Genomic DNA, 72,089 nt, shown 5'->3' with positions numbered 1-72,089 from the left:
GATAAATCCAAATTAAACTAGGGGCTAATGTCGGGGATATACCCCGCGGTATGACCCGGCTGGACTTGGTGACTCACCAGAGACCCCGCTGATACTTGGCGACTCACTGGAGACCCGCCCGAACCTCGGTGATCCATTAGTGACCCGGCGGGCGGGTCAGACGATCGACAAGCAACGACCCAGAAGGCGACTCATGGGAAGGCCGGTTTATGTTCTGGTGGGCCGGCTTAAGAGGGAAGGCATAAGGAATATTTCCCTTACAAAGGAAGCAAGACCCAGAAGGCGACTCATGGGACATGCCTTTCGTTGTTTTGGAATCTATTTATGAGTGCACAAAATTGTTTGAAGGCTTAATTAACCGGCGTGCTGAATAGAGTTATTTTCCTTCCGTGGTGAGTTGATCATAATTTTCAGCCATTGAATTGAAATGTAACTAGCAAATGGTTTGTTAGTAAAACGTGAGAAGGGAGACTTTGATGCAACATTGTACAAGAATATAAATTGAACCGGAAATATTATGAGACTCGAAAATAATGTTTTACCAAAGAAAACACGTGAACTTAGTTTTAGGTTGTTGGGTAGCTGGGCCTAGCCCTACTACCAATTATAAAACATCATCTATGGTATTCAAGCTGGTAGTTAGGACCGTTGGTATAAATAGTGATGTCTAGGCAACTGTGTGGGTAATTACATTCTTTTGCAGATAGACATTCCGTGTGCTACGTAGTGACTACCGTTTTATATACACAATCCACACACCACATCTTAACAGGTAACGTATGTGTGCAGATAGACATTTCGTGTGAATATATGTGAGGGTACTCTATGGCATGACAGATAGCATAGTGCGGAACAAATGCCTACTAAATAGATATTGGGATGGGAAATGTAGCTCCCTTCTATACTTATAGCCAATTATCGTTGTAGCTAGCAACCCCTGCTAATAGGGGGGAATGGATCAGAGACGGGAGACTCAAAAGTAAGAGGGGGAGATAATGATAGACAGAGGCGTGCATACATGATGGGAATGAGACACATTAGGAAGGAAAATTTCTGCATCTGCGGATCTTAGAGGGCACCATAGATATGGTTAGGCTGTAGACTGAAATAATATGGCTGGACACCCGCGTCTGCTTGTGGCATGTTTAAGATTTTTGGACTAAATCCTAGATGGTATCTAAAAATACAGCAGAGGGAGATTAGATGTTCTCATTCGTCCATGCGACATCGGACGGGCATGAAGCAAACACCTGCAAACGCACGTTAGTCCCTCCGATCCATATTACTTGTCGTTGATTTTGTATAACTTTCTTTTGAAGTTGTACGAAACCAGGTACAAGTAATATGAATAAGAGGGAGTATCATATTACAGTCATGAGACTAAAAAGTACCTAACCCTCTTGTTGGATACCTTATTGAGTGGCATAGACCTAATTACTTTACCCATAATCTCAAAGTGATGCCAAAGGTAGGTAGTATATTTCAACACTGAGATTTTTCATCACATTGAAAGAAACTGCACTTATCTGCTTCTGTTATCCGCCGGGTTGATGAAACCACGTGGATGTTCAGGCTTGAGATGTTAGTAAGAGATACGATATTGTTTCGGGGTTAAAGGTTATAACCAAATATAATCTTCCTGATAGCTTTCATTTGAACAAATTTGACCAACCGTAGCTCAACAAAGATCCATATTCTACAGTGCCGACATCATATAGCCTCTTGATTATATTTGGTCTTATTCTCAAACTTACACAAATTGCCAAATTTAGTTGAAACTTGGTAAGAGCGTTGCAACATTCTGAAATAACAATAATCTTTATTATTTGGAGCTGCTCAAATTACCACCAAAAAAATTCTGGAGTTAATTTTAGCATACGTGAGGAGGATAAACCCTAAACATCCGCAGTCGGTTGTTAACCCTTAGTTCTATTTTATTGGAATCCTCATGTTTGGTTTAATTTCGTTTTTGTTTTTTCTATAAATAATTCAGTATTTCAAAAAAGTTATGAAATTTAAAAAAATTCTGCATTTTGAAAAAAAATGTTCATGAAGTCATAAAATGTTTACGGATTCATAAAATGTTCGTGATTCTACAAAAAATGTTCGCATATGCAAAATGTTCATAGTTTACGGAAAATTTTGGTAACTAAAAAAAGTTCAAGATTTTGATAAAATGTTCGTGTAAACCAAAAAATGTTATAAAAATAAAAAATTCTCAAATTAATTTTTTATGAATTCACTAAAGGAAAATCCAGGAAATAGAAAAATGTTCAAGAATTATGAAAAAAGTTCATCGATTCAGAAAGAGCACACAGATTCAGAAAATGTTCACGTATTTGAAAAATGTTTATCAAAACAAATATTCATGAATTACAAAAATTGTTCCCCAACTTATGAAAAATGTTTGTTGATTCAAAAAATGTTCGCCGACTCAAAAAAATGTTTGCGAATTTGGAAAATTGTACATCAATTGAAAAAAATTCATAATTTTTTTTTGTTAATTTGCAAAAAATCTCTGTGGATTTGAAAACTGTTCACGATTTCAAGAAATGTTCACGAGTTCAAAAATTGTTCACTATTTGAGAAAAATGTTCAAACATTAGAAATTTTGGGGCAAAAAAGAAACAAGGAAAGGAGAAAGGAAGAAATAGAAAGGATGATAAAGAAAAATTGGAACGAAAAAGAAAATGAAAATAAAATAAGAAAATAAATAACATAAAAGAAAAACAGAAAAGTAAAATACCAGAATAAAAAAACAAAGGAAAAAGGAAAAATTCAGTTCAGGAAATGTTCTAGAACCTTCCCAAAGAGGATTGGACGCCACGCGCTGAGTCGCTAATGAGAGACCGAATGATACGAAACGCCGCACACTGCGACTGATGCGAGCGAACTGGTGGCGGATCTATTATTAACGTAGCCTAAGTTCTCATAATACTAGCAGAAACGTAGCCTAAGTTCTCATAATACTAGCAGTCGGTCAAGTATTCAGTTTCTGCTAGTATATCAAGGACTTATAAGAAAATCCAATTGTGCATGGTTTCTACCGGTTTTGGAACCTTCTACAAGGTTCCCTTTGTTTCTTTTACTGGTTTTCTCTAATTTTCTCTTAGGTTTTTTCTGTTTATTTCTCTATTCTTTTTCTTCTCTTTTTTCAGTTTTTTTTCTATTTTCCATAAATTCAAAACTTTAGATTTTCAGACTTTTGTTTATGTTTTTAAATTTTGTTCATTTGTTCAACAAATGTTCACATTTGCAAAAAATGCTCAGTATTTCAAATTTTATTATATTTTTAAATAAATTAAAAAAATCTTCAGATATCAAATTTTGGTCCCATTTGAAATTTGTTTCCATTTAAAAAATTGTTCATGTTTCCAAACTTGTTCGCATTTTTCCAAAAATTGTGCACAATTCAAAAAAAAATCATGTATTCAGAAAAAGTTTGCTTTTTCAAATTTTGTCCAGAGTTTCAAAAACTATTGTCTTTTTCAAATTTGATTCAAAATTTTACAACGGGTCCCTTTTTAAAAAATGTTCATGTTTTCAAATTTCAATATTTTTTTTACTTTTTATAGGAAAAGACGCGCTCGAATTGTATTTGGAAAAATGTTAATAATGTGTTTGAAGAATGTTAAATTTTCTTGCAAAAAAGGTTAAAGGTGTATAAAAAATGTACCTGATCTCTACTACTTAAAAGAACGGAAGGTTCCCGTTTCACCTTTCTTCCCACCACGCCTTCGTCCAACCTTCCCCGTATACGTATCAATCACTTAATTTACTTACCTTCTGAACCAATTTCATTTTAATTTACTTACCAAATTTCTGATCAAAATATAAGGTAAATCACGGGTAGAATTGGATGAACATTTATTTTCACAATCACATACTATGGACAGGTAAATCATTTCTGATAAAAAAAGGTATATCACTGACATAATTTGATGAAAATTTATTTACACAATCGCATATTATGGGCAAGTAAATTACAAGCTAACGTACTAGAATACTTATATCCCATTGCAACGCACGGGCATTGTTCTAGTATATTAAAAATGTATAATGTTTCAGAAAAAACTAGACATGTGTTGGAGAAAAGGAAAAATGAAATAAAAGAAAAGGATAAAAGTAAAAAAATGGACGAAACCGGTGAAAACCGAAGAAAGAAACAAAGAAAACCTAAGAAGAATAAGAAAAAAGGAAAAAAAACCCTAAAAATAGACCATAGAAAACCCGAAGAAAACCAGTATGGTTGTCCGGGGTCTCCTCTAATGAGTGGTTAAACTTTGCACATTTGAGGGTTGTTTTGTCTAAGCTGACTTGGAAGGACAAACCACCATATCGAGCGGTTAAATGTCGCCCGTCAATCATTCATACGCATGTATAAATGATGCTTTGGGACAAGGAGGAAAACCGGGCTCATGTGGACAACTTCCATAAGCAGTTGTTTACATATATGCCTAGGAGCGGGGTGACTCTCAGTCCGGACGCTTAGGCTTCTGGTGCAAGGGTTATTACCGAGGAGGAGAACCTTAGTCTGCTCTCGTCTTTCACCGCTGAGGAGGTGGAAGCGACTGTGAAATCTATGCGACCAGATTCAACCTCGGGGCCGGATGGCATGCCTGTTCGCTTCTTCGTGAAGTCTTGGAAGGTCATCAAGTGGGTGGTAATGGCTATCTTTCGTGATTTTCCGGGGGGATTTTAGATATTTCTCGCCTTAACTATGGTGTCATCATGTTGATCCCAAAAGTGGTTAGGGGCAATGGACATTCATCAGTTTCGGCATATCAAGCAACGTGATTTTTTGTATCTTGGCCAAGGCACACGCTATTAGGGTGGCTCCGGTAGTGTCTAGGATCATCCATCCTAACCAAACGATTTTCATCCAAGGTCGTAGAATCCATGATGGTGTCGTAGCGCTACAAGAAATGATTCACGAAGTAAAGACTAAACGCCATAAGGCAGTCTTCTTGAAAATTGATTTCCACAAGGCCTATGATACACTTAGCTATGAGTTCCTTAGGGAAGCCAGCAGCGCGAGGGTTTTGACGAAAACTGTATTACGAGGGTCATGCAATTAGTCTGTTGTGGCTGGATGAACATCAACATCAATGGGGAAACTGACTCCTTTTTAAGCCCTCACAATGGGTGAGGCAAGGCGACCCAATACCCCCATTTTTGTTTAACATGCTAGTGGATGCCCTTGTGGCAATCATGGATGCTGCCAAAGGCGCCGGTCACTTTCGTGGGGTTGTGCCGCACTTAATTGGTGGAGGTGAGTCTCACATCTTCAATATGCGGGCGACACCATCCTTATGGTGGAAGGAACATCATGGGTATAGTTAACCTGAAGTTCCTGCTACTCTACTTCTAGGAAATGTTTTGGCTATCAATTAATTTTGCTAAGAGCAAGGTCTTGGTGATGGGTTAGTCTGAGCAGGAGAAGGAGAACATTGCCAACCCGCTGAATTGCCACTGGGGTCCTTCCCTATTACCTACCTTGGGCTCCAGGTGAATGAGGGTCGGGTCGAAATGAAGGAGCTTCAATTGGTTGGGAGAGGGCCTAGCACTGGGTTGACCCCTAGCAGGGACGTCTGACATCCAGGGCGAGCAAATCGGTCCTTATCATTTCATCCTTGGCTAGGCTCCCTATGTTCGTTATGGCCTATGTCTTTTCCCTAAGGCCGCACACGCTGATTTCGACAAATTCTAGTCGCGGTTTTTTTGGCAAGGAGAGGCCAGCAAACAGAAATACCACATGGTTAAGTGGAGGGATATTTGTATGCCTAATGATCAGGGCAGGATCAACACTACTCGCTCCGTCACGGTTTAGAAGACGCGCTAGAAAATTCTCTGGGACCACGGTGGTTAGTGATTGGCTTACCACATACTGGAAAATAACATCAGTTGTTAACTACGATGCCAAATTAGTGGAGAAATTAATGTGCAGTGTGCCCCACAACCAATAAACCAGTAGGCCTAGCACATGCAGTGGTGGGAACCGACCGCATGCAGTCCACACACACTCAAAACAGCCGAATTAACTCTGCATTAATTGCCAACACGCCTTAATCCTCTCGTATTTTGAAAATGCATGAAAATTGAAGTGTGCCTTCTAAATAGTGACAGAGGGAGTACTTCCACCAAGCAGATGAATATTTGTCTCATGACTAAGTGGATCTGGCAAAATATTCAAGGAGAGGGGGGCTTATGGCTGGAGTTGATCAAAGCTAAATATCTCAGAGGCCAGTCCTTCTTCAAGTGCTCGTAGTCTAGAGGGTCCCAGTTCTGGTAGGTGATCCTATCGCTCAAGCCTTGTTTTCGCCTTGGGGCCTCGATGACCGTGGGGAGTGGTACCGACACCTTATTTTGGTTGGACCATTAGACGAGCCTGAGCCTGCTCTGTGCATGTTTTCCATCCTCATACGTCTCCAACGTATCTATAATTTTTGATTATTTCATGCTATTATATTGTCAATATTAGATATTTAGTAAGCCTTTTTGTGCTATTTGATATCATTTTTTGAAATAACCTATTAACCCGGTGCCTAGTGCGAGTTGTTGTTTTCTGCTTGTTTTTGGTTTTCCAGAAAATTAGTACCAAACGGAGTCCAAACGCTATGAAGCTTTTTGACAATTTTTTTCTGGACAAGAGAGACCCTAGAAGCTTCGGGAGGAGACCAGACGGCAAACGAGGAGACAACAAGGCAACAGGGTGCGCCCTGGGGGTGGGGGTGGTCCCCGTTGCCTTCACTAGTAGAAAACAGGGCTTTGTCCAGGCAGGGCAAGCCCATTAATCCCGGTTCACTCTAGTCCCGGTTCGTGAGGCCAGGGGTCCGGCCGGGCCTCGTGGGGCATTGGTCCCAGTTCGTGTGGCCCCTTTGGTCTCGGTTCCAGCCACGAATCGGGACCAATGGGCCTTGCTCCTGGCCCACAATCATTGGTCCCGGTTCATGGCTGGAACCAGGACCAAATGGGGTGAGATGCCTATATATACCCCCCTGCCCGCGAGCAGAGCGGTGGAGCGCTCTGTTTTTCTGGCTGGCCGTGGGAGAGCTTTGTGGTGCTCTAGCTCACCTCCTATGCACATAAGGTGTTCGATGAAATGCCCGAGCCACACTTAAGCTTTCTCCTCTCGAAGCTCCTTGTCCAAGCTCCATTTTCCTCGAGATTTTTCTAGGTTTGGCGGTCCGTCCTGTCCTGTCCCCGTCCTCACCGCCGTCGATCGCCCGCGCCAATCTCGTCACCGGCACCACCGTGGCGAGCCTCTTGATGTTATCTTCTTTCTAAAAGAAAAAAGTTCTTACTTGTATGATTTAGATAGATACTTGTGTAATTTTCTTACTTTTATTATTGTTTGTTATTATATAGTGCGATGGTTTTGGTATCCGCCTCCGTCGGCCCTCGTCCTGTCTATGATTCGGATGTGGTATATATTATCTTTTATAACTATTTGGTTCATTTAGTGTTTATGACAATTATGCCAACCAACGTGACATAGATTTTTTTAATCTAGGAGGTATGTGAACCGGAAATTCCAACCAACCCTATTGTCGAGAGGTTAAATTTAGTTGAAGAAGAAAACAATTACTTGAAGGAAAAATTGATAAAAATTGAGGAGGAGAAGATGATATTGGAGTTGCATGTTGCGGATGTCATCGATGATCACAAGATCACGATGGATGCAATGCGCTTGAAGATTAGAAAGATTAGAAATATGCCATTCATACTGAGGCTTGGTTTCATTATGCCGTTGGATCAATTGTTACCTTAGTTGCGATTATGATCGCATTTGTTGTGGCATTGAAATATTTTACATAGTTTCAATGTATGGTTTAATTAGATGCTCTGGAGAGCTATATGTTGTTCAATGAGAACTATGTATGTACTTTGGTTTTAATGTGATGATGTACTTCTATTAATTTGGTCACTTATCTATTTATGATGTTCCGTAATGGTTTTTGACACATTTAATTAAATATAATGCACGCAGATGAACCGACAATGGATGTACGGTAACATATGCACCTCCGAGTACATTGAGGGCGTGCATAATTTTCTCGCAGTGGCTGAGGCAAACAAGCAGAAGGGTTTTATGTGTTGTCCATGCCCTATATGTGGGAATATGAGGTCTTACTCTGACTCGAAAACCCTTCACACCCACCTGCTTTATAAGGGTTTCATGCCACACTATAATGTTTGGACCAAGCACGGAGAAAGAGGGGTTATGGTGGAAGACAACAAAGAAGAAGAGGATGATGACAACTATGTGCCCCCTGAATACGGTGATGCTGCAACGGGGGAAGCTGAAGATCAAGAGGAACCAAACGATGTGCACGATCATGATCTTCGCTGGGTGATTATTGATGCAAAGAGGCAGTGCGAAAGTGAAAAGGATAAGCTGAAGTTCGATCGCATGTTAGAGGATCACAAAAAAGGGTTGTACCCCAATTGCGAAGATGGCAACACAAAGCTCGGTAGCACACTGGAATTGCTGCAGTGGAAGGCAGAGAATGGTGTACCTGACAAAGGATTTGAGAAGCTACTGAAAATATTGCAAAAGAAGCTTCCAAAGGATAATGAATTGCCCGACAGTACGTACGCAACAAAGAAGGTTGTATGCCCTCTAGGATTGGAGGTGCAAAAGATACATGCATGCCCTAATGACTGCATCCTCTACCGTGGTGCGTACGAGGATTTGAACGCATGCCCGGTATGTGGTGCATTGTGGTATAAGATCAGACGAGATGACCCTGATGATGTTGACGGCGAGCGCCCCAGGAAGAGGGGTCCTGCCAAGGTGATGTGGTATGCTCCTATAATACCACGGTTGAAACGTCTGTTCAGAAACAAAGAGCATGCCAAGTTGATGCAATGTCACAGAGAGGACCATAAGAAAGACGGGAAGTTGAGAGCACCCGCTGATGGGTCGCAGTGGAGAAAAATCAAGAGAAAGTACTGGGAGGACTTTGCAGGTGACGCAAGGAACGTATGGTTTGGTTTAAGAGCGAATGGCATTAATCCTTTTGGGGAGCAGAGCAGCAATCACAACACCTGGCTCGTGACTATGTATCTATCACCTTCCTCCTTGGCTGTGCATGAAGCGGAAGTTCATTATGATACCAGTTCTCATCCAAGGCCCTAAGCAACCCGGCAACGACATTGATGTGTACCTAAGGACATTAGATGAAGAACTTTTATAGCTGTGGAATGGAAACGGTGTACGTGTGTGGGATGAGCACAAACAACAGGAATTTGACCTACATGTGTTGCTATTTGTAACCATCAATGATTGGCCTGCTCTCAGTAACCGTTCAGGACAGACAAACAAGGGATACCACGCATGCACGCACTGCTTAGATGACACTGATAGTATATACCTAGACAAATGCAGGAAGAATGTGTACCTGGGGCATCGTCGATTTCTTCCGACCAACCATCAATGTCGAAAGAAAGGCAAGCATTTCAAAGGCGAGGCAGATCACCGGAAGAAGCCCGCCATCCGTACCGGTGATCACATACTTGCTATGGTCAATGATTTACAAGTAATCTTTGGAAAGGGTCCCGGCGGACTATCTGTTCCGAATGATGCTGAGGGACGCGCACCCATGCGGAAGAAGAAATCTATATTTTGGGACCTACCCTACTGGAAAGACCTAGAGGTCCACTCTTCAATCGACATGATGCACGTGATGAAGAATCTTTGCATGAACCTGCTAGGCTTCTTGGGTGTGTATGGGAAGACAAAAGATACACCGGAGGCACGGGAGGACAAGCAACGTGTGCACGAAAAAGACGGCATGCCTCCAAAGCAGTATGAAGGTCCTGCCAGCTACGCTCTTACCAAAGAAGAGAAGGAAATCTTCTTTGAATGCCTGCTCAGTATGAAGGTCCCGTCAGGCTTCTCTTCGAATATAAAGGGAATAATAAATATGCCAGAGAAAAAGTTCCAGAACCTAAAGTCTCATGACTGCCACGTGATTATGACGCAACTACTTACGGTTGCATTGAGGGGGCTTCTACCGGAAAACGTTCGATTAGCCATTGTGAAGCTATGTGCATTCCTCAATGCAATCTCTCAGAAGGTGATCGATCCAGAAATCCTACCAAGGTTAAGGAGTGATGTGGCGCAATGTCTTGTCAGTTTTGAGCTGGTGTTCCCACCATCCTTCTTCAATATCATGACGCACGTCCTAGTTCATCTAGTCGACGAGATTGTCGTTCTGGGCCCGATATTTCTACACAATATGTTCCCCTTTGAGAGGTTCATGGGACTCCTAAAGAAATATGTCCGTTACCGCGCTAGGCCAGAAGGAAGCATCACCATGGGCCATCAAACAGAGGATGTCATTGGGTATTGTGTTGCCTTCATTCCTGACCTTAAGAAGATTGGTCTCCCTCAATCGCGGTATGAGTGAAGACTGACTGGAAAAGGCACGCTAGGAGGGGACTCAATAATATGTAGGGACGGGAATTCTTGGTCTCTAGCACATTACACAGTTCTACATAATTCTACCTTGGTGACCCCGTATGTCCATGAACACAAGAAAATTCTGCGCTCCAAACACCCGGAGCAGTGTGACAACTGGATTACATGTGAACACATCAGGACTTTCGGCAGTTGGTTGCAAACACGTCTCAGGGGTGACAACACTGTTTCTGATGAGCTATACTTGTTGGCCAGGGGACCATCTTCGACTGTATTGACTTACAAAGGGTACGAGATAAATGGGAATACATTTTACACGATCACCCAAGATCAAAAGAGCACCAACCAAAACAGCGGTGTCCGCTTTGATGCAACAACCAAGAGGGGAAAGGACACATATTATGGTTACATGGTGGACATATGGGAACTTGACTACGGACATGATTTAAGGTCCCGTTGTTTCAGTGCAAATGGGTCAATCTGTCAGGAGGCGGGGTACAGGTAGACCCATAGTACGGAATGACAATAGTGGATCTGAACAATCTTGGGTACACAGACGAACCGTTCGTCCTAGCCAATGATGTGGCGCAGGTTTTCTTGTGAAGGACATGTCTACCAAACCGAGAAAAAGAAAAGATAAGGAAGCGAATTCGTCATACGATGAGCCAAAGAGCCACATAGTTCTTTCAGGAAAAAGAGACATCATGGGATTGGAGGGCAAGACAGACATGTGTGAAGATTATGAAAATTTCATTAAATTCCTCGCTTCGAAGTCAAGGCTGACGCAAGCACCCTGTTAAACGATGAAGATTATCCATGGTTACGACGCAATAAGCAAAGGACACAAGCGAAGAAAAAGTGAAGGCTTTCTCTCCACAACTATTATGATGATTCCTTTGATCTAGAATATCACTGCAGTTACATGTGAAGAAATGAAATGCCTTTTGTAATAGATGAGTTTCCGTATGAAACCCTAATACTTCGAAAGAGATTGTTCGTTTTGTACACGAAGTGCATCCAGTTTTTGCTATAACCCTCTCAACGTTTTAGCACATGCTATGTGGGTTATCATGCCAACTTTCAACCTTTTTAGAGTTCATTTGTAGTGTTTTTCAATTTCAGGGTCATTGAGCTTAAAAAATCAGTAAATGCATGAAAAATACCAAATGAGGTCAGAAAGGGTTCGAAATTGATGATGTGGCTTTGAATGGTGCATTTTGAACACACAAAAAGTCTGGAGTTCAAATAAGTTCAAAAAAATGAAATCCCTTTTGTAACAGATGAGTTTTCACCCGAAACCCTGATACTTCAAAAGAGATTGTCCATTTTGTACACGAAGTGCATCCAGCTTTTGCCGTAACCCTCTCAACTTTTTAGCACATGCTATGTGGGTGAAATGATGATACCATGCCAACTTTCAACCTTTTCAGAGTTCATTTGTAGTGCTTTTCAATTTCAGGGTCATTTAGCTTAAAAGAATCAGTAAGGGCATCCAACTTTTCAATTTTTTTGATAGAAACTAAAATAACAAAATCTGTTTTCGAATATAATGATAAAACATAGTAATATTAGATACCAGGAAAAAGAATCACTCAAAAATATATTTTTATAGTGAAGTTATTCACAAACTTGTGATTCACACAAATTTCAAAGAATTCAAATTTAAACTATTCAGATTTGAAAACTAATGGCACTAACAGAAAGTTTATAACTTTTCTGACCTAAAAGCAAGAAGAATTAAAAAAATAAAGCAAAAAAAAAGAAAATAAATAATGCAAAAAAAAAAAATACTGGAAAAAATTAAAAAAATACCGCCTACTGGGCCACACGGCATGCATACGACTAGAAACCCATCTGTACATGGACCAGGATGCAGGCCCGCAGGCCCAATAGGCCCAACATCGCAGTGACAAGGGTAGGCAAGTACTGCCTGCAAATTAGAGAGGAGCTCAGTACCTCTGCCACAACGCAGCTTATAAACAGGTGCTGAGCTCTCTCAGCTAGCGAGGTGGGACTACACTTCCACCACACCACCGCTGTGCCACCCTTTCATCCCGGTTGGTGGCACCAACCGGGACCAATGCCCACCTTTGGTCTCGGTTGGTGGCGCGAACCGGTACGAATACTCAACTTTGGTCCTGGTTCGTGCCACCAACCGGGACCAAAGGTTTCTGCTTCCCGTCCTTCGGGCTGCTGAAAAGAGACCTTTGGTGCTGGTTGGTGGCACGAACCGGGACAAAAGGTGAGTATTCGTCCCGGTTGGTGCCATGAACCGGGACCAATGCTCTGTGTATATAAGCAAACACTTGTGAAAATTTGCATTCGCACCTCGCAGTTGCCCCTGATGACGCCGACGACATGGATGCCCCCAGGCTGCCCCGACGCCGTCCGGCGCCCCTGCCGTTGCCCGTGCATTGTCATCGCCATCGTCGTCGCTGTCGCCGTCGCTGACGGCAACCCCGAGCCCGCGCGCCCCTGCCCCCGTCCCGCCCCCGAGCGCGCCGGCCGGCCGCTCCCCTGCCCCTGCCAGCCCCACCATCGCCGTCGCCGTGCCCTCGCCGCCCCCGCCGTCGCCCTCGCCGGCCGCCCCGCTGTGAGCCACCGCCGCCCCGGCTCTCTGTATATATGATGAATTTTTATGCGATTTTTTATGTGATGATTTTTTTGTTCATATATATAATGTATATATGTATGTGGATATATGTATGTATGGATGTGTCTATGTATGTATGGATATAATGTTCATAGCGTTTTTTGTTCATATATGTTTTTTTTCATATATGTATTAATTTTTTATTTAGGTTGTTAGTAGATATCGATTTTAGGTTAGTTTATTTTAGGTTAGTTGATTTAGTGCATTTTAGGTTAGTTGTACTGTTAGTGCATTTTAGGTTAGTGGAGAGGAAAAAGGTAAATAAGGAAAAAGAAGAAAAAAGGAAGAAGGAAGAAGGAAGAAGAAGAAATAGAAGGAGAGGAAAAAGGAAAATAAGAAGAGGAAGAAGGAGAAGAAGAAGGAGAAGAAGAGGAGAGGAAGAAGAGGAAGAATAAGAAGAAAAAGAGGAGAAGAAGAAGGAATAGAGGAGAAGAAGAAAAAATAGAATAAGAAAAAAAGAGGAGAAGAAGAAATTTCTTCTTCTCCTCTTTTTCTTCTTCTTCTTCCTCTTCTTATGTTTAATCGGGAACAAGGGTGCCGAGGATCACCGAGCGGTCGAGGGTCGGGAACTAGGGTAGAGGGTCGAGGGTCGCCGAGGAGACGATGAGGGGTCGCGGGTCGAGGATCGTCGAGGGTCGAGGATCGTCGGGGGTCGAGGGTCGAGGATTGTCGAGGGGTCGAGAGGGGGACGTCGATCAACCCCCTCTCGCCTGACCAACTCTCGAGGACACCCAAACCCTAGAAAAAAAATGTTGTCGATCTCCTACCCCCTCCCGCCCCTACCTGACAAACTCTCGAGATTTATAAGAGATTTATCAAGAATGCCCACATTATGGATGTGCATAATTAAGTTGATCCATATTTTTCCTGATCTCATCTACGCTTCTATATGTGCACGTTCTCTTGTGTCAAAGTATTGAAGAAATCCATGGTTTCATAATTAGCCGGAAGTAACAGGTGCATGATGGTATGAAGCTCTCCAAAGTTATTTTGGAATGGAGTCCTGATAGGATAATTTGCTTTTTGGTACGAAGTTCAGCAAAGACCTTCCAAATTGCTATATTGGAAAGGCTCTTGCTGAATTTCGTACCAAAAAACGAATTATCCTATCAGGACTCCGTTCCAAAATAACTTTGGAGAGCTTCATACCATCATGCGCCTGTTACTTCCGGCAAATGATGAAGCCATGGTTTTCTTGAATCCTTTGACACTAGACAACGTGACATATAGAAGAGTAGATTAGATCAGGAAAAATAGGGACCATTTTCTGTACATCCAGAATGGCGCCATTTTGTTAAATCCCTTGTTTGACATTCATGAGAGAGGCGGACCGGACGTCGGACATTCATGAGAGAGGCAGTCCGGGCCAAACCCTAGAAGCGTCGAGGCCACCCCAAACCCTAGAAGTGTTGCCGATGCCACCCCAAACCCTAGAAGCGTCGAGGCCACCCAAATTTACCAAGTTAAAAGTGCGTTGTCGAGGCCACCCCAAACCTTAGAAGCGTTGTCGAGGCCACCCCAAACCGTAGAAGCATCGAGGACACTAATTAATATTCCTTGTTGTGATTAGTGATGTCGCTTGAAGCTACGTCGGTATTTCCCCAAAGAGGAATGGATGCTGCAGCACAGTGGCGGTAGGTATTTCCCTCACATATGAAACCAAGGTTATCGAACCAGTAGGAGAACCAAGCAACACAACGTAAACAACCCCTGCACACAGATAACAAATCCTCGCGACCCGACGTGTTAAAGGGGTTGTCAATCCCTTCCGGGGTACGACGCCTCAAGATAGGCAAAACGGAGGTGAGGAAAATTTAGTAGATTGATAGATCGAACGCCAAACAAAATAAATAAGAATAAATTACAGCAAGGTATTTTTGTATTTTTGGTTTAATAGATCTAAAAATAATAGCAAGGAAAAAGTAGATCGCAAAGGCAAATATATGAGAAAGAACACCCGGGGGCTGTAGATTTCACTAGTGGCTTCTCTCGAGAAAAATAGCAAACGGTGGGTAAACAAATTACTGTTGGGAAATTGATAGAACTTCAAATACTTATGACGATATCCAGGAAATGATTAATATATAGGCATCACGTCCAAGATTAGTAGACCGACTGCTTCCTGCATCTACTACTATTACTCCACACATCGACCGCTATCCAGCATGCGTCTAGTGTACTAAGTTCATGGAAAAACGGAGTAATGCAATAAGAACGATGACATGATGTAGACAAGTTCTATCTATGTAGAGATAGAACCCATCATTTTATCCTTAGTAGCAACGATACATACGTGTCGGTTCCCTTTCTGTCACTGGGATCAAGCACCGTAAGATCGAACCCACTACAAAGCACCTCTTCCCATTGCAAGATAAATAGATCAAGTTGGCCAAACAAAACCAAATATTGGAGAAGAAATACGAGGCTATAAGAAATCATGCATATAAGAGATCAAAGAAACTCAAATAACTTTCATGGATATAAATGGAGACTTATCATTAGCTAGCTAGGTCTTGATACGTCTCCAACGTATCTATAATTTTTGATTGTTCCATGTTGTTATATTATCAATCTTGGATGTTTTATAATCATTTTAGAGTCATTTTATATCCATGAAAGTTATTGAGTTTCTTTGATCTCTTATATGCATGATTGCTTATAGCCTCGTATTTCTTCTCCGATATTTGGGTTTTGTTTGGCCAACTTGATCTATTTATCTTGCAATGGAAAGAGGTGCTTTGTAGTGGGTTCGATCTTATGGTGCTTGATCCCAGTGACAGAAAGGGAAACGACACGTATGTATCGTTGCTACTAAGGATAAAACGATGGGGTCTATCTCTACATAGATAGATCTTGTTGTTGGGGAACGCGGTAATTTCAAAAAAAATCTACGATCACGCAAGATCTATCTAGGAGAAGCATAGCAACGAGCGGGGAGAGTGTGTCCACGTACCCTCGTAGACCGAAAGCGGAAGCGTTTTCTCAACGCGGTTGATGTAGTCGTACGTCTTCACGATCTGACCGATCGTAGCACCGAACGTACGGCACCTCCATGTTCAGCACACGTTCAGCTCGATGACGTCCCTCGTACTCTTGATCCAGTTGAGGCCGAGGGAGAGTTTCGTCAGCACGACGGCGTGGCGACGGTGATGGTGAAGTCACCAGCGCAGGGCTTCGCCTAAGCACTACGACGATATGACCGAGGTGTGTAACTGTGGAGGGGGCACCGCACACGGGTAAAACATCAACTTGTGTGTCCTAGGGTGCCCCCCTCCCCACGTACATAAAGGAGGGGGAGGAGGAGGCCGACCAAGGGGGAGGCGCGCCATGGGGGGGAGTCCTACTAGGACTCCAAACCTAGTAGGATTCGCCCCCCTTTCCTATTCCAAGTGGGAGAAGGGGCGAAGAAGGAGGAGGAGAGAAGGAAGGAGGGGGGTGCCGCCGCCTCCCCTTGTCAAATTTGGATTGGGTCAAGGGGGGCGCGCGCCACCTCCTGGCCGGCCCTCTCTCTTCTCCACTAAGGCCCATGAGGCCCAATAACTTCCCGGAGGGGGTTCCGGTAACCCCCGGTACTCCGAAACTTATCTGAAACGACCCGAACCATTCCGGTGTCCGAATGTAACCTTCCAATATATGAATCTTTATGTCTCAACCATTTCGATACTCCTCGTCATGTCCGTGATCTCATCCAGGACTCCAAACAAACTTCGGTACATCTAATCACATAACTCATAATATAAACCGCCATCAAACGTTAAGCATGCGGACCCTACGGGTTCGAGAACTATGTAGACATGACCGAGACACATCTTCCGTCAATAACCAATAGCGGAACCTGGATGCTCATATTGGCTCCTACATATTCTACGAAGATCTTTATCGGTCAAAACGCATAACAACATACGTTGTTCCCTTTGTCATCGGTATGTTACTTGCCCGAGATTCGATCGTCGGTATCATCATACCTAGTTCAATCTCGTTACCAGCAAGTCTCTTTACTCGTTATGTAATGCATCATCCCGTAACTAACTCATTAGTCACATTGCTTGCAATGCTTATAGTGATGTGCATTACCGAGAGGGCCCAGAGATACCTCTCCGACAATCGGAGTGACAAATCCTAATCTCGATCTATGCCAACTCAACAATCGCCATCGGAGACACCTGTAGAGCATCTTTATAACCAGTTACGTTGTGACATTTGATAGCACACTAAGTGTTCCTCCGGTATTCGGGAGTTGCAATGAAACTGTAACGATCATAATGCTAAGCTAACGGATGGGTCTTGTGCACCACATCATCCTCTAATGATGTGATCCCGTTCATCAAATGACAACACATGTCTATGGCTAGGAAACTTAACCATCTTTGATTGACGAGCTAGTCAAGTAGAGGCATACTAGGGACACTCTGTTTGTCTATGTATTCACACATGTACTAAGTTTCCGGTTAATACAATTCTAGCATGAATAATAAACATTTATCATGATATAAGTAAATAAAATAATAACTTTATTATTGCCTCTAGGGCATATTTCCTTGAGTCTCCCACTTGCACTAGTGTCAATAATCTAGTTCACATCGCCATGTGATTTAACACCAATAGTTCACATCGCCATGCGACCAACACTCAAAGGGTTTACTAGAGTCATTAATCTAGTTCACATTGCAATGTGATTAGCACCCAAGAGTGATCATGTTTTTCTTGTGAGAGAAGTTTTTAGTCTACGGGTCTGCCACATTCAGATCCGTATGTATTTTGCAAATTTCCATGTCTACAATGCTCTGCACGGAGCTACTCTAGCTAATTGCTCCCACTTTCAATATGTATCTAGATTGAGACTTAGAGTCATCTGGATTAGTGTCAAAGCTTGCATCGACGTAACTCTTTATGACGAACTCTTTATCACCTTCATAACCGAGAAATATTTCCTTAGTCCTCTAAGGATAATTTTGACCGCTTTCCAGTGATGTACTCCTAGATCACTATTGTACTCCCTTGCTAAACTCAGGGCAGCGTATACAATAGGTCTGGTACACAACATAGCATAATTTATAGAACCTATGGCTGAGGCATAGGGAATGCCTTTCATTCTCTCTCTATCTTCTGCCGTGGTCGGGCTTTGAGTCATACTCAACTTCACACCTTCCAACACAGGCAAGAACTCCTTTGATTGTTCCATTTTAAACTACTTCAAAAACTTGTCAAGGTATGTACTCATTGAAAAAACTTATCAAGCGTCTTGATTTGTCTCTATAGATCTTGATGCTCAATATTTAAGCAGCTTCACCGAGGTCTTTCTTTGAAAAACTCCTTTCAAACACTCCTTTATGCTTTCGAGAAAATTCTATATCATTTCCGATCAACAACATGTCATTCACATATACTTATCAGAAAGGCTGTAGTGCTCCCACTCACTTTCATGTAAATACGTGCTTCACTGCAAGTCTGTATAAAACTATATGCTTTGATCGACTCATCAAAGCATATATTCCAACTCCGAGATGCTTGCACCAGTCCATAGATGGGTCGTTGGAGCTTTGCACACTTTGTTAGCACCTTTAGTATTGACAAAACCTTCTTGTTGCATCATATACAACTCTTCTTTCAGAAATCCATGAAAATGCGGCAATTGCTAACATGATTCGGACAGACTTTTAAGCATCGATACGAGTGAGAAACTCTTATCGTAGTCAACACCTTGAACTTGTCGAAAACCTTTTTGCGACAATTCGAGCTTTGTAGATAGTAACACTACTATTAGCGTCCGTCTTCCTCTTGAAGATCCATTTAATCTCGATGGCTCGCCGATCATCGGGCAAAGCCAATCAAAGTCCATACTTTGTTCTCATACATGGATCCCATCTCAAATTTCATGGCCTCAAGCCATTTCGCGGAATCTGGGCTCATCTTCGCTTCCTCATAGTTCGTTGGATCGTCATTGTCTAGTACCATGACTTCCAGAACAGGATTACCGTTCCACTCTGGTGCGGAACGTACTCTGGTTGACCTACGAGGTTCGGTAGTAACTTGATCAGAAGTTTCATGATCATCATCATTAACTTCATCACTAATTGGTGTGGGCATCACTCGAACTGATTTCTGTTATGAACTACTTTCCAATTCGGGAGAAGGTACAACTACCTCATCAACTTCTACTTTCCTCTCACTCACTTCTTTCGAGAGAAACTCCTTCTCTAGAAAGGATCCATTCTTAGCAACAAATGTCTTGCCTTTGGATCTATGATAGAAGGTGTACCCAACAGTTTCTTTTGGGTATCCTATTAAGACACATTTCTCTGATTTGGGTTCGAGCTTATCAGGTTGAAGCTTTTTCACATAAGCATCACAGCCCCAAACTTTAAGAAACGACAGCTTAGGTTTCTTGCGAAACCACAGTTCATACGGTGTCGTCTCAATGGATTTAGATGGTGCCCCATTTAAAGTGAATGCAGCTCTCTCTAATGCATAACCCCAAAATGATAGTGGTAAATCGGTAAGAGACATCATAGATCGCACCATATCTAATAAAGTACTATTACGACATTCGGACATACCATTACGATGTGGTGTTCCAGGTGGCGTGAGTTGTGAAACTATTCCACATTGTTTTTAAATGAAGGCCAAACTCGTAACTCAAATATTTGCCTCCACGATTGGATCGTAGAAATTTTATTTTCTTGTTACGATGATTCTCCACTTCACTCTGAAAATCTTTGAACTTTTCAAATGTTTCAGACTTGTGTTTCATTAAATAGATATTCTCATATCTGTTCAAATCATCTGTGAAGGTTAGAAAATAACGATACCCACCGCGAGCCTCAACACTCATTGGATTGCATACATCGGTATGTTTTATTTCCAATAAGTCAGTAGCTCGCTCCATTGTTCCGGAGAACGGAGTCTTAGTCATCTTGCCCATGAGGCATGGTTCGCAAGCATCAAGTGATTCATAATCAAGTGATTTCAAAAGTCCATCTGCATGGAGTTTCTTCATGCGCTTTACACCAATATGACCTAAACGGCAGTGCCACAAATATGCTGCACTATCTTTATCAACTTTGCATATTTTGGCATCAATATTATGTGTATCACTGCAATCGAGATTCAGTAAACCATTTACATTGGATGTAGGACCATCGAAGGTTTTATTCATGTAAAGAGAACAACAATTATTCTTTGACTTAAATGAATAATCGTATCGCAATAAACATGATCCAATCATATTCATGCTCAACGCAAACACCAAATAACATTTATTTAGTTCCAATACTAATCCCGAAGGTAGAGGGAGTATGCGATGGTGATCTTATCAACCTCGGAATCATTTCCAACACACATCATCACTTCATCCTTAACTAGTCTATGTTCATTCTGCAACTTCCGTTTCGAGTTACTAATCTTAGCAATTGAACTGGTATCAAATACCAAGGGTTTGCTATATATGAACACTAGTAAAGTACACATCAATAATCTGTATATCAAATATACCTTTGTTCACTTTGCCATCCTTCTTATCCGCCAAGTATTTAGGGTAGTTCCGCTTCCAGTGACCATTCCCTTTGCAGTTGAAGCACTCAGTTTCAGGCTCAGGCCTAGCTTTGGGCTTCTTCATGGGAGTGGCAACTTGCTTGCCATTCTTCTTGAAGTTCCCTCTCTTTCCCTTTCCCTTTTTCTTGAAACTAGTGGTTTTGTTAACCATCAACAATTGATGCTCTTTCTTGATTTCTACCTTCATTGATTTCAGCATCACGAAGAGCTCAGGAATCATTTTCGTCATCCCTTGCATATTATAGTTCATCACAAAGTTCCAGTAACTTGGTGATAGTGACTAGAGAAGTCTGTCAATCACTATCTTATCTGGAAGATTAACTCCCACTTGATTTAAGCGATTTGTAGTACTCAGACAATCTGAGCACATGCTCACTGGTTGAGCTATTCTCCTCCATATTTGTAGGCAAAGTACTATCAGAGGTCTCATACCTCTTGACACGCGCATGAGTATGAAATACCAATTTCAACTCTTGGAACATCTTATATGCTCCATGACGTTCAAAACGTTTTTGAAGTCCCGGTTTTAAGCCATGAAGCATGGTGCACTAAACTATCAAGTAGTCATCATATCGAGCTTGCCAAACATTCATAACGTTTGCATATACTCCTGCAATAGGTCTGTCACCTAGCGGTGCATCAAGGACATAATTCTTCTGCGCAGGAATGAGGATAATCCTCAGATCACGGACCCAGTCCGCTTCATTTCTACTAACATCTTTCAACTTATTTTTCTCTAGGAACATATCAAAAATAAATGGGGAGCTACATCGCGAGCTATTGATCTACAACATAATTTGCAAATACTATCAGGACTAAGTTCATGATAAATTAAAGTCGAATTAATCATATTACTTAAGAACTCCCACTTAGATAGACATCCCTCTAGTCATTTAAATGATCACGTGATCCATATCAACTAAACCATGTCCGATCATCATGTGAGATGGAGTAGTTTTCAATGGTGAACATCTCTACGTTGATCATATCTACTATATGATTCACGTTCTACCTTTCGGTCTTAGTGTTCTGAAGCCATATCTGCATATGCTAGGGTCGTCAAGTTTAACCCGAGTATTCTGCGTGTGCAAATTGGCTTGCACCCATTGTATGTGAACGTAGAGCTTATCACACCCGATCATCATGTGGTGTCTCGGCACGATGAACTGTAGCAACGGTGCACACTCAGGGAGAACACTTATACCTTCAAATTTAGTGAGAGATCATCTTATAATGCTACCGCCGAACTAAGCAAAATAAGATGCATAAAGGATAAACATCACATGCAATCAATATAAGTGATATGATATGGCCATCATCATGTTGTGCCTTTGATCTCCATCTCCAAAGCACCGTCATGATCACCATCGTCACCGGCTTGACACCTTGATCTCAATCGTAGCATCGTTGTCGTCTCGCCAACTATTGCTTCTACGACTATCGCTACTGCTTAGTGATAAAGTAAAGCAATTACATGGCGATTGCATTTCATACAATAAAGCGACAACCATATGGCTCTTGCAGTTGCCGATAACTTTTACAAAACATGATCATCTCATACAACAATTTATATATCATCACGTCTTGACCATATCACATCACAACAAGCCCTGCAAAAACAAGTTAGACGTCCTCTACTTTGTTGTTGCAAGTTTTACGTGGCTGCTACGGGCTTCTAGCAAGAACCGTTCTTACCTACGCATCAAAACCACAATGATTTTTCGTCAAGTGTGTTGTTTTAACCTTCAACAAGGACCGGGTGTAGTCAAACTCAATTCAACTAAAGTTGGAGAAACAGACACCCACTAGCCACCTGTGTGCGAAGTACGTCGGTAGAACCAGTCTCATGAACGCGTTCATGTAATGTCGGTATGGGCCGCTTCATCCAACACTACCGCCGAATCAAAGTATGACATGCTGGTAAGTAGTATGACTATTATCGCCCACAACTCTTTGTGTTCTACTCGTGCATATAACATGTACGCATAGACCTGGCTCGGATGCCACTGTTGGGGAACGCAGTAATTTCAAAAAAATTCCTACGATCATGCAAGATCTATCTAGGAGAAGCATAGCAACGAGTGGGGAGAGTGTGTCCACGTACCCTCGTAGACCGAAAACGGAAGCGTTTTATCAGCGCGGTTGATGTAGTCGTACGACTTCATGATCCGATCGATCCTAGCACCGAACGTACGGCACCTCCGTGTTCAGCACACGTTCAGCTCGATGATATCCCTCGTACTCTTGATCCAGTTGAGTCCGAGGGAGAGTTTCGTCAGCAGGACGGTGTGCCGACGGTAATGATGAAGTTACCGGAGCAGGGCTTTGCCTAAGCACGACGACGTTATGACCGAGTTGTGTAACTATGGAGGGGGGCACCGCACACGGCTAAAATATCAACTTGTGTATCCTAGGGTGCCCCCCTCCCCACGTATATAAAGGAGGGGGAGGAGGAGGCCGGCCAAGGGGGAGGCGCGCCATGGGGGGAGTCCTACTAGGACTCCAAATCTAGTAGGATCCCCCCTTTCCTATTCCAAGTGGGAGAAGGGGGGACGGAGGAGGAGAGAAGGAAGGAGGGGGACGCCGCCCCTCCCCTTGTCCAATTTGTATTGGGGCAAGGGGGGCGCGCGCCACCTCCTGGCCGGCCCTCTCTCTTCTCCACTAAGGCCCATGAGGCCTAATAACTTCTCGGAGGGGGTTCCGGTAACCCCCGGTACTCTGAAACTTATCCGAAACGGCCCGAACCATTCTGGTGTCCGAATGTAACCTTCAAATATATGAATATTTATGTCTCCACCATTTAGAGACTCCTCGTCATGTCCGTGATCTCATCCGGGACTCCGAACAAACTTCGGTACATCAAATCACATAACTCATAATACAAATCGTCATCGAACGTTAAGCGTGCGGACTCTACGGGTTCAAGATCTATGTAGACATGACCGAGACACATCTCCGGTCAATAACCAATAGCGAAACCTGGATGCTCATATTGGCTCCTACATATTCTACAAAGATATTTATCGGTCAAACCGCATAACAACATACGTTGTTCCCTTTGGCATCGGTATGTTACTTGCCCGAGATTCGATCGTCGGTATCATAATACCTAGTTCAATCTCGTTACCGGCAAGTCTCTTTACTCATTCCGTAATGCTTCATCCCGTAACTAACTCATTAGTCACATTGCTTGCAAGGCTTATAGTGATATGCATTACCGAGAGGGCCCAGAGATACCACTCTGACAATCGGAGTGACAAATCCTAATCTCGATCTATGCCAAAATCAACAAACGCCATCGGAGACACCTGTAGAGCATCTTTATAATCACCCAGTTACGTTGTGACGTTTGATAGCACACTAAGTGTTCCTCCGGTATTCGGGAGTTGCATAATCTCATAGTCATAGGAACATGTATAAGTCATGAAGAAATCAATAGCAATAAACTAAACGATCATAGTGCTAAGACAACGGATGGGTCTTGTCCATCACATCATTCTCTAATGATGTGATCCCGTTCATCAAATGACAACACATGTCTATGGCTAGGAAACTTAACCATCTTTGATTAACGAGCTAGTCAAGTAGAGGCATACTAGGGACACTCTGTTTGTCTATGTATTCACACATGTACTAAGTTTCCGGTTAATACAATTCTAGCATGAATAATAAACATTTATCATGATATAAGGAAATAAAATAATAACTTTATTATTGCCTCTAGGGCATATTTCCTTCACTTGTCTACATCATGTCATCGTTCTTATTGCATTACTCCATTTTTCCATGAACTTAATACACTAGATACATGCTGGATAGCGGTCGATGTGTGGAGTAATAGTATTAGATGCAGGCAGGAGTCGGTCTACTAATCTTGGACGTGATGCCTATATAATGATCATTGCCTGGATATCGTCATAATTATTTGAAGTTCTATCAATTGCCCAACAGTAATTTGTTTACCCACCGTTTGCTATTTTTCTCGAGGGAACCCACTAGTGAAACCTACGGCCCCCAGATCTTCTTTCTCATATATTTGCCTTTGCGGTCTACTTTTTTCTTGCATTTATTTTTCAGATCTATTAAACCAAAAATATAATACCTTGCTGCATTTTATTTCTATTTATTTTATTTGGCGTTCGATCTATCAATCTACTACAAATTTATCTCACGTCCGTTTGCCTATCTTGAGGCGCCGTACCACGGAAGGGATTGACAACCCCTTTAACACGTCGGGTTGCGAGGATTTGTTATCTGTGTGCAGGGGTTGTTTATGTTGTGTTGCTTGGTGATACGTCTCCAACGTATCTATAATTTTTGATTGTTCCATGCTATTATATTATCTGTTTTGGATGTTTAATGGGCTTTATTATACACTTTTATATTATTTTTGGGACTAACCTATTAACCGGAGGCCCAGCCCAAATTGCTGTTTTTTGGCTATTTCAGTGTTTCGAAGGAAAGGAATATAAAACGGAGTCCAAACGGAATGAAACCTTCGACAACGTGATTTTCGGAACAAACGTGATCCAGAGGACTTGGAGTGGACGTCATGCAATCAACGAGGAGGCCACGAGGCAGGGAGGCACGCCTGACCCCTAGGCGCGCCCCCCACCATCATGGGCCCGTCGTAGCTCTCCTGACCGACTTCTTTCGCCTATATATACCTACGTACCCCGAAAACATCCCGGAGCACCATAAAACCCTATTTCCACCGCCGCAACCTTCTGTACCCGTGAGATCCCATCTTGGGGCCTTTTCCGGCGTTCCGCTGGAGGGGGCATTGATCACGGAGGGCTTCTACATCAACACCATATCCTCTCCAATGATGTGTGAGTAGTTTACTTCAGACCTTCGGGTCCATAGTTATTAGCTAGATGGCTTCTTCTCTCTCTTTGGATCTCAATACAAAGTTCTCCTCGATTCTCTTGGAGATCTATTCGATGTAATCTTCTTTTGCGGTGTGTTTGTCGAGATCCGATGAATTGTGGGTTTATGATCAAGATTCTGAATTCTTTTATGTATGATTGGTTATCTTTGCAAGTCTCTTCGGATTATCAGTTTGGTTTGGCCTACTAGATTGATCTTTCTTGCAATGGGAGAAGTTCTTAGCTTTGGGTTCAATCTTGCGGTGTTCGATCCCAGTGACAGAAAGGGAAACGACACGTATTGTATTGTTGCCATCGAGGATAAAAAGATGGGGTTTATATCATATTGCTTGAGTTTATCCCTCTACATCATGTCATCTTGCTTAAAGCGTTACTCTGTTCTTATGAACTTAATACTCTAGATGCATGCTGGATAGCGGTCGATGTGTGGAGTAATAGTAGTAGATGCAGGCAGGAGTTGGTCTACTTGTCGCGGACGTGATGCGTATATACATGATCATGCCTAGATATTCTCATAACTATGCTCAATTCTATCAATTGCTCGACAGTAATTTGTTCACCCACCGTAATACTTATGCTATCTTGAGAGAAGCCACTAGTGAAACCTATGGCCCCTGGGTCTATTTTCTATCATATTAATATTCCAACAACTAGCAATTTCTATTACCGTTTATTTTGATTTCTTTACTTTTAGTCTTTATCATAAAAATACTAAAAATATTATCTTATCATCTCTATCAGATCTCACTTTTGCAAGTGGCTGTGAAGGGATTGACAACCCCTTTATCGCGTTGGTTGCAAGGTTCTTATTTGTTTGTGTAGGTACGAGGGACTTGAGAGTGGCCTCCTACTGGATTGATACCTTTGTTCTCAAAACTGAGGGAAATACTTACGCTACTTTGCTGCATCACCCTTTCCACTTCAAGGGAAAACCAACGCTGTGCTCAAGAGGTAGCAAGAAGGATTTCTGGCGCCGTTGCCGGGGTGTCTACGCACAAGTCAAGACATACCAAGTACCCATCACAAACTCTTATCCCTTGCATTACATTATTTTCCATTTGCCTCTCGTTTTCCTCTCCCCCACTTCACCCTTGCCGTTTTATTTGCCCTCTTTTCTGTTCGCCTCTTTTCTCGCCCGCATCTTGTGTGCTTGTGTGTTGGATTTCTTGGTTGTCATGATGGCTCAAGACAATACTAAATTGTGTGACTTTTCCAATACCAACAACAATGATTTCCTTAGCACTCCGATTGCTCCTCTTACCAATGCTGAATCTTGTGAAATTAATGCTGCTTTGTTGAATCTTGTTATGAAAGATCAATTCGCCGGCCTTCCTACTGAAGATGCCGCTACCCATCTAAATAGCTTAGTCGATTTGTGTGATATGCAAAAGAAGAAAGATGTGGACAATGATATTGTTAAATTGAAGCTATTTCCGTTTTCGCTTAGAGATCACGCTAAAACTTGGTTTTCGTCTTTGCCTAAAAATAGTATTGATTCTTGGAATAAGTGCAAAGATGCTTTTATCTCTAAGTATTTTCCTCCCGCTAAGATCATCTCTCTTAGAAACAATATTATGAATTTTAAGCAACTTGATCATGAACATGTTGCACAAGCTTGGGAGAGGATGAAATTAATGATACGTAATTGCCCTACTCATGGTTTGAATTTGTGGATGATTATACAAAAATTTTATGTCGGATTGAATTTTTCTTCTAGAAATCTTTTAGATTCGGCCGCGGGAGGCACTTTTATGGAAATCACTTTAGGAGAAGCTACTAAACTCCTAGATAATATTATGGTTAATTATTCTCAATGGCACACTGAAAGATCTACTAGTAAAAAGGTTCATGCGATTGAAGAAATTAATGTTTTGAGTGGAAAGATGGATGAACTTATGAAATTGTTTGCTAATAAGAGTGTTTCTTCTGATCCTAATGATATGCCTTTGTCTACTTTGATTGAGAATAATAATGAATCTATGGATGTGAATTTTCTTGGTAGGAATAATTTTGGTAACAACGCGTATAGAGGAAACTTTAATCCTAGGCCGTTCCCTAGTAATTCCTCTAATAATTATGGTAATTCCTACAACAATTCTTATGGAAATTTTTAATAAGATGCCCTCTGAATTTGAGACTAGTGTTAAAGAGTTTATGAATTCACAAAAGAATTTCAACACCTTGCTTGAAGAAAAATTGCTTAAGGTTGATGAATTGGCTAGGAACGTGGATATAATTTCTCTTGATGTTGATTCTTTGAAGCTTAGATCGATTCCACCTAAGCATGATATCAATGAGCATCTCGAAGCCATGAGAATTTCTATTGATGAGTGCAAATAAAGAACCGCTAGAATGCGTGCTAAGAAAGATTGCTTTGTAAAGGCGTGTTCTTCTAGTTTTTGTGAGAATAAAGATGAAGATCTAAAAGTTATTGACGTGTCTCCTATTAAATCTTTGTTTTGCAATATGAATCTTCATAATGCTGGGACTGGAGATGAGTGAACTTTAGTTAAAAGGCGTCCCAATAATTCGGAGTTTTTAGATCTTGATGCAAAATTTGGTAAAAGTGGGATTGAAGAGGTGAAAACTTTAGATAGCATTGAACCCACTATTTTGGATTTCAAGGAATTTAATTAACTTTGATAATTGCTCTTTAATAGATTGTATTTCCTTGTTGCAGTCCGTACTAAATTCAGCTCATGCTTATAGTCAAAATAAAGCCTTTACTAAACATATCGTTGATGCTTTGATGCAATCTTATGAAGAAAAACTTGAGTTGGAAGTTTGTATCCCTAGAAAACTTTATGATGAGTGGGAACCTACAATTAAAATTAAAATTAAAGATCATGAATGCTATGCTTTATGTGATTTGGGTGCTAGTGTTTCCACGATACCAAAAACTTTGTGTGATTTGCTAGGTTTTCGTGAATTTGACGATTGCTCTTTAACTTGTACCTTGCGGATTCCACTATCAAGAAACCTATGGGAAGAATTAATGATGTTCTTATTGTTGCAAATAGGAATTATGTGCCCATAGATTTTATTGCTCTTGATATAGATTGCAATCCTTCATGTCCTATTATTCTTAGTAGACCTTTCCTTAGAATGATTGGTGCAATTATTGATACGAAGGAAGAGAATATTAGATTCCAATTTCTGTTAGGGAAAGGCATGGAACACTTCCCAAGAAAGAAGATTAAATTACCTTATGAATCCATTATGAGGGACACTTATGGGTTGCCTACCAAATATGGCAATACCTAGATCTATCCTTGTTTTTATGCCTAGCTAGGGGCGTTAAACGATAGCGCTTGTTGGGAGGCAACCCAATTTTATTTTTCTTTCTTTCTTTTTGGTTCTGTTTAGTAATAAATAATTCATCTAGCCTATGGTTAGATTAGTTTTTGTGTTTTAATTAGTGTTTGTACCAAGTAAAACCTTTAGGATAACATACGGTGATAGTTATTTGATCTTGCTGTAAAAAACAGAAACTTTGCGCACACGAGATTAGTTTTCATAATTCACAGAAACGTGCTTTTCAGTTGATTCTTTTTTCAGTAGATAAATAAAAAAATTATCTAGGAGTTCCTAATTTGGTAGAATTTTTTAGGTTCCAGAAGTTTGTGTTAGATACAGATTACTACATACTGTTCTGTTTTTGATAGATTCTGTTTTTTGTGTGTTGTTTGCTTATTTTAATGAATCTATGGCTAGTAAAAGAGTTTATAAACCATAGAGAAGTTGGAATACAGTAGGTTTAACACCAATATAAATAAAGAATGAGTTCAATACAGTACCTTAAAGTGGTGGTTTGTTTTATTTCGCTAACGGAGCTTATGAGATTTTCTGTTGAGTTTTGTGTTGTGAAGTTTTCAAGTTTTGGGTAAAGATTTGATGGATTATGGAACAAAGAGTGGAAAGAGCCAAAGCTTGGGGATGCCCAAGGCACCCCAATGTAAAATTCAAGGACAACCAAAAGCCTAAGCTTGGGGATGCCCCGGAAGGGATCGCCTCTTTCGTCTTCGTGTATCGGTAACTTTACTTGGGGCTATATTTTTATTCACCAGTTGATATGTGTTTTGCTTGGGGCGTCTTTTATGATTTGAGTCTTTGCTTTTTAGTTTACCACAATCATCCTTGCTGTACACACCTTTTGAGAGAGACACACATGATTCTGAATATATTAGAATACTCTATGTACTTCACTTATATCTTTTGAGCTATATAGTTTTTGCTCTAGTGCTTCACTTATATTTTTTAGAGCACGGTGGTGGTTTTATTTTATAGAAATTATTGATCTCTCATGCTTCACTTATATTATTTTGAGAGTCTTCTAGAACAGCATGGTATTTTCTATGGTTATAAAAATTGGTTCTAGTATGATGGGTATAATAAAAACTATCATAGAAAGTGCATGATCAATTTGATGCTTGATAATTGTTTTGAGATATAAAGGTAGTAATGTTAGAGTCATGCTAGTTGGGTAATTATGAAATTGAGAAATACTTGTGCTGAAGTTGGCAAGTCCTGTAGCATGCATGTATGGTAAAAGTTGTGTAACAAATTTGTTGCATGGGGTGCTCTTTTGATTGCCTTCCTTATGTGTGGAGGTCGGGATCGCGCGATGGTTAACTCCTACCAACCCTTCCCCTAGGAGCATGCGTAGTAGTACTTTGCTTCAAGGGCTAGTACACTTTCGCAATAAGTATATGAGTTCTTTCTGACTAATTTGAGTCCACGGATTATACGCACTCTCATCCTTCCACAAAATTTCTAGCCTCTACGGTACCGTGCATTTCCCTTTCTCACCTTGAGAGTTGGTGCAAACTTCGCCGGTGCATCCAAACCCCGTGATATGATACGCTCTATCACACATAAACCTCCTTATATCTTCCTCAAAACAGCCACCATACCTACCTATCATGGCATTTCCATAGCCATTCCGAGATATATTGCCATGCAACTTTCCACCGTTTCGTTTATTATGACACACTTCATCATTGTCATATTGCTTTGCATGATCATGTAGTTGACATTGTATTTGTGGCAAAGCCACCATTCAATTTTTTTCATACATGTCACTCTTGATTCATTGCATATCCCGGTACACCGCCGGAGGCATTCACATAGAGTCATATTTTGTTCTAAGTATTGAGTTGTAATTCTTGAGTTGTAAGTAATAAAAGTGTGATGATCATCATTATTAGAGCATTGTCCCTTGTGAGGAAAGGATGATGGAGACTATGATTCCCCCACAAGTCGGGATGAGATTCCGGACTAAAAAAAGAGGCCAAAGAAAAAAAGAAAGGCCCAAGAAAAAAAAGAGAAAAGAAAAAAATGGGAGAAAAAGAGAGAAGGGACAATGTTACTATCCTTTTTCCACACTTGTGCTTCAAAGTAGCAGCATGATCTTCATGATAGAGAGTCTCCTATATTGTCACTTTCATATACTAGTGGGAATTTTTCATTATAGAACTTGGCTTGTATATTCTAATGATGGGCTTCCTCAAAATGCCCTAGGTCTTCGTGAGCAAGCAAGTTGGATGCACACCCACTTAGTTTCTTTTGTTGAGCTTTCATACATTTATAGCTCTAGTGCATCCGTTGCATGGCAATCCCTACTCACTCACATTGATATCTATTAACGAGCATCTCCATAGCCCGTTGATATGCCTAGTTGATGTGAGACTATCTTCTCCCTTTTTGTCCTCTTCACAACCACCACTCCATTGCACATATAGTGCTATGTCCATGGCTTGCGCTCATGTATTGCGTAAGGGTTGAAAAAGTTGAAGCGCGTTAAAAAGTATGAACCAATTGCTTGGCTGAAACCGGGGTTGTGCATGATGGGAGTATTTTGTGTGATGAAAATGAAGCATAGCCTAACTATATGATTTTGTAGGGATAAGCTTTCTTTGGCTATGCTATTTTGATAAGACATGATTACTTACTAGTATGCTTGAAGTATTACTATTTTTATGTCAATATGAACTTTTATTTTGAATCATTTGCATCTGAATATTCATGCCACAATTAAGAGAATTACATTGGAAATTATGCTAAGTAGCATTCCACATCAAAAATTCCGTTTTAATCATTTACCTACTCGACGACGAGCAGGAATTAAGCTTGGGGATGCTTGATACGTCTCCAACGTATCTATAATTTTTGATTGTTCCATGCTATTATATTATCTGTTTTGGATGTTTAATGGGCTTTATTACACACTTTTATATTATTTTTGGGACTAACCTATTAACTGGAGGCCCAGCCCAAATTTCTGTTTTTTGCCTATTTCAGTGTTTCGAAGGAAAGGAATATCAAACGGAGTCCAAACGGAATGAAACCTTCGGGAACATGATTTTCGGAACAAACGTGATCCAGAGGACTTGGAGTGGACGTCAAGAAATCAACGAGGAGGCCACGAGGTAGGGAGGCGCGTGTGCCCCCCTGGGCGCGCCCCCACCCTCGTGGGCCCTCGTAGCTCTCCTGACCGACTTCTTTCGCCTATATATACCTACATACCCCGAAAACATCCAGGAGCACCACGAAACCCTATTTCCACCGCCGCAACCTTCTGTACCCGTGAGATCCCATCTTGGAGCCTTTTCCGGCGCTCCACCGGAGGGGGCATTGATCACGGAGGGCTTCTACATCAACACCATAGCCTCTCCGATGATGTGTGAGTAGTTTACCTCAGACCTTCAGGTCCATAGTTATTAGCTAGATGGCTTCTTCTCTCTCTTTGGATCTCAATACAAACTTCTCCTTTTTTCTCTTGGAGATCGATTCGATGTAATCTTCTTTTGCAGTGTGTTTGTCGAGATCCGATGAATTGTGGGTTTATGATCAAGATTATCTATGGACAATATTTGAATTTCCTCTGAATTCTTTTATGTATGATTGGTTATCTTTGCAAGTCTCTTCGAATTATCAGTTTGGTTTGGCCTACTAGATTGATCTTTCTTGCAATGGGAGAAGTTCTTAGCTTTGGGTTCAATCTTGCGGTGCTCGATCCGAGTGACAGAAAGGGAAACGACACGTATTGTATTGTTGCCATCGAGGATAAAAAGATGGGGTTTATATCATATTGCTTGAGTTTATCCCTCTACATCATGTCATCTTGCTTAAAGCGTTACTCTGTTCTTATGAACTTAATACTCTAGATGCATGCTGGATAGCGATCGATGTGTGGAGCAATAGTAGTAGATGCAGGCAGGAGTCGGTCTACTTGTCGCGGACGTGATGCCTATATGCATGATCATGCCTAGATATTCTCATAACTATGCTCAATTCTATCAACTGCTTGACAGTAATTTGTTCACCCACCATAATACTTATGCTATCTTGAGAGAAGCCACTAGTGAAACCTATGGCCCCCGGGTCTATTTTCTATCATATTAATCTTCCAACAACTAGCAATTTCTATTACCATTTATTTTGCTTTCTTTACTTCTAGTCTTTATCATAAAAATACCAAAAATATTATCTTATCATCTCTATCAGATCTCACTTTTGCAAGTGGCCGTGAAGGGATTGACAACCCCTTTATCGCGTTGGTTGCAAGGTTCTTATTTGTTTGTGTAGGTACGAGGGACTTGAGAGTGGCCTCCTACTGGATTGATACCTTGGTTCTCAAAACTGAGGGAAATACTTACGCTACTTTGCTGCATCACCGTTTCCTCTTCAAGGGAAAACCAATGCTGTGCTCAAGAGGTAGCACTTGGTTCTCCTACTGGTTCGATAACCTTGGTTTCATATCTGAGGGAAATACCTACCGCCGCTATGCTGCATCATCCCTTCCTCTTTGGGGAAATACCGACGTAGCCTAAAGCGACATCAAAAGGAATTTCTGGCGCCGTTGCCGGGGAGGATCAAGTCAAGATAGTCTCCCGGCCACGTGCCAATTTCTGGCGCCGTTGCCGGGGAGGATCTTCAACATATACCAGGTTCCTAATCGCAAATCTCATCTCCTTGCAATTTACATTATTTGCCATTTGCCTCTTGTTTTCCTCTCCCCCACTTCACGAAAATTTGTTGTTTTATTCGCCTTCTTTTCGTTTGCCTCTTTCTCGTTCGATCTTATGTTTGGTTGTGTTGCCATGTGCCTTCTATTACCGAAAAAGGCTTTCGCCCTGCTTTATAGATAAAGCAAACCGCCCGAGCCAAACAGCCAACAGAGTTCACACACACACACACACACACACACACACACAAACACTCAAAGTCATAGCCGCACACACCGCACGGTACCAGTAGGGTTAATGCTGAGGGCACAACTCAACAAGCCCTAAGAACAAAAGGACACACACAAAGACCGCCACGGACGAGTCCAGCCTAATCAGGCTCCGGCGGCGGTGGCGGAAGCGGGGGCGCCATGCGGAAGGCCATCGATCGAAGGTCGGTGAGGAGGGTGTCGATGACGGTTCGGTCCTCGGGGCGGCTAAGCGACCGCCAAAGCTGCAAATAGCCACACATTTTGAAGACCGCGTCAGTCGCACGTCGCAGAGGCACTTTCTGAATAACGAGCTTGTTGTGAATATTCCAAAGCGTCCATGCTAGGATCCCAATGCACAGCCATCTAATATGGCGGTAACGCGGGGAGGAGGCATGGATCTCCACGAGTAGGTAAGGGAAGTTGGTATTGCACCACTGTCCACCGACCGTTTCACGGAAGCACGACCACAGGAACTGGGCAGTGGAGCAGTTGAAGAAAATGTGGTTCGAATCCTCCACCGTGGCGCATAGGGGACACATCCCGTCCCCAGGGCCATTGCGCTTGCGGACTTCCACCCCAGAGGGGAGACGTCCCCGGATCCACTGCCAGAGGAATATCCGGATCTTGAGGGGGAGACGAATGTCCCAGATCAGGCTAAAGGGCTTAGGGGCCAGCGAAGGGGCGATGGCAGCATACGAAGACTTCGTGGAGAAGCTTCCCGAGGGCTCCAGGCGCCACGCCATGGAGTCGGCGGCACCCTCTACATCCATTAGCAAGAGAGCGATGTCCTGTAGAAGGGCGTCCCATGCGTCAACCTCCTGGGGGCCAAAGGAGCGCCGAAAGGCGAGGTGCCCTAGGTCAATAAGGGCCGTCTCGATGGAAATTCGGGGGTCTGCCGCAATGGCAAATAAGCCTGGGAAGCGGGCGGCCAGAGGGGAATCCCCAAGCCAGCGGTCGAACCAAAACAGGGTCGAGGACCCGGAACCCACCGAGATGGAAGTGCCAATCCGGAGCACGGGGAGGAGCTGAATCACAGCCTGCCAGAACTGGGATCCCCCAGAGCGCTAGCAGAAAGCAAGAGGTTGTCCTCGGAGGTACTTATTCTGAATGATGGTAAGCCAGAGGCCGCCCTCCCCGTTGGCGATACGCCATAGCCATCAGGTCAGGAGAGCAATGTTCATGCGACGGGAGGACAAGATCCCCAGACCTCCCTGGTCCTTGGGTTTGCAAATGTCTGGCCAGCTCACCATATGGTATTTTTGCTTGTCCCCCTCGCCAGCCCAGAAAAATCTGGACTGATATTTGGCCACCTCCTGGTGAAGCGTCTCATGGAGTCTATAGAAGCTCATGAGGAACCAGAGGAGGCTAGCCAGCGAGGAGTTGATGCGGATTACCCGAGCCGCCTTCGAGAGCCACCAGCCCTTCCAGGGCTCGACCCGGTGCTGCATCCGGGTCACGGAAGGGCGGAGGTCCGCTACGGTGAGGCGCGAGTCACTAATGGGGATCCACAGATAGGTCGTGGGGAAAGAACGCAGGCGGCAATTAAGCCGGTCCGCAATGCCCTAGGCCTCCACCGGTGGGTATCCCAGCACCATCACTTCACTCTTATCGAAGTTGATGGTCATACCGGACATCTGTTGGAAGCAGAGGAGGAGGAACTGTAGGATGGCAATATCGGACGGGGAGCCCTCAACCATTATTATGGTGCCGTCAGCATATTGTAGGAGAGAGACCCCACCCCCTCCTACAAGGTGTGGGACCACGCCGTGAATGTGACCGGCCGATTTGGCTATGTCAAGAATGGCCGCAAGGGCGTCGACCACCATGTTAAACAAGAACGGCGAGGAAGGGTCGCCTTGGCGAACCCCACAGAGCGTGGGGAAGAAGGGGCCGATCTCACCGTTAATGTTAATAGCGGTCCGACCGCAGGAGACAAGCTGCATAACTCTGGTCACCCAACGGTCTTCAAAGCCCATACGGAGTAAAACTTCCCGAAGGAAGGGCCAGTGCACAGTGTCATAGGCTTTATGGAAATCGAGCTTCAGGAATACCGCCCGTTGGTGCTTGGAGCGGACTTCGTGAAGGACCTCGTGGAAGACCAACACCCCATCCAGGATAAAACGGCCCTGAATGAAAGCCGACTGGTTGGGGTGAGTGATCGAGTCGGCGAGCCGGGTCACCCTATTGGCGTACCCTTTGGCCAGGATCCGAAAAATCACATTGATCACAGTGATGGGTCGGAATTGGCGGATGTCCGTCGCACCCGAAACTTTGGGGATAAGAGTGACTACCCCATAGTTCAGGCGCCCAAGATCCATGGTCCCTAAGAAAACTCGTCAAAGAGAGCCATGATCTCAGGTTTGATGGTCTGCCAGAATGCTTTAAAAAAGGAGACTGGCAGTCCATCCGGCCCCGGCGCCGAGGAGGCGTTCATGCCCTTAATCGCCGCGAGGACTTCCTCCTCGGAGAACGGGGCAACTAAGGCGGCATTGTCCGCAACAGACACAAGCTGGGCGCCCGACCAGATTTCGGGCGCCAGAGCGATCCCACCCTGAGGGGTGGGGCAGAATAGGGCTTTATAGAAGCCATCTACATGCGTCCGGATGTCTGAGGAGCGGACGAGCTGGGAATCACCATCCCACAAACAGTGGATGGAGTTCCGACGTCGCCGCCCATTCGCGATCGCCTGGAAATATGCCGTATTAGCATCGCCCCACAGCACCCAACGCTGGGTACCGCGGAGCCTCCAGTAAGCTTCTTCATCCGTGTAGATGGTGGCGAGCTGATCCTCGAGATCATATCGCACCATCCACTCATCCGGGGAGATCCCGGAGGTGTCCGCGCGGTAGTCCAAGGCCTGGATGGCTGAAAGGAGGACTTTTTTCCGTTCGCGGAGGTCCCTGCCAAGGTTAGCTCCCCACCCTTTCATGAATTGGCGGGCGAGCTTGGGACAGAACCGCCAGGAGTCCACCGCCGAAATGGACCGATGGGGAGAGGAGCGCGCAGAGGTCCACTTGGCCGCGACCGCCTCCCAGGACGGACCGCGTCGGGTCGGCTTGGCGGTTAGTCCAGGTAAACCTGGCACCCGTCCGCTCAAGCTCGCGGAGGCCGAGATCCGTGATGCAGTCGTTGAACATCTGCATCCTAGGGAGGTTGATTCGGTCATTATTCTTATCATTGGGAGAGCAGATGAGGTTGAAGTCCCCTCCAACAACCACCGGGAAGGTGGAGGCGGAGACCTTCCGTTGGAGCTCATCAAGGAAGGTCGGGGAGCGGCGGTGGTCCGCCGGCCCATAGACAATGACAACCTCCCATTTGAAGTTGAGCGCCCTCTCGAAGAGCTCCATGCTAACGAAGAACTCGCCCTGGTCCATACCGCCAACCTCAAAGGTGGCATCCTTCACACCTAAAAGGATGCCTCCCGAGTGCCCCATGGTCCCACTAGAAGGGAGCCAATGCCAGGCGAAGAGGTGGGGGCTAAGACGCTCCAACTCGGGAAGAGAAAAATCCGTGCGCAAGGTTTCCTGAATGGCGATGATGTCGATGTGCTCGTCACGCATGTACTCCACTAGCTGGCGACGCCGGCCGTCATGGCCGAAGCCGCGGATGTTCCAAAAGAGGACCCGCATCTAAACCCCCATCGGGGGGCTGCTTGACCCCAAAACAGAGGAGGCGCTACTAGCCCTGAGCGCCGCAGTGCGGGAGCGGGTGCGGCCACGGATTTCCAGCGCAGGGGGCTGGGGAGCCGGAGTGCGGAGGAGGTGGGCCCGGGTCTCAGCGAGTTTCCTATCAAGGATTTCCCGGGCTCGGATCACAGCAATCTTCTCTAAGGGGGGGTCCAACCTCCCCCCTGAAAACAACGGACGAGTCCGCGGCCACCTTGGCGAGGTGGCCCAGAGGAACAGCCTCAAGAGCAGAAAACGAGCAACTGGAAGAACTGGGGGGATGTCGATCGCACCTGACTCGAGGTTCCGGGCCGCGGCCCGGATCTCAGCGCGCTCGGAGATGGACGGTGCTGGGCCTCCAGTAGGGCGGTCCGCGTCAAGACGGGCACTGCGATGGGATGCAGTCACCGGAGTCGACGAGGCCCGAGCCCGGCATGCGTACGGCACAGTCCGGGGCGGGTGGGGGGCGATGGGGGTGGCCATGTCCGCAGCAACCCCCAGGGACAGAGCGGTCGGAGAAGCAGTCGTCACGGGCAGAGAGGTCGGAGAAGCAGTCGTCGCGGGCTCCAGGCAGGTGTCGGACCCTCGCAGGGCTAGGGAGGGCGGGTCCGGGGCCGGCGGGCGATCCTCCGGCGATGCCGAAACGGTGGCCTCCAGGGAGGCGGCAGCGGGCAGCGCCGGTGCGCCCTCAGGGGAGCCGAGCAGAAGGAGCTCGCCGGAGGGAGGCATGTCCGAAGGGGGGTCCGCCGGGTCCAGAAGGGGCACCTCCAGGGTCGGAGGCGGGGGACCAGGCGCTGGGGTGGAGCAGGGCGAGCGCGGTGAGGAAGGCGGAGCGACGAGAGGAGATGTCACTCATCTCCGCGGAGGAGGAGATAGCGGCCGCCGGCAACACCGCGGGAGCAGCCCCGACAGCAGGGGTCAGTCCACGCGAGCGGCCCGAGCCAGCGCCCGTCCGCCCATGGCTCGGAGTTGGGTCACGCGAGGGGGGAGCGGCTGTGGCCCGAACGCTCGTCGTCGTCGTCCGGATCCTCGTGGCGGGAGGGGCGCGGCCGGCGGTAGTGGGAGTCATCACGCCGGTCTGTGCCCCCACCACCAAAGTGCCCATCATCAGAGAAGCGTGGGCGCCCAACGTGGTTGGGAGGCTCGGGGGAGATCTTGAGGTCGAATCCCAGGTCGTTGAAGAAGACGCGAACGGTGACACGGAGCTTGTCGGAGTCGAGGCATTTAACCTTGACCCGGACCTCCTCCTCTTTGCGGAGGGAGAGCTCGTCCACCACCACCACCTTGCCCAGGATCTTGGACATACTGCGAATGACCCGCTCGGACCGGGCGACATCAGGTAGCCCAGCGATGAGGATCCAAGCAGTATCCAGAACTGTGACCGCCTTGGGGTCAGCCTTAGGCTCAGAGATGTTGACCACAAGCTTGTTCAGGGCCAAGGTGATGTCGTCGCTGCGGGTGCAGAGGCCCAGGCTGATGGCGTCAGGAAATACCACGGTGAAAGAACTGGCAGAGGTCGGAGTCACCTGCCAGTCCCACACACGCCGGCACAGGTGGTTGAGCTCGGCCTCGATCGTCTCCGAAGAAGCAACACCCACCCCCACAACGGTGATGATCGCCTGGAGCGATGGGGAGGGGGGTGGCAGATCGTCCACCTCGACGTGGAAGAACCCGAGGCCCTCGATGCCATGGCCATACATCATGAGCTCATCAGTCAGCGGACGGTCCGGGCACAGGGCCGCCGGGTGTCCAGTATCCTTGCAGAGGTAGCACATCGGAGGGTTGGTGCACTCCACTTGGTAGTGGCCCGCAATCCTGCAGTGGAAGCACGGGGGCTGGTCACGAGTAGCAACAACATCGGCCAACACCGAGGTCGCGGGGGAGGCGGCCGGCGCAGCAGGTGGGCGAGCCGGGCCCCGCTTCTTCTTCTTCGCGCCCTGGCGCCCTCGCCCCCCATTGCCTCCATTGGTGGGAGGGAAGTTGGGCTGGTTGTGGGGGGTTGGTAGCGGCGCGAGGGCGCATCGGCGGCAGCAGGAGCGGAGGTGCGGGACGGGGACAGAGAATGGGCCCGGCGCCGCTCCGGGGATGGGGACCGCCGCCGGTCAGAGCGCCGCGCCTCAACCACGGGCGATCGGGGATGGTCCCGGCGGTAATCGCGGGGCGGGGAGCGGCGGCCGTCCCGGGCCGGCGAATGGCGGCTGTCACGGCTGGGGGAACGCCGAGACTCGCTGGGAGGAGAGCGGCGCGAGGGCCTGGAGTCCAGCTCGCGGCGCAGGTCCGCCTCTCGGCGAAGGCCCTCGGCCGACGAGCGGGACGGGGCGCGGCGGTCGTCTCCGGCGAGGGGGCGGGGCCGAGATCAGGGGAGGGAGGGAGGGCCGGCGCAGCAGGGGCGAGCCGAGGCGGCGGGGGAGGGGAAACCGAGTGAGGCGGAAACGAGGGGAGAGGGGAGCGAGGCGGCTGAACTGGAAACCCTTGCGGGGGCCAGATCGAACGCACCGGGGGAGGCCGGGGCAGCAGGCCCCGGGACAGGCCGGCACCCTCCATGGGCCAGTCCCAGGCCCAGGACCAGCCCAGCCGCAGGCGCAGCGGGAGGCGGTCCAGCCCGGGAGGGGCGGCCCACCACGCAAGCCCGGGACGGGCAGACGGCGAGGGTTTCCGCTACCGCCGCCGGCGCTGGGGGGCGGGGGCAGGTCGCCGGAGAGGAGGGCACGGGCGAACGGCACGGTGGTCGGAGACAAAACGGAGCCGGGAATAACCGAAGGTGGCGATGAACGGCCGGAAAGGGGTGCGGCGGGCGGGCACGGGCAGGTCGGCGGCGATCTTCGGGGGCGGTGCGGCCACCTCGGCCACGGCCACAACGCCCGAAGACCGCCACGACGACCGGGCAGGGCCTAGGTCCGCAGGTCCAGCGACCCCCCAGCCAGCCGCGCGGCGGCGGCGGCGGGATCCTCCCGTCCCCAAGGCCGGGCCTTGCCCCGAAGAGGGCCGAGCCGAGCTCGATCCTCGACGGAACTGCGCTCACGCACGGGCAGCCGAACCCCCACCCCTGGGGGTAAGGCCGCCGGCGGCACGGAGCGTCGGCGAGCGTGCAGGGGCGGGAGGGGGGCCCGGTCCTGGCAGACCACCGGGCGGCCGGCGGCGACGTCCTCGTCCTCCGCAAGGTCAGCCCAGATCAGGGCCGTCGAGGCATCGGAGGGGGCGGGGGCGGAGGGGCCGGAGGCCGGGGACGTGGGCGGAGAGGCCGGCGACGACGCAGCGGTGGGCACGTCGGGGGCATCGCCCCGACAGTCGCCAGAGGCGGGCGCGGGCGACTCCATCCTTTAGTCTCACGAAAATTCCAAAGCATGTATAGAGGATAGCTCCTTGAAAGAAAAGCATGATTGCAATGGTGTTATTATAAATTCTATTAATGTCAATTGTGTTAGTGATATGCAAAACCCCAAGCTTGGGAATGCTAATTTTGCTATGTCCACTACTTATTGCAATGATCATGATTGGGGTGATTCTTCTTATAATCTTGAAAATTTATTTAAACCTCATGGTGAATATGCTTGAGATAATATTAAAAGTGGGTTTGGAAGAGTGTCAACTTTAGCTAAAAATAATCCCTCATATTCGGAGAGTGTTCAATCTTACGAAATTTTTGATAAAAGTGGGTTCGGAGAGGTCATGACTTTAGTTGATGTTAATCCCACTATCTTGGAAGATTATAAGACTTTTATGCATGTGGATCATGAAAAGAAAGTTTTATATGATTGCTATATTTTTGAATTTGAGTATGATCATACATGTAGTGATTACGAGAGAGGGAAATATGGTTGTAGAAATTTTCATTTTACTAAATTACCTCTCGTTATGTTGAGATTTTCAATGTTTTATTCCTCTCCTTTGCATATGCTAAATACTTCTTGTCTTGATAATTTGTTTGCTTACAAAATTCCTATGCATAGGAAGTATTTTAGACATAAATATGTTTGGCACATGTTTCATGATGCTCTCTCTTTGTGTTTTAATTATTATCTTTCGTGGGAGCATCGTTGAAATTTTATGCCTAGCTAGGGGCATAAAACAATAGCGCTTGTTGGGAGGCAACCAAATGAATAAAATTTATTTTTGCTTTTTGCTTTTTGCTTCCTGTTCTTGAGTGTTTGCACAATTATTCTACTGTTATGATTGTGTTTAGTTTAGTGTTTGTGCCAAATAAAGCCTTTAGGATCTTCTTGGCTGATAGTTGTTTGATCTTGCTGAAAAACAGAAACTTATGCACTCACGAAAATAATTTTCATAAATCACCGAAAAGTTCTTTTGCCCAGATTCTTTTTGTAGAAGATTAATATACAAATTACCCTGGTCGTCCTAAGTTTTCAGAATTTTTGGAGTTACGGAAGTATTCAAAATAGTCAGATTGCTACAGACTGTTATGTTTTGACATATTCTGTTTTCTTTGTGTTGTGTGCTTATTTTGATGGCTCTATGGTTTTCTTTGATGAGTTTTTGCCATAGAAAAATTGGAATACAGTAGATATAATACAAAAACATAATATGAATTGGTTTGATACAATACTTATAGTAGTGGCTTGCTTTCTTATACTAACGGATCTCATGAAGGTTTTGTTGAGTTTTGTGTGATTGAAGTTTCCAAGTTTTGGGTTATCTTACGATGGATGAAGGAAGGATAGATGAGACTAAGCTTGGGGATGCCCCGGCATCCCAAGCTATTATCCAAAAATGAGCAACCAACTAAGCTTGGGGATGCCCCCGAGTGCCATCCCCACTTTCTTCCAACGACTATCGGTATTGTACTCGAAACTATATTTTTATTCGTCACATAATATGTGTTTTGCTTGGAGCGTCTTGTATGATATGAGTCTTTGCTTGTTTTATTTTGTGTTTTAAGTCATCAATCCTTGATGGAAACACCTATTTGAGAGAGCCAAAATTATGTCTTGACTTGTTAGAATTTCTCTCTATGCTTCACTTAAATTTCTATGAGCTATGGACTTGCTCTAGTGCTTCACTTGTATCTTTTTGAGCACGGTGTGCTTTAGTATTTTTGAAGAAATGCTCTCTTGCTTCACTTAGATTTATTTGAGAGTTAGTAAAATTCTCAAGAAATTCTCTCTTGCTTCACTTAAATTATATTGAGAGAAAGAAAAGTTATGCTCTTGATCTTCACTTATATTTGTTTGAGCTTATGAAAAGCAACACATAAAAATTAGTCCCAAAGTGATAGATATCCAAGAAGGATATAATAAAAACTTTCATGAAGATCATTGGACAAAATAAACTTGATTCTTAGTAATAGTTTTGAGATATGATGATGTGATATGTGAGTTATGTTGATGAGTAATTATGCTTTAGTAAGAATATTGGTGTTAAGGTTTGTGATTCCCTATGCAAGTACGAAAGTAAATAATCATGCAATGAAATTATATCCTACTTATGGTGCATTATTCGGTGTTAATTATGCTTAATGCTTGCTTATGAGATTATTCGTTTCTTGGTTGGTCGCTTCTCAATCTTTTTGCTGGCCTTCATATTGCACCAAGTATGATCTCTACTTGTGCATCCAAAATCCTTTAAACCCGTTTTGCCACTTGAGTCCACTATATCTACCTATATGCGGTAATCTTTTGCCGTTCTAAGCAAATTTGCATGTGCCATCTCTAATTTTCAAAATAAACTTCTCTTTTGTGTGTTTGTTTCGCTCGCGGAGCGGTGAGGGGTGGCTAATATTTTCCATGCTGGATGTGTTATTCTCACGATGAGTGTTTATTCACTTGTCATTGCATGAGAGTAAGGCAAAGGTTTTAGGGATGCCCAGACCTGAAATGCAAAAATGAATTTACTTTATGTTGTCAAATAATAAATTCCTTGGAAAGTGTTGGTATGGAGGGCAACCGTGGATACGGCTAGCCATGGAAAGTGAAAGTATGGCGGAAAAAGGAATAAACTTTATTTTCTGTTTGGGAACCGCCTATGATATATCTAGCATGGAAAGTGTTGGGAACTCTAAGTCGTTTTCATTGGTGGGATGGATACACCTCCCAAAATGTTTTTATCTCTAATTTTTCGCTTTGAGATCTGGCACCTCTACAAATCCCTACTTCCCTCTGCGAAGGGCCTTTCTTTTAGTTTATGCAATTTTTATTTTTGAATTTATGTCTCCATCTTCTCTTATAAAAGCACCAACTAGCAGGCAATATGATCGTACTTAAGTGTTGGGTGTAGCTAATATTCGAGTGTGTTTCATGAATGGATCAATGGTTGAGCATGATGGGCTTGGGATAACTTATTTTAGCATTGATATTTTGAAAGACATGGTTGCTCGGTTATATGCTTGAGTATCTAAATTATCATGTCAAAACTAGACTATTGCTTTGAATCAAATAAGAGCCCAAAATGTCCATGCTATAAAGAAAAGAATATGGTATGACATGTTAGGCAACATTCCACATAAAAATTCTGTTTTTTATCACTTACCTACTCGAGGACGAGTAGGAGTTAAGCTTCGGGATACTGATACGTCTCCAACGTATCTATAATTTTTTTATTGTTCCATGCTATTATATTATCAATCTTGGATGTTTTATAATCATTTTACATCATTTTTTGGTACTAACCTATTGACATAGTGCCAAGTGCACTTGCTGTTTTCTGCATATTTTTTACATCGTAGGAAATCAATATCAGACGGAGTCCAAATGCAACGAAACTTTGCGGAGATTTTTTTGGACCAGAAAGAACATAATGGACCCTGGCTGCGCCTAGGGGTGCCCCGAGGGGGGCACAACCCAGCAGGGCGCGCCAGGAAGCCCAGGCGCGCCCTGGTGGGTTGTGCCCACCTCGGGTGCCCCCCGGACCGCCTCTTTTCTCTATAAATACCCCAATATTCCAGATACTCTCGGGGAGTCGACGAAATATTCATCCAGCCGTCGTAGAGTCCAGACCACCAGATCCAATCTAGACACCATCTCGGATGGGGTTCACCACCTCCATTGGTGCTTCTCTGATGATGTGTGAGTAGTTCTTTGTAGACCTTCGGGTCCGTAGTTATTAGCTATATGGCTTCCTCTCTCTCGCTGAATTCTCAATACAATGCTCACTTGGAGATCCATATGATGTAACTCTTTTGCGGTGTGTTTGTTGGGATTTGATGAACTTCGAGTTTATGATCAGTTATATCTTTTTATATCCATGAAAGTTATTTGAGTTTGTTTGATCTCTTATATGCATGATTGCTTATAGCCTCGTATTTCTTCTCCGATATTTGGATTTTGTTTGGCCAACTTGATATATTCATCTTGCAATGGGAAGAGGTGCTTTGTAGTGGGTTCGATCTTACGGTGCTTGATCCCAGTGACAGAAAGGGAAACGACACGTATGTATCATTGCTACCCATGATAAAACGATGGGGTCTATCTCTACATAGATAGACCTTGTCTACATCATGTCATCGTTCTTATTGCATTACTCCGTTTTTCCATGAACTTAATACACTAGATACATGCTGCATAGCGGTCGATGTGTGGAGTAATAGTATTAGATGCAGGCAGGAGTCGGTCTACTAATCTTGGACGTGATGCCTATATAATGATCATTGCCTGGATATCGTCATAATTATTTGAAGTTCTATCAATTTCCCAACAGTAATTTGTTTACCCACTGTTTGCTATTTTTCTCGAGAGAAGCCACTACTGAAACATACGGCTCGGGTCTTCTTTCTCATATATTTGCCTTTGCGATCTACTTTTTTCTTGCATTTATTTTCAGATCTATTAAACCAAAAATACAAAAATACCTTGCTGCGTTTTATTTCTATTTATTTTATTTTGCGTTCGATCTATCAATCTACTACAAATTTATCTCACGTCCGTTTGCCTATCTTGAGGCGCCGTACCCCAGAAGGGATTGACAACCCCTTTAACACGTCGGGTTGCGAGGATTTGTTATCTGTGTGCAGGGGCTGTTTACGTTGTGTTGCTTGGTTCTCCTACTGGTTTGATAACCTTGGTTTCATATCTGAGGAAAATACCTACCTCCGCTGTGCTGCATCATCCCTTCCTCTTTGGGGAAATACCGACGTAGCTTCAAGCGACATCAGGTCTATATTTGCCACTAATATATCCATCTCTCATGCTTGTATATTAATTGCCATGTTGTAATATTTGAAGAAACTATGGAGCAAAGAGACTTGGAACAAGAACAGTTGTTGGGGGACATAATCCTCGGCGGAGGTGATGTCTTGTCATTTCTCAACGACATCGATGGTCTGGAAGGAGAGGGTGAAGGCTCCGGTGATCGAACAATGGAGGAGGAAGCACATGATCATGATGGCTCCGATGACCGAATGCCGGTGGAAGGAGACCGTGATGACGACTCTGGTGACCGAACGGAGGAGGGAGCTCTTGCAAAGTCCGGCGAGGTATATATATTAATGGGATAGTTGGTTTTATGCCCCTAGTTGCGTCCCACTCGACAGGATTGCCCCTTATTTTCAAAAGCCAGCCGTTCTGTCCAACCCACTTTGGTCGTCTTGTGCTTTTGTCCTTTGACCGTCACTTTGAAAACTTCATAACTAATTCATACTAAATCAGAAAAATGCAAATAAGATACCAAAATGGTTGGGAAAACATCACCTACACGTCAATGTCATTTCCATTCATGACAAAAGTGTTGGAAGGTGCCAATCCGAGTTTTAGCTCTTATCATACCACCATGAATAGTAAAATCTAAAAAAAATCAAAAAATTTAAAAATAAATTTGGTGGCAAAGAATGACAAATGTTTTAAGTGCTTGCCAAGTTTTATCAGGGAATGACATTCGTGGAAGTCGTGGCAAAAAACAATGAACACTCCAAAATAGATTATTTTTTTGCCACGACTTCCACGAATGTCATTCCCTGATAAAACTTGGCAAGCACTTAAAACATTTTTCATTCTTTGCCACCAAATTTTTTTTTGATTTGTTTGATTTTTTTTCGATTTTACTATTCATGGTGGTATGATAAGAGCTAAAACTCGAATGGGCACTTTCCAACACTTTTGTCATGAATCCAAATGACATTGACATGTAGGTGATGTTTTCCCAAACATTTTTTTATCTTATTTGCATTTTTCTAATTTAGTATGAATTAGTTATGAAGTTTACAGAGTGACGGTCAAACGGTCAAAGGGCAAAAGCACAAGACGGCCATTGTGGGTTGGACAGAACCACTAGCTTTTGAAAATTAGGGGCAATCTTGTCGTGTGGGACACAACTAGGGGCATAAAACCAATTATCCCTATATTAATTAAGCCTATGCTGACTACCTAATTCATGCATTAATTGTTTTGGTATGTACATATATTAACTCTTCTTTCTTCTTTTATAGCCCTCCAGATCGAGCCAAACTTCGGTAACGAGACGAGGCCCGAAGAAAAGGTTGCACCCGGATGAAAGTTTCACGAGCACAGCAATCTCGGACGATGGCCAACCGATTGAAACCAGGCAGACCAAGGAAGCATTTTCTGCTCAGTGCGGAGCTATTGTTAGGGATATCATCCCTATCAACATCCAGCTATGGAATAAGCCTAAGAACGAAGACCCTCAAGTTCCTTATGTCACCGATAGACAGAAAGATGATCTTTGGTCCTCGCTGAAGGCAAATTTCATCCTACCGCCAGAGGAGGATCCGAATAAGCTAGTTATAGAGCAATTGGTCAAGGCGTGTGCTCTTAAGAAAATGGCAGATCTATTTAGGAGGTGGAAGAATGAGTTGATCAACATTTGTCGAAAAAGAGAAGACTCCAGAATTCACCGGCCGATTTGAGAAGATAAGAGATCACTGGCCCGCATTTGTGGCCTACAAGACATCCGACAAGAGTAAGAAGATGTTAGAGACAAACAAGATAAATGCTGCAAAGAAGCTGTATCACCATCGCACAGGGTCAGGTGGCTAGCTCAAAGCCCGGCCATTGTGGGACAAAGCTGAGAATGACCTGATAGCTAAAGGGGTTGAACCAGAGACATTGAACTGGCCAGACCGTTCAAGGACTTGGTTCTTCGGGGTTGGGGGAACATTGGACCCTAAAACAGGGAAGTGCGTTTGGATGGACGAGCAACTTGCAATACCCGTCAAGAAGCTTCAGAAGTGTATCGCCGCAGCACAGCAAGGGACGTTCATTCCTGACAGAGAGAATGACGAGCTGACTGAGGCCCTCGAGAATCTTGAGCACCTTGGACGAACATGAGGCACGCCAGGCTCCGTTGCGTGGAAGGTTGGGTTTCCCGGTGCAGGCGGTTACAAAACCCGGGAGAGGAAGAGGAAACAGGAGCTGAGCGAAATGCAGAAGCTAAATGCAAGAGTACAAAAGCTAGAGGAACAAGTTGAGAGCCAGCGAGCTGTCGGATCTACCCAGAAGCTACCCTGCCATCTCAGCGGAGAAGCAGTGTGCCTTCCATAGAGCTCGTTCAGCAGCCTGACTTCATGGCTCCTAGCTACCCCGAGGATGCTATCACGGAGGCTCAACATTGCCAGCTTATGACAAAATGCGAAAACCTCACCTTGAAGGCGGCTGTCGGCTCTGTTGCACCTCCTCAACCTGACGAAATTTTTCACTGCCGTCCGAATCCACATGTCTATGTTTTTGTGATGGTGGATGAAGTAATGGAGGGATTTGAGGAGCTCGAGCTTGACCACCCTACAGGTGAAGGGGAGATTCAGCTGGTTCTTGCTCTGAAGACTCCATGTGTATGGCGGAAGGAGTACATCAAGCTTTCGAACTGGACGCATCCGCCTCCTACTCCTCCTCCAGCGAGTCAGGGCACTCCGCCGCCTCCTCCTCCTCCTCCTCCGGCGAGTGATCAGGGCACTTCGTCTCCTTCTACGCCTGCTCCGGCGCATGAGGCCACTCTGCCTCCTCCTCTGCCTCGTCAGTAATGGCGAAAGATAGACGCCGCCGCTCCGACTCCTCTGGCGCGTCGGAGCACTCTACCTCCTTCTCCGCCTCGTAAGCAACGACGGAAGAGAGACGCCTCTGCTCTGGCGGCTAGCAGTATAGCTAGAGGCGGGAGGTAATACAGATACGGTCCATCTCTCAAGACTTCGGAAAACCTACCATATGAGAGGACCGAGGAGGAAAACGCGGAGATCTGTCAAGCCCAAGTGAGGGACCATTTTGCAAAGAAACCTCCACCTCTGAAGGAAACGATAGATCCGGTGAAAGCAAAGCACACTATCGATGCCCTGAAGCGACCACCACCGCCTCCGCCGGATTCCAACTATTTCCGCGCTCTTGAAAGGACATATCAAGATGCGCGGCGGTCGGGAACTACTTCTAGTGATAAAAGGTTAGCAGAACGAACAAGTGGGAAAAAAATTCCCCAGCTCGACGAACAGGCAAACCAATCATGCCCCCCGCTCAACGTGTCTAGCGATATCGTTGCTAATCTGCCGGGGATGGTGCCCGGTACCAATCCTGTTGATTACCTGAGCGATGATGTGCTGTTTGAAACAATGGAGGTGGACGAATTCAGATACCAGTACGGGAAGCCTCTCGTCAAACCTGATCATCCTCCTATAACAACGATGATGCGAAGATTCCATGAATGGTACATGGAAACTTGCAGCGAGTCTGGGAAGGATGTGTTAACGATGAGATAAAGATGAGCACAACCTCATTGGAACTGGTCTGTTTTCTGTTGCATTTGATGAGTTATTCTAGTTATACAATCAAAAGTCCCTCGACAAAACACTCTTGACTTGCTACTGTCTGTATGTACTACTTCTGTAATTAAGTCTCTATATATAGCTCAACTCTTTCATTGCATGTATATATAATTATCCTCACTATATTATGCAGATTTAAGATCGTCGAATGCAGAAAAGCACAAATCTATGACATTGGGTTCATTAACCCAAATATCATACATGAATGGACGGTTAAACACAATGTCACAGAAACCGAGGACAACTTGCTACAATCGTTGCTCAAAAATCAAAACAAAGATAAAATATTCTTTCCTTACAACTTCAAGTGAGTGTTACTGTCTTGTGCATATGCATTTGGTTTCCCTTATTACTCGAGGTTATAGTAATGTAATTGATGAGTTATGCATGCGTGGACAGCTATCACTTTATTCTGCTAGAGATTAAGCTTGAGCGAGGAATAGTAATCGTCTTAGACTCTAGACGAAAAGATCCCCAAGACTATGGAGACATGACTGAAATGCTCCAGAAGTAAGTTGAATCAATCATTATCACACTATATCAGCAACTTTGTTCATTTCCTGATATCAAGTAATTATTTTCTTTGTCTGACAGGGTTTGGAAAGAGTTCCCCGTAATTGCTCCGGGACTGCCGGGGGAGCTGCGATTTACACACCCAAAAGTAAGTACCACTACCTAGTTCAGCGCATCTCCCATTGATTCTAGCTAGTTTCATCAATACCATTTAGCATGCTTGCTTATCAGTTTGATTGACCTCTATTTCTTGTAAAGTGCTTGTGGCAGGAATCCGGGAATGATTTTTGTGGATACTACGTTTGCGAGTTCATGTACAACACGATGGCCTATAATAAGCGGGACTACTCTGAAAAACAATATGAAGTGCGTAAGCAAAAACATTCACAATATTATTTTTTTACCACCAGTTGTGTTGAGTTTCATTCATATACATGTATTGACCCCCTTCTTCAAATTAGGTCTGGCAGATGCGGGATGAACTCCAACCACATGATTGCATAAAAGCAATTCAAGAGGAATTGGCGGGGTTCTGTCTTGACCACGTCATAAATAAAGACGGAGAATACCATGTGGAAATTGATATAGACATGAGATGTTGGGGATTGTAAGAGATCTTATATTGTATATATGTAGCTAGTAGCATCAGATAGATATACGAAAACTTGTTGTTCGACTAATCTATCGGAGAAAGAGTGTCGGTGTACAAAAGGAGGGGCACACTTTTGTACCCCTTTACCTATGCATGGGCAGTCGGAGCCGCGCCCACGGTCACACCAAGCAGAACAGGGGAGGTGAGCCAAGGTAAGACGGAAGCCCAAGATAACCAGAGCAACGCCAAGGCCAAGACCACAAAGAGCAGAGGGACGAAGCAGGTTCTCCCGGCAAGACCCTTGCCGGGGTAGCCTCAGCAGCCCCGGCAAGGCCCTTGCCGGGGCAGCTCGCCCCACACGAACAGAGCGAGCCACCCTTGAGCCCACGGTCTCCAACATCACGTTGGGCCAGGGCTCGGGAGGCACCTCCATGGTGGCATGCAGATCTTTGTGAAGACAAGGAACACTCAAGATCAGATGAGGATTAGAAGACGACGATCCTCGGCAGGATCCTTGCTGAGGAAGGCCACCAGACCCCCGTCAAGGTCCATGCCGGGGACGACAGCACGCCACGGCAAGACCCTTGCCGGGCCACCCGGCAAGGCCCTCACCGAGGACGGCAGCTGGGCCACTACCAGGCCCGCACCAACCAAGTCTCCACCACCGTTCACATGCAGCTGCCAGCCCAACAAGCTGGGCGGGCACCTGCGTGGTAACATGCAGATCCCAGGCCAACTCATCAAGCACCCGCGTGGCGGCATGCAGATCTTCGTGGAGGCTCCACCACGGCGCCACCTCAGCTGCCTGCCTGCCTAGATGGCGCCGCATGCGTCGCTAGCCAGGGCACGTGACGAAGCAAGGAGGAGCAGCGACGGACGGGACGGGCCTCGCCCCCGTCCCCGATAAAGCAAGGGGACACCTAAGCTACGCATTAAATGCGTCTTGTCTTGTAATACGAGTGATAAGCTCATAGCAATGTGCGCCTTTCCACCTCCTGTGTGCCACTGTGGCAACCCCTTTCGACTATAAAAGGAGGCCCATGGCATACTGGAGAAGGATTCGGCTCTTTCGAACCACACACTCACCACAGCTAGTTCGAGAGCTCAAGAACTCTCTGAAATACACCCACCAAAGCAGGACTAGGGTTTTACGCATCCTCGCGGCCCGAACCTGGGTAAACGATTCTCGTGCTAGTTACTAATCCTGCTCTTCTCGCAACCCCACGCCCCGGCAACCGTAGTAGGGATTCTTGTGATCCCATAGGTGTCGTTCCACACCGACATCTTTGGCGCGCCAGGTAGGGGGCGCAATTGTGAGAATATGGTCTAGTAGCTAGCCTAGCAGTTCTTCGTCACCATGGCTCCCAAGGAGATGGCCAGGAGAAAGGGGCGCCGCCTGTGAACGTGAAGGACGCCAGTGCGGCAACAGAGAAGCTAAGTCATTTAGAGCTTTGAGTTATTTCCTTTTTTATATAAGGTTATCGTCCTCGGAGATTTTGCCTACGTATGAGAAACCTGCACGCAAAGGGGCCCTCCCGCAATTGGCAACGCCCTTGTTCTGTTTCGAGTCCGCTCAACAGCTCAAATCGGCCGCGTCGAGAGTGGCGGGGTAGCCTTCCGCACTTGGCAACGCTCCCGACTCTGACTCGAGTCAAACTCGACAGTTCGGGCGGCCGCGCTAAGGGTGGTAAGGTGGTTCGCCCGGCGGCAAGCACACCCTGCAGGCCACTGGGGACCCGCCCCCAAGATGCCGCCCTGGGTTTACGCGCCGGTAAACCTACCCAGTTAACGTAGGGTGGACATACAAAGGAAAACCAAACAGGAAAATAACATGCATGATACTAAAAGTGCTGCAGAGTTATATTACATTGAATTGTTGCTGCGGTTCTAACTAGAGATAGATATTGTGTTGGTTGTGAACCTGCAGTGGCGATAAGAAACGGGGTGCCTAATCCCGGCGCTGGCCCTCTACCCTCTGAATTCCGTCGACGCGGCTGATGATGGGCTTGATGCGCTCCCTGAGCGGCGCGAGGTCAGTATCCTCCGGCAAGCTCTCCAGCGCGGCGTCGAAGTCGAGGTCGGGGTACCAGTATGCCACCTTGGTGAGAACCTTGGTCATGGCGCCCTGGCAAAGCCTCTGGGCCTCGTCGGCCAGCGAGGCCGCCCGGTTGGCGTGAAGCCGGTCCAAAGCGCCGACGACCTTCTCAAAGAACAGGGTCAGGCTGTAGTTGGCGCTCACGCTCCGCTCTGGGGCACACCTCACGTCCGGCATCCCCATGGTGGCCAGCTGCATGGCGGCCTGGTTGGCAACGGTGGCAACACGATCGAGCCAGCGGTTCTCGCCCTCCACGTGATCCATGATGTTGAGGGCCTCGTTCTTCCGCAACTGCTTCTTCGCCTCCAGCTCCTTGGCTAGGGTCCCCTCCCGGGTTTTGGCCTCCTAGAGCATCCCCTCGAGGCCCTCCAGCTTCAGCGTGAGGTCCTTGATGGACTTGTTGGCATCGGAGAGCTCCCCGGCCCTGCTGACGGCCGCGCCCTGCGCCTCCTTCAGGGCGCCGTTGAGCATGTCCTTCTCCTGGGACAGCTTCAGGGCCTGCTCCTTCAGCTCGTCCCGCTCTGCCTCCAGTTCCTTCACCTCGTCGGCATGAACCTGGGCCTGGGCATCGAGTGCCTCTTTGTGCCTCTGCTCCAGCTCACTGGTCCGCTGCAAGACAAGCTCCTCCACCTCTTCATCTTTGCCGGCAAGCGTGGCGGCAAGCTTCTCCTCGCGCGCGGCGAGGTCCTCCTCCTAGGAGTTTAGTGTGGCCTCATGCTGGGTCCGGGCGGCCTCAGCGGCAGCGGCCAAGTTCTTCACCGTCTCTTGGGCTTTCTCGACGTCGCCAAGCTTCATGGTGAGCTCCACATCGCGCTTGGCCAGCTCGCCCTGGGCGGCCTTCAGCTCCTTGTGAGCCTTGCGGAACCAACCCTGCGTCTCGGCAAAACGCTTCTGGAGGTCAGCCTCCACCTTCTCCACCACCGCCGTCCTGGACTTAGCCTTGTCTAGGCGGGCGCGGTGGAGCGCCTGGAGCTTCCGGAAGCTGGCGCCCATGGCGTGGAGGAGCCGATCTTCCTGCGAGCCGTCGCCGTCAACGCTCGGCTCGTCGACGACCTCAAGCCCGATGGCAGCAAGGACTTCGTCGTCAAATACTTCTCCCTCGATGGGTGTCCTGGTGCTCGACGCGCCATGCAGGCGGACGACCTAGTCGTCACTCACCCTCAGGTACTTGCCGGAGTCGGAAGCAGTGGAGGAGGAAGGATGGTCATCAGCCACCTCCTCCTCCTCCTCGGCAGCGGCCCTGCCGGCCTCCCCGACAGGCCCCTTGCCGGTCTCCTCAGTGGTGGCCTTGCTGGCCTCCCCGGCAGGCCCCTTGGCGGCATCCTCAGCAGCGCCCTCAGTGGCCTCCTCGGCGGCGATCTTCTCGGCGTCCGCCTCGGCAGTCTTGGCGAAGTCCTCGATGACGGCGTCCACATCCTCCGGGTTCACCGAGGAGGGACCTGGACACCGATGAAGGGAGTGAGGCAAGGCCAAGACCAAGGGTCAGCATGAAAGAAAAAGGAACAGGGGCGAAAGGCGAGCGACTTACCAGCACCGGTGCCAGGCCGGGAAAAAGAAGTCCCCTCCCCGCCAACATTTGGTGTCGAGGCAAAGCCGCCGGTGCCCAAGTTCTCCTCCTCTTCCTCCATGCGCGTGGGCTCAGTGCTTGGCGCCCTTACCGGGGACGCCCCTCAGGGCGGCGTGGTCGATGGGGGCGGCGTGTTGGGAGTAGCCCCCTGCGGCTCCTCCTGCTGCCGCTCTCCTCCTGCATGCCCGGCAAGGTCAGCACCAAAGTATCGTACCCCTTGACACGTATCGACGAGGGGAGGATAGTGAGCTTATGCTGGGGGCTGGGCCGGGGGCTGCTGTCCGGGCAGCTCAGCACCACTAGTGGTGCCCTTGAAGTACCAGCCGGGGGCTGGCCGCCCGCCGAGGTCTTGGCCCTCTTCACCCTTTGGGCCAACGTCTCCGCGTCCCTGCAAAGATGAAAACAAGTTAAGACAAGCGACACAGATTGAGGAGACAGAGATGACGGGAAGAAGACAGATACTTACTCGTCGTCCACCTCCTCCTCTGCTGTTTTCCTCTTCCTCGGGCTGAGGGATCTGAAGTCGAAAGTGACCCCCGCGTCGGCATCTGCCAGAGGAGGGGAGGAAGGCGCGGGTCGCGCTGCCCATTTACTATGATGTGACGCATGCGTGTAGGAACCGCCCCACGCATGCCGCCCACGTCACGCGCACCCCTCCACGCCACACCGCGCCGCGCGCGGGTCGTGGGAAGCGCAGCGCGCGAAAAGTTTTACCGCGGTAAAAACCGCCCCGCCTGCCCGCGCACCATTTTGGGCCTGGCCCAACAACGTGTCACCCTTATGTGTGGCCCAGGGCCGGGGGCTCTTGTCGGTGTACAAAAGGAGGGGCGCCCTTTTGTACCCCTTTACCTGTGCAGGGGCAGTCGGAGCCGCGCCCACGGTCACACCAAGCAGAACAGGGGAGGTGAGCCAAGGTAAGACCGAAGCCCAAGATAACCAGAGAAACGCCAAGACCAAGACCACAAAGAGCAGTGGGATGAAGCAGGTTCCCCCGGCAAGACCCTTGCCGGGGCAGCTCGCCCCACACCAACAGAGCGAGCCACCCTTGAGCCCACGGTCTCCAACATCACGTTGGGCCAGGGCTCGGGAGGCACCTCCATGGTGGCATGCAGATCTTTGTGAAGACAAGGAACACTCAAGATCAGATGAGGATTAGAAGACGGCGATCCTCGGCAGGATCCTTGCCGAGGAAGGCCACAGACCCCCGACAAGGTCCTTGCTGGGGACGACAGCACGCCACGGCAAGACCCTTGCCGGGCCACCCGGCAAGGCCCTCACCGAGGACGGCAGCAGGGCCACTACCAGGCCCGCACCAACCAAGGCTCCACCACCATTCACATGCAGCTGCCAGCCCAACAAGCTGGGCGGGCACCTGCGTGGCAACATGCAGCTCCCAGGCCAACTCATCAAGCACCCGCGTGGCGGCATGCAGATCTTCATGGAGGCTCCACCACCGCGCCACCTCAGCTGCCTGCCTGCCTACATGGCGCCACATGCGTCGCTAGCCAGGGCATGTGTCGAAGCAAGGAGGAGCAGCGACGGACGGGACGGGCCTCGCCCCCGTCCCCGATAAAGCAAGGGGACACCTAAGCTACACATTAAATGCGTCTTGTCCTGTAATATGAGCGATAAGCTCATAGCACTGTGCGCCTTTCCACCTCCTGTGTGCCACTGTGGCAACCCCTTTCGACTATAAAAGGAGGCCCATGGCATACCGGAGAAGGATTCGGCTCTTTCGAACCACACACTCACCACAGCTAGTTCGAGAGCTCAAGAACTCTCTGAAATACACCCACCAAAGCAGGACTAGGGTTTTACGCATCCTCGCGGCCCGAACCTGGGTAAACGATTCTCGTGCTGGTTACTAATCCTACTCTTCTCGCAACCCCGCGCCCCGGCAACCGTAGTAGGGATTCTTGTGATCCCATAAGTGTCGTTCCACACTGACAAAGAGAGGTCGGCCACTTCTCTCTGTATATGTTCATGACGATCTGTGTACTTAATGGTTCCTTCATTTACTTACTTGCTATCGTGTCGAGTTCTCTCTATACGTATAGTAGCTAGCGTCGAGCAAGCACGGAGAAAGAGAGGTCACTTCTCTCTATTAGCTAGCTAACACGATATGAAACCCCTAAATTAACCCTCCAAAACCCCCTAACCCCCCCCCCCTTCAAAAAAACCCCAGCTACTCCCTAATGCTGACGCGTGGATGCCTTTTGGTCCCGGTTAGTGTTACCAACCAGGACTAAAGGTCCTCCTGCTTGGGCGCCACGCAGCGGCCACGTGGAGCCCTTTCTGTCCCGGTTCGTAAGCGAACCGGGACTAAAGGTTTTGGGCTTTAGTCCCGACCCTTTAGTCCCGGTTCCAGAACCGGGGCTAAAGGCCCTCTGGAGCCGGGACAAATGGGCCGTTTTGTACTAGTCCTTGTGGGCCCCTCAGGGCTCCGTCTGGCCTAATTCCATTTCTATAAATTCTCAAATATTGGGAAACCACCTGAGAGCCACCTAACCCTTTTTTTGCTGCCAGCAGTTTCTGTTCTTCCACGATCCCATTTGGAGGCCTTTTCCGGTACTCTGCTGGAGGGGGAATCGATCACGGTGGGCTTCTACATCATCCTTGTGGCCTTCCGATGATGCGTGTGTAGTTCACCATAGACCTACGGGAGAAGTGCTTAGCTTTGGGTTCAATCTTGCGGTGTCCTTTCTCAGTGACAGTAGGAGCAGCAAGGCACGTATTGTATTGTTGCCATCGAGGATAAAAAGATGGGGTTTATATCATATTTCTTGAGTTTATCCCTCTACATCATGTCATCTTTCTTAATGCATTACTCTGTTCTTATGAACTTAATACTCTAGATGCATGCTGGATAGCGGTCGATGTGTGGAGTAATAGTAGTAGATGCAAGAAGGAGTCGGTCTACTTGTCGCGGACGTGATGCTTATATACATGATCATACCTAGATATTCTCATAACTATGCTCAATTCTATCAATTGCTCGACAGTAATTTGTTTACCCATCGCAATACTTATGCTATCTTGAGAGAAGCCACTAGTGAAACCTATGGCCCCTGTGTCTATTTTGCATCATATTAATCTCCCAACACTTTGCTATTTCTATTTCCGTTTATTTTACTTTGCATCTTTATCATAAAAATACCAAAAATATTATCCTATCATCTCTATCAGATCTCACTCTCGTAAGTGACCGTGAAGGGATTGACAACCCCTTTATCGCGTTGGTTGCGAGGTTCTTGTTTGTTTGTGTAGGTGGGTGGGACTCGCGCGTGGTCTCCTACTGGATTGATACCTTGGTTCTCAAAACTGAGGGAAATACTTACGCTACTTTGCTGCATCATCCTTTCCTCTTTAAGGGAAAACCAACGCAGTGCTCAAGAGGTAGCACGGTGCTCTATATCCTAGTGATATAGTAGGGGACTAGACAAGTATTTGTATTGGTGCCATTAAGGGTAAAACGACGGGTTTATACATATTGATTATGTTTACTTTTTCTACATCATGTCATCTTGCTTAAGGCGTTACTCCATTTTTCATGAACTTAATACCATAGATGCATACTAGATAGCGGTCGATTGGCGGAGTAATATTAGTAGATGCAGGCAGGAGTCAGTCTACTTGTATCATACGCGATGCCTATATACATGATCATTGCCTTGAATATCGTCATAACTATGCGCTTTTCTATCAATTGCCCAACAGTAATTTGTTCACCCACCGTATGTCATGTGCTCGAGACAGAAGGCTCTAGTGAAAACTATAGCCCATGGGTCTAGTTTAATCATATATAAAAACTCAAAAAATACCTTGCTGTAATTTTATTCCTTTTTTTGTTTTGCAATTTACTTATCTATCTATCACTATCAGAATTAATCATTGCAAGTAATGAGTTCAAGGGTATTGACAACCCTCTTGCCCGCGTTGGGTGCAAGTATTTACTTTTGGTGTGTAGGTGCTGTTCACGAGGTTTTGTGTGATTCTGGTACTGGATTGATACCTTGGTTCTCTCTAAGGAAAATATTTATCTCTATTGTGCCATGTCTCCTCTCCTCTTCGAGGAAAATCCCAACACACCTCATAAGTAGTACAACCTTGTTCGCAATATCTAACCAACCCTCTATTTCCGTTGATTTGGCTATTCACATGGGGGGTAACCTATATCGTTCTAGCGCACGTTCGGTCCAGATGAATCAGTTGAGTGGGTGTTGCTTTCATAAATCATTGCAGACACCACCTTGTCGGTCATCCCGGATGCAATGTCTTGGGGGATCGAGCCTTCCGGAGTGTTCTCCACTAAGTCCTTATATGACCGTCTAGCAACGGGATAGGGGCCAAATGACATGAAAGATATTTGGAGAATGAAACTACCTCCAAAAATAAAGATCTTCCTTTGATAGCTGGGATGAGGGGTGGGATGCCTTCAGGAGATCAAGTTCGGAAGCAGAATGGACCGGGCAATGAGATATGTCCTCTTTGTGACATCGATGAAGACCTAGACAATATTTTCTTCTATTGTATGTCTGCCTAGTTCATGTGGAGTTATCTTAGGGAGGTTTGGGGCAATGGGTGGTGCCCGACTAGCTTTCCTAAGTTCTATTAGTCATTTGTCGCTTGCTCTAGACAGGCGGCAGATTGATGTGGGTGAATTTTGGGGCCTTCGCGTGGTTCCTGTGGTGTATTAGGAATAAGCTTGTTATTGAGCACTTATCCCCGGTCAGGGCCACTAACCCTATTTACAAATTGTGTGTTCCTTGCAGCTATGAAAACCCCTCTGCAGACGGCGGGATAGATTCGCGGTCGACAAGCTGACAAGGAAGTACGAGGAGCTGGCGTTGTGTCTTCTCATGGTCACTTATACTCCTTGAGGATTGTATCTTTTATTTCGGGCTTGTTGTCCTATTGCCCCCAGCTTGAACCCCCCTCTCTCTCCTTTGTGTACCCTTGTTTTTTCCTTTTGGACTTCCGTTTGCAGTTGGACTTGTATGATGATTGTTGCTTTACCTATAAAGTGGGGCATGGAGCCTTTTTCGGAAAAAAAAAATATATGTAAATGACGCAGTAAAAAATATAAATCAATGAAATAGAAAAGAAAAAGGGTACATCAGTAAAAAAATGCATAGATGACACAAGAGGTAGATGAGAATTAGCAAAACTGATGTATAAACCGTTGTACTCGTTGGAATAAGTTGAGCCAACGTACTCAAAGCTTTTATTCTTTTTGCCAAAAAACACAGTGCATTCTGGCGTGGTGGTATGTATTGGAAAAGACGATGTTATCTTCCCCTAAGTTATGTCCATAATCATTTTTGCAAGAAATTTTTGTAATTATATAGCACTCTAGCCGAGCTCTGCTCTTTTGCAGACACTTCCCTTTCTTTCTTTGAGCAAGTACATGTTATCAGATTAACATGGCATTGTACTTGAAGGGTACATGTAGACAATCAACACTAGTAGAAAATGGGTCAAATGTGAGACACATTAGTCCCGGTTTGCATTTGAGCCGGCACTAATGTGTCCATTAGTGCCGGTTCAAACGACTAGGCGGGAGGAGATCTTTAGTACCGGTTCAGGGCGAACCTTTAGTACCGGTTCGTGCCACGAACCGGTACTAAAGAGGCTGGGGCCCGGCAAGCCCCTTTAGTACCGGTTCGTGGCATGAACCGGTAGTAAAGATGTTGTGGCAGAGGCTGTTTTTAGTCCCACCTCGCTCCCCTAGCATGATTTTTACCACCTTAAATATGTTACTTCTCAAACTATCACAAGCACTTGGTCGTCATTGAACTCTATGTGTAGAATTTGTGATCGCAATATGAGTCTTCACCGGTTTCTAAACCGTTGAGGACTCATATTGACAATTCAGATTGTACACAAAAAGATCATTGATAATCAATATATTTTTTATGTATATTTTTACAATATTTACGCCCTCACTCTCTCCACTCACTCGGTCTCCCCCTCAATCCCCCGCGCCGGTCCACCCCCGCCGGCCGCCCCCCACTCTCTCCACTCACTTCAAAACTGGACGCACTTCGTGTACAAACTGGACAATCTCTTTCGGAGTATCAGGGTTTCGGACGAGAACTCATCTGTTACACGGGCACTTCAATGTTTTTTAAACTCATTTGAACTCCAGACTATTTTTGCGTTCAGTATGCAGCATTCAAAGCGACGTCATCAATTTCTAGCACGTTCTGACATCATTTACTGTTTTTCAGTCATTTACCAATTTGTTTAGAGAGCTAAATGACCGTGAAATTGAAAATCACTACAAAATGAACTCTGAAAATGTTGGAACTTGACATGGTATCATAATTTCACCCGCATAGCATGTGCAAAAGAGTATAGAGGGTCACGGCGAAAACTGGGCGCACTTCATGTACAAACTGGACAATCACTTTCGGAGTATCAGGGTTTCGGAAGAGAACTCATCTGTTACACGGGCACTTCAATGTTTTTTAAACTTATTTGAACTCCAGACTATTTTTGCGTTCAGTATGCAGCATTCAAAGCGACGTCATCAATTTCCAACACGTTCTCACATCATTTGCTATTTTTCAGTCATTTACCGATGTGTTTAGAGAGCTAAATGACCGTGAAATTGAAAATCACTACAAAATGAACTCCGAAAATGTTGGAACTTCGCATGGTATCATCATTTCACCCGCATAGCATGTGCAAAAGAGTAGAGAGGGTCATGGTGAAAACTGGACGCACTTCGTGTACAAACTGGACAATCTCTTTCGGAGTATCAGGGTTTCGGACGAGAACTCATCTTTTACAGGGGCACTTTAATGTTTTTTAAACTTATTTGAACTCCAGACTATTTTTGCGTTCAGTATGCAGCATTCAAAGCGGCGTCATCAATTTCCAACACGTTTTGACATCATTTGCTGTTTTTCAGTCATTTACCGATTTGTTTAGGGAGCTAAATGACCGTGAAATTGAAAATCACTACAAAATGAAGTCTGAAAATGTTGGAACTTGGCATGGTATCATAATTTCACCCGCATAGCATGTGCAAAAGAGTAGAGAGGGTCACGGCGAAAGCTGGACGCACTTCGTGTACAAACTGGACAATCTCTTTCGGAGTATCAGGATTTCGGACGAGAACTCATCTGTTACACGGGCACTTCAATGTTTTTTAAACTTATTTGAACTCCAGACTATTTTGCGTTCAGTATGCAGCATTCACAAAGAAACTAAATACAACAAAAAACTACTCAGAAATAAATAGAAGAAAATAAATAAAACAGAAAAGACAAAAACTATATAAAAAAGTTACTCAAAAATAAATAGAAGAAAATAAATAATGCAGAAAAGAAAAAAAGTATATAAAAAATTGTTGGGGCGCTGCCCAGTGGGCCTGCCAGACCTAGGGTGTGCAAATTCAGGCCCAAAAGGGCCAGCAGGCTCACAGGGCAGCGCGCCATAGTTAGGCCCAAAAGCCTGCTATATAGAGAAGTTCGATGGAGCAGCCGCGGCTGGGTTTATAAACCAGTGCGGCTGCCCTTCGCTCGACGAGGTGGGACTAAACATTGTGCACCACCGGTGGCTGCGCACAACCATTAAAACCGGTTGGTGGCACCAACCGGTATTAATGCATGGCCCTTTAGTACCGGTCCGTTTCCCGCCGCTTGACCTGGCGAAAATTGGCCTTTAGTACCGGTTGGTGGCTCCAACCGGTACTAAAAGCCCCTCCTATATATATGGCACATACAAAAAATTCAGTTTCATTGACCACCACTTCTTCTCCAACTTCTTCGTGCGACATCGCCGCCGCCGCGCCGTCGCCCATCGCGCGCCGCCCTTGCCGGCCCCGCCGCCCTCGCCGCCCCCGCCGCTCGCCGTCGCCCCCGCCGCCCGTCGTCGCCGTCACCACCGTCGCCGCCGCCGCCCGTCGCCGCCGCCCCGTACTACGTCGCCGTCTCGATCGCGCCCTTGCCCCCGGCCGCCGCCCGTCGTCGCACCGTCCCCGTCGCGCCGCCGTCTCGCGCCGCCTCCCGTACGCCGACGCCCCTCGTACACACACACACATACACACACACACAGAGAGACACACACACGCATATATTATTTTTTTACTTATTTTCTGTTTTCTATTGTTTAGATTAATGTTAGATGTTAAATATTAATGTCCATTTTAGATGAATTAGCTAGATATTAATTAGGTATGTATATGAGATTGGAACTAGTTGAATTAATATAACTAGTTTATTTTTATGATGAAAATTAATAGAACAAGTTTATTTTTAGTAAGAAAATTTAGGTATATGAGATTATTTGAACTAGTTGAATTAATATAACTAGTTTATTTTTAGTAAATGCTTAGTTGAACTAGTTGAATTAGTAGAACTAGTTTATTTTTAGTAAGAAAATTTAGGTATATGAGATTTGATGATCTAATTAAAATATTACTATATATAGCTACTTCATATATTTTAGTAAGAAAATTAATAGAACTAGTTTATTTTTAGTAAATTCTTAGTTGAATTAGTTGAATTAATAGAATAAGTTTATTTTTAGTAAGAAAATTTAGATATCTGAGATATGATGATCTAATTAAAATATTACTAGCTACTTTATTTTAGTAAGAAAATTAATAGAACAAGTTTATTTTTAGTAAATGCTTAGTTGAATTAGTTGAATTAATAGAACTAGTTGAATTAATAGAAGTAGTTGAATTAGTTGAATTAATAGAACTAGTAAGGGTTTAATGTTTCACCTATATGAACATATATAGGAAATGTCGTCTGACGACGAAAAAGATTTCATTAAGTGCGAATACTGTGAAGACCAGCACGGCCTGTGCGACAGAAATTTCCTTGTTGATGATAGGCGCTTCAACATCAAGCTGGATGAGACCTTCAAAGTTGATACAGTAAGTCACAACGACAAGTCTTTTTTCGTAATTAAGCATGACTTATATGCTTCATTTGCTTCAACTTATAATTTTAAATTTTCACTATTCTACTAGCACATCCCCTGCCATGCAAGAATTTTTGTCTTGGATAAAATAGGTTTCAGTGCTATGGAAACTATGGAGCTAAAGAGAGTTTACCTGAAAACCGAGCATGATTATACTTTCAACGTCAAAGTATACAATGCAGACACGTACACCTATTTTGAATGCAAAACTTGGCAAGCACTATGCAAGGCTTATGCATTTGAGCCTGATATGGTTATCACCTTTGATATTCGTCCGGAAGATGATATTGAAGGTAATAGAGACATCTGGGTCGATGTGCAGACGTCTCCAGTTCTACCATTATGTGAGTTTCTCAACCATATTTATGTCTTTGATATTGTTTATTCAAAAATAGTTGACAACTAATTTCTATTGACAGCTTATTTATATTCAAGCAAACATGTCCGGCGCTTGGTAGACAGGACCTACTACTGTCCCGGAGCTGAACTAAACTGCAAGGAGATAAGTCATTATGTTTCATGGCTTGAGGATCTTCATACTGTCAAGACAAATTTTCTTCCTGCACTTAGAAATGTTAGTACTCAAAACGTGCGACCAATAGTGATCGTATTGAACTACGGTCACATCTATTTACGAAAGATGGTAATATTTTTACTATTTGTTCTCAATGCATCTTTTGCATACATTATTTTTTTTGCTAAACTTTCATTGCTAAGTATATTAATTAATATACGATGTTCTTCAACAGGGACTCCCGATGACAGTTGTGCCTCAGTGGATCGAGACTAAAGGTCACATGTCAATGGTTAGCTTACGGCCAAGATATCCTACATTGCACATGAGTGCATTCAGGATTTCTAAAAGCGATGCATGCTTAATAGTGAAAGATTGGAGCAAAATTGTTAACGATCCCAGAGAAGTACTAGGGGGCAGCCATGAGAAGCGGAGCCCACGATTAGGAGACAGGTTCATCTGCATGCTCCAGTATGATGAATCAGGAGAGCTATACATGTTCTATGCTATTTTACCTGAGAGAGAGCAGCAGGAGTGATTTAGCTAGTTCATGCTCTTAGTACTTGTCCTCTCATGCACTTAGAAATGTTATGAACGCTTCCTCTCATGAACACCTAGTGATCAAGTATAATATGGATATGACATATACTTGATCACTTAGCTAGGATCCACATGCATCCAGTCGAAACTAATCTGCGGTACTTTCACCTAATGACTTAACAACTAAAATAATCACTAAATTAAATTGAAAACACAAAATTAAAGGAAAAATAATAATACCAAAACACCCCAAACATTTAGTACCGGTTGGTGTTACCAACCGGTACTAATGTCCTGCACGCACCCAGGCCTGGATCGTGCCACGTGGTGGCACGTTAGCGCCGGTTCGTGATGAACCGGTACTAAAGGGGGACCTTTAGTCCCCACTCTTTAGTGCCGGTTCTGGAACCGGCACTAAAGGCCCTTACGAACAGGCGCTAAAGCCCGGTTCTGCACTAGTGCAAGTACCAAAAAATTAATTTACTCATGTTTTCAGTTTCACCTAATCCTATCATTCAAGAAATATCTACTATGTCAGATGTGTCATTATAGCCACTGCTGAGTTGAAGCAAACGTATGTTTGAACTTGCCATTATATAAAGATGCAATGCCTTCTTCTCAATACTTGCTAGATTAACACGAATTGAGTAGAGCCTTGAGAGAGGTGAGAACTGGAAGAAGTTAGTGGAAGTGGGCATGTAGTTCATTAGGACTAGGAGGCATCTTGAAACACATGAACTAACCGAAACTTGAAGTTGGCACTTGCACCAGTACTTTTGGGGGTGGAAACAATGATACTTGTAATAGCATGAGCCACTAGGTTAGCACCAGATTTATGGGAAGTGATTTGGAGCACGTAGGGGTCTGGCTCGCACCCTGGGCTGCCTCCCGTGTGTCCATATATCAAAGGCATAGAAGATATTCGCACTCTATCCTCCATGTATTGAGGAGAAAACTCACGTGTACTAGTGCATATTCGAGGAAAAGAGGAATTAAATCATGAAATGTGTAGTGGTGCATATTTGAGGAAAAGGGAATTAAATCATGAAGAGATAAGGACATAATAACCGTCTCACACTTTCTAATGCACCTTCTCCCATCGTATTCATGTACAAGTGTCCCGACATCGGTAATCGGGACTTGCCGTGGAGAGAAGCAGAGAAGGATATCCGCGCGGCAACCACAAGGAGCGATCCCTGCAGCCATAGTGGCAAGGTCTTTGTCCAAGTGATGAAGATGAGGAATAGTTCACACATGGCGTGCTCAGGGAGGAGAGCACGAGACGATAGCTGCGGGCTCTTGAACAGGTTCTGGGATGGAACGGTATTTGGGTTTTTTGGCGAACCTATTTCAAATAATCAGTAGGTATCAGCGATAAATTAAAAGTCACAGGTTTTTTAAACCCTAATGCGAATTGTGGTAGAACAGAAAAAGAACATCTCCAAAAGATCACACTACACTCGGATGGGTAGAACTCTAAAGGTGGCCAATATGAGCTAAGGAGTTAAGTGGTGGATAACCTTTTTGACCGTTCTTGTTGTACAATAATATCTTATTGGACCTACAGGAATACTCACCCGGCTCCTCCGGTTCACAAACCCTAGAACCCTGCTCCTCCCATTCCCCTGCCCGTTACTGCCGGGCTTTGCTCGTGCGGCACGCGATGGTGACGGAGCCACTCCCCCACCCCATGCAGCTACTTGTTCCATCCATCCCTTCCCATTTCCCCAAATCCCACGAATCACACCTTCCTTTTCTAGTCGATGAAAGTTAGCTGGTGTCCCGTTCGAGTTATGGTCATCCCCGAATCAGTCCATTTAGCTTCCAACAGTCTTCCAATCCCACATCCTAATCCACTTTGTCCCTCGCAGCTGGCTGCGTCGTGACTAGTCGCCGCTTCACTGAATCCGGCAGTTCGCCATCCATCGGTCGTCCCCATCTTCACCCACTCTTGGACGTTTCTCACGTAGACCCATATGTCCCTCTCTTGGATTTGGAGCCCCAACTCTCTTCGGGTCGTCCTTGGTATCCGTTGGTTGTCCACCATGTCGTTGTGTGGCAATGCTCATGTCCCTCCCTCGACCGTCCTTGGTTGGATATAGGTATCCAGCCGCCGGATTTTGCTCGCATCCTTCCCTATGGACGCCTCCTTCTCATGGCGAGGGGTTGGCCGATTTTGTCGCTTTTCGGTGTGTGTTGGATACGTGAAATTGATTTTTTTCTCATATTCCTAAAAATGTTCACAAATTTTCAAAATATTCTCAGATTTCAAAAATGATCATTGATTTTAAAAAGTTATTTTTCTTAAATTTTTATTTAAAAAATAGATGTTCACAAGTTTCAAAAATATTTCCACATTTCAAAAATTATTCCAATTTGTTTTTAAAAATTTCATGCAACAAAAAGTAAAAAACAAGACAAAGATAAAAGGGAACAAAAAACAACAAAAACCCAAAACAAAAAGGAAACAAGAAAATAGAACCAAGAAAAGAACATATAAAAAGAAAAAACATGTTCAGACAAAAAAAGAAGAAGAACTACCGGTTCAAGGAAGGTTATAACCTAAAACTGACGGGGAAGGAAATGGGAATGAGCCAGCCCATATAGCAGGAGCTCTCATAGCCCATGGATGCGTGTTTGCCTGCTATTCCCTGACCCACGCAGGGAATAGGAGCGAAGAGCCCCATCGTGATCATACCACTTCACCAATGATGACATTGATTTCCTCCAAAAAAAAAACGACGACATTGACAGATGACACATTCTCTTCTGACGTGTCAAAGTTTGGCCCGTCAATGTAATTCTCCCATCTCCACTTGATGAGTGCTTAAACTTTGGACATCATAGGGTGGCTTTGTCTAAGCATACTTGGAAGGATAGGCCTTCATGTCGGGTGGCTAAACTTCGTCCATTAACTGTTCATGCGCCTACATAAATGAACCGGTAAAAAAAATGCAAATCAATGAACTCGAAAAGCAAAAAAGATACAAAAAATATCCATGAATTTCCGTGTAAAAATATATGAAACATGAGGAAGATGAGTATTCAGCAAAACATAGGTAACAAGTTGGGCCAATGTAATGAAAGCTTTTATTCTGGCCGAGACTGCCTCTGGTACTTGTAATAAGTTGGGCAAACAATTAATTTACTCATTTCTTTCACCTCATCCGTATCGTTCAAGAAATATATCTCATCTGCTTTTCATGTGTGTCACTTCAGCCACTGTTGAGTTGAAGCACACGTATGTTTCAACATTATTTTCTTGTACATGTGCCATTATTTTATTTTATTTTTGAAAAGAGGAAAAACACTCTCGGCCTGTGGCACGTGCCATTATATAAGGATGCAATGCCCTCTCCTGCTCAATGCTTGCATACCCAAATTTTGACTGTAGACTTCCTCCCACCTCATTTATTAGCTCTTCTTATCAAGCTAGTAGCTCCTAGATTAACGGGAATTGAGCTGACATCTAATTAACTCGACAACCCTCTGGTTTTTGCCGGGTTTTCCCTAACTAACCGGACAACTATTTTCTTTTTAATGATGTAGGAATCCTTCCATTTCGAATAATTGAGTTGAGAGACTGGGGAGAGGGTTAGAGGAATGACAACTAGAAGAAGTTAGTCGATAATTGAGAGAAGTTGTAGTTTATTAGGACTGGGAGGCATCTTGAAACACATCTCCTAATCATACTTATGACGTGCAGTTCTTCCTCCGATTCTCGGCTTCCGCCTCATGTCGCCGGGTTATCTCATTCCATTGGATTCTTCCCCTTATCTGGCTGGTTGGGTGTCGGCAAACTCGGCGGTGCATATTTTGGAGGGTCGTGCGACGTCCTGGAACCCGTGCTCAAGTAGGGTGCACTTCAGGTGGATGGCGGATGCCATTCTGGAGAGCTTGCACGCCTGTTGTCCTAGTACCCCTCCTGCGCCCTTCTCTCCCTCCGCCGCTGCCAATGGTCGGCGCCGGGCAAAGGCAGTGCGTGCGACGGCGGCGGCGGCGGAGGGTCTCTCCTCCCTCTCCCGGATCCGTGGCGGCGCGGCCGTCCTGATCCGGGGGGTGCGGCCCTCCCGACGGTGTGGCGAATCCCGGAGGCGGCGGGCTCGTGGCGGTGCACGGGCGCCCAGATCCATGGGTGGGGGATTCCCGACAGCGTGCGGGCTCCCGGCGGCTGCGGGATCGGTCGACGGTGGGCTTGGGCGATGGCGTCGGCCGCGCGGTGCCGGATCTCGTCGCTCGTGGTGGATCTCGCCACTCCGGCCATCGTGGAGGAACCTGGACCTAGGGTGGCGGCCCCGTTAGGCATGGCGACGGCGCCCTCGGCTGGCGACGTTCGCGAGGGGTGGATGGACGGCGTCTTGACCGCGTGGGCGGTGAGTTGCCGCTGGATCTCATCCGCGCTGCAGGCTCTCTCCCGCTGTACTTGGTGGTTTACGATCGCGGTCGTCGGCCTCGGTGCGTTCGCGGGGGCTGATCGAGGTGACATCGGACCGGAGGAAACTCTGGATGACTCTTTCAACCCGACGGAGGCGACGACCAGGGTCGCCGTTCTCCTCCTTGCAGGCGCCGTCGAGGTCCCTGCCTTCCACCCTGACCCCATGCCGGGGTGAAAACCCAAAATCTCCTTAGATTGGGCGGCGGCGGCACTGCCTGTGTTGTACCCTTCTTGGAGGCGCCGCCTGGGGTGTTTGGGTGCTCGGTTAAAGGAACTGCAGGCGGAGGGGGTGGGACCAGTGGCAGCAAGTGGTGTTCGTGTAGGAGGAGCGGCGTGGCATCTGGCACGTCGACAACGGTGGGTCTCAGCGGCATGGAGCAGCGGGGTCTCGCATATGGGCGTGTGATGATGGAAGCGCAGGATGGTGGCATTGTTTGGCGTCGTGGTGGCGTCGACGGCAGCTAGACCGGGCAAGGTAGAAGCAGCAGTACAGCACTGAAGATGGATTGGCGGCAGGTGGCTGCGGCGGCCTCATACCCGGCAGGCGTCCTGGTTGAGGAGTGCGACAGACTGGTGGGTGCCCCATGCCCGGCAGGCGTCCTGGTTGCGACGTCAGGTCTTAGATGTTAGGTTTGGTTGCGAGATCTGTTTGGTATTAGGCCCAGACTATCGGCATCCCTTCATCAAATGGATAGGAGTAGCGACAGATGTTGCCTAGACGGTGGCTTTAATCTTACTGTTGTATGACTTTGTAAGGTCTTGTGTGAATAATTAATAAAATGGCTGCATGCATCGTCCAGATATAGAGGCCGGGGGTCCTCCTCCTTTTCTAAAAAAAATGGTCGTTGACGTTGAATGTTGCAAGGTCCTCCATATATAGTAAATGCGTTCATGAGTGTTTGTGGTCTCTGCTTGGTTAATAGTGTTTTGTCTAGGTTGTGAGTCGTCGACGCTTGTGCAGGGATCCTTATGTCGTATGTTGGGTCATACCATGTTTGTCATTGTACTGCTAAAAAATAATCTTATTGTGCCTGAGATGTCTAGTCACCGAACATGCGCATGCGTGGCTATGAAATTTCAGCAACCAAGCGTCGGTTGGTCACTAGACACTCGTATTTCATAAAGACACGGCCTGATCGCTGGTCACCGCAAAGTACATCAGTAGGGTAGTGCAGGCTTACTACAAGATCTAGCCACACAGACCACACGAGCCTCTATGAACAGAGTTTGGAGCCGGAACTTAATGTCGCTGAACATGGCTCCCAACGGCCCTAGACCATAGGCGTTAGAGGTAACAACTTGCTTAAGCACCAAGGAGTCAGTCTCGAAGATTGCTCGACCCACTCCAAGCCGATCTGCCATCGACACAGCCTAAGATAGGGCAAAAGTTTCAACCTGCAAGGTATCACCAAAATTATATTTACCCCCTGCTCCTGCAAATTGAATATCATCCGCATCATCTCTGCAAATAAGACCCCACCCTCTGCACCAGACCGCTCCGAAAACGCAGCATCGGTGAGTATAGCCATCAAGTCCAGCTTGATATGACTTCTAGTGACGAGTGATATGTTGGTCGCCAAATACCTTTATTAACTAGAGTATAGCCACCACGACGCGACAACATAGTGTTGGTAAAAAATAGATTAGTGGTAACAATAATATCAAGTTTTGAACTTTTATCAACAATCCACCTTGGTGTGGCTAAAACTCATCTCTCTAGCGGTGAGAAGTTTGTGTATACATGATAATCAGCTGCATTCATCATAACTAATGAGTCATTTTACAGTGCATCCGGATGATATGGACCGTCCGTCGGAGCGAATTCGACGGTCCAGATCCGATGCAATACGCTGATATCACGTGTATTATATCAGACCCCGAGGGGCATTTTCGGGAGAAAAAATATTTCGAACTGATCTGATTTTCCCTCCCAAATATTTCGAGGGTATTCTCGGTACGAATTTCAGGGCTATTTTCGGTTCGATATTTATGCCATTCGCTAGGGTTTATTCCTCGCCGCCGCTACGGTTTTAATCCTCGCCGGTAGGATCTAGCCGCTCGTCGCGGCCCCTCCCTCCCTCGTCGCCGGCAGGATCTAGCCGCGCGTCGCGGCCCCTCCCTTCCTCCACCCCAATTCCCTCGCGATCTCGCACCACCTTTTCAACGAACACGAGAGGAGGCCCACTGCCCTCCCCGCGGCGGCCGCCGGCGAAGAGTCGGCGCCATCCCACCTCCCAGTCCTCCATGCGGGTGCCTATAGCCACAAGGTTATAGGCAACCTCTTTCCCACACCCCAATTGGTTGTTTGCGTCCGCTACATATCATTTCTCAGCCATGGCTGCAGCTTTGATCTGGCCATGCATCTCGTCCGGTGGCAAGGTGGTTGGGTATGGATCATGTTTTGCGGGACTAGATGAAGCCGGCCGCCGGCCTTGACAGCCAGCCCCATTCGTCCAGCCCCAACTGCATGATCTACGAACGTTCAATTGTTGCATTCAACATGTATTCTTTATATTTGGCTGATAGGTGAGATTTGGAGATCAATAGAGATGATAAGCTATTAATTTTGGAATGTACTATAAACAATTCATATCTTATGTTGCTCAATATTTATGATGCTCGCTTCGTCTTGTGCAATTGCTGGACTGGGATCAACAGACTTGGCATGTGCTTTATATTAAAAATTAGATTCACATGGGATATCCACCTTTTCAAGATTGTTGTTAAGTCTTATTATGATGTTTTAGCCTTGTTAAAGGGAGAGTAATGGTCCTCGCAAAAAGCAGAGAGAATGGAATGAGCATTCGATTCTTCCATATGTTGCATTTCATTCTTCCGTGTTTAGTTATGTCCAACATTTGTTACATGCACACACTTGACAAGGTTAGTACAAGTAGTAATTTTTCCTCTGTTTTGCAGGGCTATGACAGAACATGCTATGTGATTCCCTGAGGCAGGATGGATGTACCATGGCCACACCACTGTGCTCCTGAAGGTGATCGCTTCAATTCAGCGTTGCAGCACCTGCAGAGGCCCCCTATGGTACGTGCTTTTACTCATGTTATCATATGCTCTATTTTTTTGGCTTTGCGGCCTGCCTACGAGACATAGCTGGGATTGCGTGTTGAATCAGGCAGTATTTTTGACTTCTTTTGTGAGGCTATGCTCATGCTCGTACCTTTTTCCCTCGTATGAAAATAGACATATCATAATCCATTATTCTTCTAGGGTTGCCCCAGGCACCATTACTGTCACATGGTAGTAAAAAGCAAATATAGATTTCTATGAGATCCCGTAGAGACCAAATTTATTTGAAGCAAAATATAGTAACCAATATTATTGAAGTTTTACAACTTGACTCATGTGCAATGGACTAAGAACACTGCTAAGAAACCTTCTTCGGGACTAAAACCCAACTACACCCTACTCTATCGCTTTATGGCCAAGTGTACACTCCACATGTAAGAATGAACAACAATGCTGTACTAACTGCTTGCATCCTCGTCGTCTTCAACCGCAGCTGCATCCGATTGCCTAGCATGGTACTGCTTGAACCTACTCCTGTATTTCATTTTGTTGTAGGGTGAATCGACAAGCACAAAAGGTAGCTCTCTTCTGAATTTGTCGATGTAGGCCTGCATGCGAGGATATGTTAGTATCGTTCCATATGTTTCAGAAAATGACAGAATTTTAGGTGTTACTCTACGTACTTCGTCATATTGCAACCTCAGTTTTACTCCCGTAAATAATTCGATGTTCTTCAGCATGTACAGTGCACAAC

The 72,089-nt window shown here is 45.8% G+C and overlaps 1 protein-coding gene across 1 annotated transcript; it reads right to left on the bottom strand.

Annotated features, from left to right (window-relative positions):
- Positions 1–36,646: 36,646 nt before the first annotated feature.
- LOC141020742 (uncharacterized) lies at positions 36,647–37,366 on the bottom strand. Its single transcript, XM_073495683.1, has one exon. The coding sequence runs from the start codon at positions 37,364–37,366 to the stop codon at positions 36,647–36,649; it is 720 nt and encodes a 239-aa protein (XP_073351784.1).
- Positions 37,367–72,089: the final 34,723 nt, after the last annotated feature.

The sequence above is a fragment of the Aegilops tauschii genome, chromosome 3 (assembly GCF_002575655.3).
Source record: "Aegilops tauschii subsp. strangulata cultivar AL8/78 chromosome 3, Aet v6.0, whole genome shotgun sequence".
Classification (NCBI taxonomy): Eukaryota; Viridiplantae; Streptophyta; class Magnoliopsida; order Poales; family Poaceae; genus Aegilops; species Aegilops tauschii.
The sequence above is the reverse complement of the archived record's forward strand: the minus strand, read 5'-3'. Positions and strand labels throughout refer to the sequence as shown.

What these genes read in the sequence shown, in the direction of transcription:
- LOC141020742 (XM_073495683.1), bottom strand. Translation starts at nt 37,366, where the DNA reads ATGCGGGTCCTCTTTTGGAACATCCGCGGCTTCGGCCATGACGGCCGG.